The 70,841-nt window shown below is 54.9% G+C and overlaps 1 long non-coding RNA gene across 4 annotated transcripts; it reads left to right on the forward strand.

Annotated features, from left to right (window-relative positions):
• Nucleotides 1–14,760: 14,760 nt before the first annotated feature.
• Nucleotides 14,761–21,923, forward strand: LOC129513309 (uncharacterized). Of its 4 annotated transcripts, none has more exons than XR_008665223.1 (4): nucleotides 14,761–17,322; nucleotides 18,579–18,674; nucleotides 20,426–20,578; nucleotides 20,731–21,923. It is a non-coding gene; the product is annotated as an uncharacterized LOC129513309 (long non-coding RNA). The 4 variants fall into 4 exon arrangements; XR_008665222.1 differs by having other exon boundaries at nucleotides 20,816–21,923; XR_008665221.1 differs by having other exon boundaries at nucleotides 14,761–16,940; nucleotides 17,170–17,322; nucleotides 20,426–21,923.
• Nucleotides 21,924–70,841: the final 48,918 nt, after the last annotated feature.

The raw sequence follows: 70,841 nt of genomic DNA on the forward strand, positions 1-70,841 counted from the left end.
GTGGTTCCACTCCATGTTACTTAAACTACAATCGTAAATTATGTGTTCTCACCCGCTGGACTGTAAACACCGCAAGAGCAGATACAATATCTAACTTGCTCACCCCTGTACCCCGAGCCCCAACCCGATGCCTGGGAGATGGGGGACATTTAATAAATACCCAGCGAGTGAATGAGTGCAGGCATTGACTATTTATCTATTATTCTGTGGGGTTCTCTGAATCATACTTGACCCTCAGGCTAAACTTTGATGGCTCGGTTGTCACGCTCACCCAGGTGGTAGTTACAGACTGTATGCCCCCCCCCCCCCCCGCTCCCATGCATGTGTTGAGGTCCTACTTCACCAACGTGCTAGTATTAGGAGGTGGGGCCTATGGGGAGGTAAGTAGGATTAGATGAGGTCATGAGAGTGGAGCCCCCACCCCCATGAATGGGAGTAGAGCCCCTCTAAGGGCCAAGAGAAAGCTTGCTTCCTCTCTACTGTCTGCCATATGAGGACACGATGAGAAGTCAGCAGTCTGCAACCCAGAAGAGGCTTCTCACCAGCATCCCACCATTGCTGGCACCCTGATTGTGAATTTCTAGTCTCCAGAACTGTCAGAAAGAAATTTCTGAGGTTTGCAAGCCAGCCAGCCTATGGCACTTCGGGATAGCAGCAGGCCAGACTAAGTGGTGAACCTGACATGCAAAAATCCCTCTGCTCCCAGAGCCTCCCTGGAGAGGCGGGAGCTGGGGAGTCCAGCTTCCAATTCCTCCCTTTGCTTTGGCCTGATTTTAATGACTGATGTTTTTCTAGGTCTTTTTTTTTTTTTTTTTAAGGTAGAGGAGGGTTAGGCGGGTGGCAGCTTCATTCTACTCAGAAGCTAAAAGGCTCGTTGATTTTTCTGATATCCTTTGAATGTGCCCCTTCTCCACAGACAGCTCCTCGCAGCTGTTAGGACTTCAAATTCCTCGTACATTGAGGGGGGCAGAGAAAAGATATGAAAGGCTTTTCAGCTGACACAAAAGAGGGGGAAAAAAGTGGAATAAAAACGACAATGTGGTTAATACATAAAACGGTGAAATTTCTGGCACTCACTGTATCATTAATCTGTCTAAAGTGGCTTTGATCTCTTCTGCTTTAATTAACTTGTAATTATAACATGATGATTTTTGCAATGGGTAGAATCTGGGAGCCGGGCCCTGAAAGGGACTTCAGCCTCCGAGCGGCATCACAAAGCAGGGTTTGCAGTATCTGCCTTTCAGAGACGCGCTTCCCACATCTGTGCTCATATGTGCACAGGCGCACACACGCCCCAGGCTTCCCCGTCACACGTCGCCACGGGACAGTAGCTGTGAGTTCATGCCAGCTTCCCAGACCTTATGTCTGAGCTGAGGGTCCCCTGGGCAGGGCGCCCTCAGGGTAAAGCCGGTGCGGGAGCAGGGGCATATCATTTGTGAACGCGTCTCCATGACAACCCTGGCAGGTGGGTACTATTAGTCCCATTTTCTGGATGAGGACACGGAGGCTCAGACAGGTTGATTCACCTGCCTAAGGACAGGGCGGTAGACTGACTTGTGGGCCTCAGCTCTTCACCCCATCCTTGCTGTGGCCTCACTGGGACAGGACTCTTACCATTGGGTTTGGCCGTGAAATGTCTGTTTTGCGTGTTGGTGAAAGTGACCACATGTGCCCAGTGTCACCTTCAGGTCCCAGAAAAGCCCAAGAGGCAGACCCTGAGTCACGCCCGTGGTGGTCAGCCTGGATCAGCCAATACGCAGCAGACCTACAAGCGTGTGAGTATAGGAAATGATCCTGTGTAGGTCCTGGATTTTGGAGCAACAAGAGCTAAGCCAGACATTGGCGGAACTGGGATTTAAACCCAGCCCCAGAGGTGCCTCTGTCCCTAAAACCCATACGCTTTCCTCACTGCCCTGTGGCCTTGGAGCTGAGGGTCGCCGAGGCTGTCAGCCCAGGGATTCTCAGACAGGTGAGGGTGGTGGAGGGACACCAGAGCTCTGTCCCTGTCACCCCTCTATCCGAGCTGTTCCACTTCCATCTGTCTTCTACTGGCTGCTCTCTGATACTGCAATCAAAGAATGTGTTCTGCTGCTGAAACAACGTTTGAAAACCACATATTGGCTCCCACCTCCTCATCTTACAAGTGAGGATACAGAGGCTGAGAGAAGGACTGTGGCTTGGCTGTGACCACAGCTGGTCAGGGGCAGAGCCAAGACTAGAGCCCACCCTTTCCAGGTCCCTTAGTCTGAGAATCACATCACAGAATATGTCAGGGGTCTTTGAGACAGAAGGACCGGGCAGGGCTACCGATGAGGTGTCAGGCAGCAAGGAGAGGCTCAGAGATGGGATGTCATTGGGTGTGTTGGCCTCCATCTCTCACTGCCCTGGTGGCTCTTATCTCCCTCCAGCCCCTCCACAAAATCTCCCCAGCTCATGGAGGAACTCCCTGGTGTTACAGCTTATAGGGTTCCAGCCCCCTTGCACTTCTCTCTAATTACGTCATGCAAGGGGGTAGCCTTTTTATCCCAACCTGACTGTAAAGACCTCAGGGACAGGATTCCAAGTTTCATCTCTGGCTCCCTAGCATCTGGTTCAGGGCACAAAGCTGGTCCCTGGGCAAACTGTTGAATGATACACAGCGACGTTCCCAGTTTCATTTAGTGCAGGGCTGGGAACGCGTGTCTCCAAGATCACATGTGGGTGGATGTGTCCCAGTGAGGACAGCAGGTGGGATGGGTGGACTGAACCCATAGTAATGAGTCAGTATCAGACCACACAAAGTGTCTTGTGAGCATCACCTCATTTAATCTTTCCAAAACCCTACGGAGTGAGTAGTCATTTCTTCATTCATGCATTCGTGCATCCAACAGTTATTTCTGAGCACCTTCTCTGAGTCAGGCACTGTGCTGGGCTCTGGGACACAGTGGGGTCCATGGTTTCATCTGACAAACCGAGGCACCCAACAAGGAAGAGACTTGCCCACAGTTGCACACCAGTTTGACGTATCTGGGGTTCAGACCCACACGTTTCTCACTCTGAGTCCTTCTGCAGCTCTTACTGGCCTGGGACCTCTTTCCTGTAAGTCTCCCTGGCTTCTCTTCTTCCACCATGCCTTCACCACCCACCTGCTTAACCTCTGTCTTACTAGTTCCATCACTTGTTCATTCATTCATGCATGGACTCATCCATTCAGGTTCTTGCTAAGCTCCTGGCATGCTTAGACCTGTGCTGGGCATTGGGCACAGCACGTAATAGCTCAGCCAACATCAAGCCTGGAAGCCAACCTGGGATCTCTAGGTATTTTTCCAGGTGTGGTCAGCCCCAGCAGAGGTGAGCAGAAGGTGAGAGGGCAGGGGCATAGAGAACAATGTTGGGAAGCCTGGAGTATCCGGAGCAAATTGTGAACAAATGTCAGTATTTTGTTCGATCCCCCCCACCAAAAAAGTGGGATGCAAATGAGATGCAAAATGATGCAAATCACAGACATTCAATTTAGGTCCGAAGCTGCTTTTGGTAATAAGTCTGCAGCAGGGCTCGCAATGGAAGAGAGGGTATATCAGTTGGGCCAGCATTGCCTGTCTCCCAACCCTTAGCCCCGCCTTGGAGGGGGAGCACAGCTGTGCTGGAGCACTTGGGGTGGCATCATCACCCAGCTGGGCGGTGCGGCGTAGAAGAGGGAGCAAGTGCAGACCTCGCTCAGTGCGGGCTGTGGTGATGAGGTATCCAGGCAGGGGAAAGTGTGAAGGAAGATGTAAATCTGAAGAGTATGTCACCCACTGAGTGTGCAGGGTGCTGCGTGGGCTGGCGTGAAGGCAGGAACAGAGCCCGTGGTCATGGGGCCTAGGGGTCAGGGTGCATGGGCAGTGGGGAACAGGGGAAAGAAGACTGGAGATGTAGGTAGGCCCACAGTCTGAGGCGATTGGTCTAGGGCTGGAATAGAAAATCCAGATGCCTCCAGGGGCTGGTATTAATGAGAGAAACCGGCTGTTGTTTGCATTTTAAATACATGGAAATATCCATCACTTCCACAAAGAAGCATACTCTTTTTATTTTCCTTGAATCACGAGGCCCTCAAGGTCTAGCTTTCATTTGCCAACTTTTGACAGAGACAAGTACAGAGGAATTTCTCTAAAATAAGGAGACCGAGAGCATAGAATAGATGGTGACTAGTGCTCAGGCATGGAGTTGGAGAAATGGGAGTGGAGAGGACTGTTGTCACAGCGTGGGGATGGCACAAATCCTAGGCTCATGGGGCAGCTGCTTCTCAGACCCAGATGGTCAGTGCCATGCAGGAAGGCAGGGCACAGGATCCTCTGATTTTTCAAAAGAAAATCTTCTGATTTTTCTAAGCAAGGGACTCCACAATGTTTAAACGTTGGCTCAAACTCTTTTTTTTTTTTTTAACACATGGTAGGATCAAAAGGAAAAGAGAAACCACAAAGAAAGGTAAAAGAAAGGAAAGAAGAAAAATCTGGAGGCCATGAGCTGCCAATTGAGGCCTCTGTGGTGGAGGAGGGATTAGGGAAGGAGAGAAGGCTGGGGGAGCGGAGGTCATTTTCATGGTAGCTGCAACTGTCATAATTTAGCGGATGTGAGCGCCTTGGCACGACAGTGAGAATAACAAGGAGGGAACGTGTGAGATGTATCGGTTATCTCTATGCTGCGTAACAAACAACCACAAAATGTCAGTGGCAGACTATTGTTAAACACGGGTCTGAGTCGGCTGGGTGGTTGTGCTGGTTGAGTGGACCTGGGCACACTCCTGAGAGGAGGGCACACTCCTGAGACTAGGGCAGTTCTCATGGGCTCTGCTGGGCTCTCTCTCACATCTGGGGTCTGGCTGGGACACAGAGCTGCTTGGGCTCCAGCTGGGGAGCCCAGGAGTGTGCTTACAAAGGGTAGATAAACAAGGAAAAGACCAAAGGTGCAGAAAACTCTGGAGACATAGGCTCAAGACTGGCATGGAAGCATTTTTGGCACTTTTGGTCAGACGAGTCATGTGGCCAAGCCCAGCTCCAAGAGGGAGAGAAACACATTCTGCTTGCAGGGGGTGGAGCTGCACAGTCAAGTTGCAAACGGCATGGATCCCAGGGCGGGGGAAGTAGGGCCATTTTTGGAATTTATTTATAACAGTGTAGCTTTAGGTAAATCACCCACTCTGTCTGGACCTGCTTTGTCATCTGTAAAAGGAGAAGGTTGCATGGAATGATCCTTCCAGCTCAGCTAACCTGAGGACCCACCTCCTGTCAGGCCTCCTGAGCCCAGCTGGATTCTAGCTGGCAACAGTGACGAGAAGGGTCTTACCTCTGTCCCTCCTCTGCTGTGCCCAGGAAGTGACAGCCCGGGATTCTAGGCATCTTTCATCAGGGATCAATAGCTCTTTGCCTTCCCTAATGGGCTCCCTGAGGGTCGGTGGTTTGCCGCAGAGCCATGGGGAGAGATGCATTAGCCCCCCTTGTGCTCCCAAGGGGCCTTCGTCCTTAATGGAGAGAGGGACATGGCTGATGCGGTCTCTCCATTGTTTGAGTATTAATGAGGCTTTTATAGACGGCACCTTGCTGGGTAGGGTGACACAAAAGATAGACTTTTTCACAGGCCCAGTTTCCATGTGTTGAAACCTGCAGGAACCTCATTAAAGGAATTCATCCCATCCATGCGTCCATCCATCAGTCCATCCGTCTGTCCATCCATCCATCCATACATCCATCTTAAGAACTTCTACGTGCCAGACAGGTGTAGACAGCACAGAGGTGAATAAAGCTCAGCCCAGCAGAGACGGCGCGCGAGTAAACAGTCAATGGACCATTCTGGGTGTTGGGTGTAGCTAAGCATGAGGGAGCCAGGCAGAGGTAAATTTTACCCCAAGCCTAAGAGGAAACTCCATCTAGGCTGAACACAGAGGGAAAAGATGTGGCTGGCTTTGTGCAGGCCCAAAGAGCTGCCTTCCAACACGTAAAGGATGAAGGGTCATTCCAAGTCAGAGTACAAACCCTGTCTTTCATGGGCTTACACCTAAGATGCTGACTGGTGAGGGTCTTCATGGAAGAGCACATGGTGATGGGATGTGTGCTTGTAGGACCCATGGGGCCGAGCTCCAGACCTGCGGTTCTGTGGCCTCAGCCCCAGGGAATCGCCACTCCATCCTGCCCCTGAAGCCCCTGATGAGATGTATGTGAAGAAAGGTCCTGAGCTCTCTTGCTTCATGGCCATCTGAGGGAAGGGTTGCTGAGCAGCCAGTGGGGTGAGCTCATCCGCATCAACGCTCCAGAGGGCTTGCCCCTGAGAGTAACTGGTCCAACTGGAAAGATCCAGGTAAGCTGGTGCATAGCTGTGGTTATACATCTGGGCTCCAGGCACCACCCAGCTCCTCCTGCCAGGGTGAGTGGAGGCCAGGAAGGGCCAGACAAGGGAGATACCCTCTTCCCCAGCAGGACAGAGCCCAGAGAGGTGTTTACTTTTCTCTTGCAGCCCCAGAAAGATTCCTAAGTGCTCAAAATTGGGCATCCAATTTCAAGGAGACCCCTAACATCCCAGGACAAAAACCCCAACTTTAGGACTTTTAGATCAGTCACCTAATTAGACCTCCTGCTCAGACCAATAAAGCTTCCTGTTACCATTAGACAAGGCCTGGTGCTCAGCCCCAGCCAAGATGAGAAGGGTTCTGAGACACTGCCTTCGTGATAACTGCAGCTCCTGGCCCCTGAGAGATGCAATCGCCCAGGAAGATGAAGGAACTCGGCCCTTTCTCTCTGTAGGCAGAACAAGGAGTTGCCTGGCAAAATGGAAATTTCACGTCCAACGAGAGTCTCTTCACCATGGAAAATCTCGGTATCGATTCATCACTTATTGCTTCTCCAGTTCCAAAGATGGATTGTGTAGATATGTAAAATAAGTGTAACAAATAAAGGAAATACATTTAAAATGTACAAGAATTGGCCAATTTTGCAATATTTCACCTAAATTTTATATGCTGTCAAATATACTTGAAATACATGTGCGCTAAGCATGACAAATATATAGAAACTAAAGCTCTATTATTTTGCTGTAATGGGCCAGGGGAATAGCTCTGAAATAACATTCTTCTGTCTGCAATAAAGGCTTTTCTCTGAAGCTGTCTTAATGCTGTGAACAAAACCCAGAGCTCTCTCAAGGGCTTCTTCCTTTGAATTAGTGCCCCTCACCATGGCCTTCTATCACGAGGAGTTTGGCAACCACCTGGTGGGTGGATGGGGACCTCACCCATGATGCAGTGGGGCACGAGGAGCATGACACCCTGGCTCAGGCTGATAAGCACGGAGAGGGTGGGTGAGTGTGAGCATGCACGCCCGGTACTGCAGCGTCTGTGTGGCAGGCACACAGTGCCCACCGCCCACCCCCTGCACATACACCTTGTGTGTCCCTATCTCTCCTTGGGCAGTAGTCCTCGGGACAACCAGAGGCACACTCGCCTTGAGAGGTTGGCTGCAGGTGACTGTGCAGCATGAAAGAATTAGGCTGGAGCACGGGGCGGGGGGCGGGGGAGGGGGCATCTTAAGGCACCAGGAAATCAGTCTCTGCAGTTAAACACATTCAGAGCTGCACTCTGCCATTCAGTGGCTGGGAGCTTCTGGAAAGTCGCATAACCTCTCTGAGACTCATCTTCTTGGCTGTAAAAAAGAGAATAGTGTTTTTGGCGTGACGGGATCGTTGTCACCCCACTGCATGGAGACAGTGCCCCTGGAACTCGTACGGTGTGCTACCTGTGCAGCCGGACACGGCAGCTCCGCAGGATGTGAAGACCCTGGCACACAGTAGGTAGGAAACAGGTAAGAACTGTCACTATCACTGCCATTCTTGGGCCTCAGCACAACTACTTCTAGAATGTTGGATGTGGGAGGGGCCCAGAGGGGGCTGTTTGACCAAGAGATTAAAAAAGAAGACCCTGGAATCAGACAGGCCTAGAGTTACATCTCTGCTCCGGCACGTCCCAGCTCCATTGCCCTGGGAAAGTTGTTTTAAACCTCTGCCTGCCTCAGTTTCCTCTTTCATGATGGAGCCGGTTGCCGTGAGGATGAAGTCTGATCGTTCAAGTCTGAGCCTTTATTGGTCAGGGTCTGGCAAACGGCAGATGTAGGATATGCTAGTTTGCACAGGCAGCTGGACAGACGGAGGGACAGTACGGCCAGCGTGAGGCTGAGAGCAGTTGGAGGCAACACACCAGATGCCCCCACAGCGACCCGGATCAACTGCAAAGCCCAGGGCTGAGGTGGAAATGCCACTTCAGTGCATTGAAAATGCACGTACACAAAGCAACAATATGCATTTCACAAAAAAGACATACAAACAGAAGGATACACATAACACACCCCAGGAGGGTTGCCTGGGGGAGGAAAGAGAGGGAGTGGGGATAAGGGGCTCCGCCAACGCGAAGAACGGATGGCAGAGCCAGGTCCTTCTCACGAGGTCTCTGGACGGCACCCCTTCGCCGAGCCGAGGCCTGAAGGGTCGCTCGGAAACTGTCCAGTTCAAGGGAAAGAGAGAGAAAGAGCGAGCAGCCGGGCCTGTGGAGTCCGTGGCCGCAGGGGAGGGCGTCATGGTCAACGGGGCACCCACGGAGGTCTCCGGGAAGTTCCACTGCCACGTGCAGAGCGTGTTGCATCTGCTGACTCTGTCTCGTGCGTGGGTTTGGAGGAGCTCGGGAAGGCGGGCAGGCCCCACAGCAGGGCCGGGGGTGGGGTGGGGTGGGGAGAGGGAAGGTCGGGGAGGAGAGGCCCCTGAGCGGCCACAAGCCCTGCTCCCCGCGTGTGGTGCTCAGGAAACCCGGGAGAGCACGGCCCAGGGGCTGGAACCCCTGACATTAAAGATCAGGGGGCTCATCTTACACTGGGTCAGAAGAAGGAGCTGGAAAGGAACCGGCCGACTTGTCCCTGGGTGGGAGTACGGGCATTCTGAGGGCCTGTCATCGGCAGGCAGGACAGGGAGGGAGAACTGGAAAATCAGGACTGGCTGGGGGGGAGGCGGGGGGTCAGACATAGAGACATTAATGGATTCTGGTTGAAAATAAAGAAATGAATGAATGAATGATTGAGTGTTCATTATATGCAACACCTGCTCCCTAATTTGGTAGAATTTTTCAACTTTTCAACTTGTCCCTTTGGGGCTGTGTCACTCAACCGTTGTTCTCGGTCACCTGTTCCTTTTTCTTCTGTCCCCCCGCCCCAACTTTGCTTCTCTCCTCACCTGTGTCCTCCGTCTTGCTCCTCTGGCATGGAAGTGCCTCTCTGTGGACCAGTGCTGACCTCAGTCCCCGCAGTAAGAGCAAAAGTAGGAACAAAATCAAATTGCTCAAAGGATTCATGTGCCTCAGCTGTCCATGCAGGTCATGCCTTCCTAGGGGACAAGGGGCCCTTGGAGCCACCGACGGGACAGTCAGGGTCCCTGCACCTCAGGAGGGAAAGGCTCGGCCCTGGAGGTGTGGGCACAGACGCGCATTCCTACAGTCATGAATGCACACACACACACACACACACACACTCACGGACAGACAAACACCCAAGGCTTGCCTTAGCAGCAGCGTGAGCATACGAACAAGGACCCATAACACAGGTCCCAAAACAGAGGCACACACCCAGACGCACAGAGGCACCGTCCCCATGCACAGACGCACCCCTATACCCACCTGCACCGATGATGCTGAAGGAAAGATAGACACGCACGTGCAGCCAGGCGCCCACGCAGGTAAACCGGGAAGTTGAAGAGGAAGGCCCACCTCCCGACACTCGCCCTCATGCTCAGGTATCCAGCCTAACACGCACACACGCAGGGAGCGCCACGCAGGTGCTCGGGCAGGTCCACAGCCAGTAGCCCTCTCCTCTCCCCAAGCCTCCACCTCCCCTCCCGGCACGCAGCAGGGGACTGGGCAGGCGGAGGGGCGGGGCGGACACCGACAGTGCGCTGGGGCTGCAAGAGGCCGACGCAGAGACCCACGAGGGACCCTGGCAGAGGCTGCCAGAGACCACCTGAGCTCCATCCCCCCTTCCTGGGTTTGGGTCTGCAGCGTGTCCAAGTGACTGTGACAGGCGATCCAGCTAATTCCGTGTGCTCTGTTGGTGGGAAAATTCCACTGAGCCGATGCATCCACGCGAGAGGTCTGCATGACCGAGATACCACTGCGCAGCCCCTTCCCTAGGCGCACACGCCAGCCCAGGTGCCGTGGGGAGCAGGCCCAACACTGAGAGGCCTGGGCTCCGAGAAACTCTTGCCAAAGCTTCCAGGGGGCCTGGGCACTTCCCTCAAGTGGGAAAGCTGGGTGCTCTCCTGTGTGTGCAGGGCTTTGGGGTGGCCATCACAAGCCCCATGAGCTGGCACGGGGGGGAGCGATGCCAGCCAGGCCATCTGATCAGATCACGCCATCTCATCAGATCTCAGCGCTGCTCTCCCTGCCGGACCACTGCCTCGGCTTCCGGCTTCCCGGCATGCCTCTTAGCACGGGGAGCAGCCTCTGCGTATCTCCCAGAGGATTCTGGTGACAGATAAGCTCAGTGATGCCACTTCTCTGCACAGAACCCTCCAAGGGCTTCGGTCCCAACAACTATAGGGCTAAAGCCTCATAGCTTCTGGATGCCCTTTATCGTCTGTCCCCTCAGTGCCCCCCAGCCCCACCCCGTCCTGCTCTCCCCCTTTGCTCTCTCTGCTCCAGCCACATCGGCTCCCAGGCCTCTTCCTGCCTCAGACCATGCTAATCCCTCCCCTGACAATGCTGCTGCTGTTGAGCAGTGGTGTGACTCCCTTAAATGTCACCTCCGTGGAGCCTTCTTTGGACACCTCACCTATGTCTGCGGGGATCCAATTGCCTTGTCCCTGCTTCACTTTGGTCTGTAACACTTACAAGTGAAGAGCAAACACTGCACGTTACTCATTTTCCCGGCCTATTCGGTCTCCCCACCATCACATGAGCTCATGAGAGCAGGTCCGACGTGTTCTGCTCAATGCCTAGGGCAGGACTTAGCACGTGGTGTGTGCTCAACATATATTTACCGAACGAAAGGACCATCCGGGGAGGCAGGCATTTTCACGCCCATTTACCAGATGAGGACACTGAGGCCACAATGCTGCAGTACTCTGTCCAGACTCACAAGGCTGGCAAGTGGTAGAGCTTGAGTTTGAACCCAGATCCATCTGGTTCACAAGCCAGAGGCTGCACTTGTCCTGCCCGCCTACCGCCTGGGATTGTGCCCACAGGTAACCATGTGCCAGGTAAATGCCACACCCACGGCTGTCAAGCTCTGGTGCACATCAAGGTCAATGCCAATCCCCGGGCTCTGTAAGCCAAATGGTGTTTGCAGAACCCACTCTGAGAAACCCGGCTACATGCTATTTTCCCAAAATATCAAGGATCCAGGATGTCATTTGGCTAGACCGCCTCACGATGTTCTAGAAAAGTATTATTTGCTGCACTTCCTTTTCATAACCTACCTGCGTGGGTGAGGACAGTGGCAGGGCCCCTCAACCTGCTTCTTTGGGACCTGGCTCTCTAGGGCTAGGGCCGAGGGGAAGCAACCTTGACTGAAGTCCTGTTACGTGTGAGCACTATGCTGGGAACCGGCCTGTGCCCACGAGGCAGACGCACACGGTCGCTACACACGTGGGCCCTGGACCCGGTCCGCTCTCTCCCTCTTGCTCATCTTGGGCGACTCATTTACCTTCTCCGAGCCTCCGTCCTCCATTGTGCGCAGCGCCTGACTCTGTCACAGGGGATGGTCTCCGACATTCAACTGCTTTCTTTTTCTTTTTGTAATGGAACTGCCAGCCTGCGCGGGGGCCACACGGTCACCAGCCGGAGACTACACTTCCCATGCTCCTGTGCGGCTACATGTGGCCACGTGACGGCGTTCTGACCAATGAGACTTCAGACGAAGGTACGGGAGCTACTTCCGGGGTCATACCTTAAAAGAACAAGAAGCACCCTCCACTTCCGCTCTGGGCCCTGCCTGCTGGTGCCGACGCTCGGCCACGTGCGGACGGCGGCGTGACGCTTCCTTATCTGCCCGGGACCCACCGTCACGCAGGACCGCGACGCCGTCAGCCCCTGTTGGCGCAGCAGCCCAGGCTGCGCCTCGACCGCAGCGCACTTTGGCCCCGGAGCCGGGTGTGTTGCGAGCTCGGCCTGTGGTCCGGGGGCGGGGCGTGAAGACAAGGGGGGGGAGAGGGGGGAGGAGCGGGAAGGGGTGGGGGGGGGAAGGGGGAGGGGAGAGGGGAAGGGGGAGACCTGGTCACCACGCGGCCGATGCCCCCAGCCCTTGCCAGCCATTCCTCCAAAGCAGGTTGCTTCAAGCCGCCGACCCTCCCCCACCACCCCCTCCCCTCCCCTCCCCCACCGCCACCCTCGCCCCTGCCTCCCCCCACTCCTCCACTGCCCCCGCTCCTCCCACCCCCTCCCCCACCGCCCCTCCCCCACGTCCCTCCCCCTCTTCCCCACCCTCGCCCTGCCTCCCCTTCCCCACCCCTCCCCCCGACCCCGCCTCCCCCTCCCCCTCTTCCCTACCCCCCTCCTCCCCCACCCTCGCCCCCCACGACCCTCCCCTCCTCCACCGCCCCTCCCCACCCCTCCCCCACCCTCTCCCCTGCCTCCCCTTCCCCACCCCTCCCCCCGACCCCGCCTCCCCCTCCCCCTCTTCCCTACCCCCCTCCTCCCCCACCCTCGCCCCCCACGACCCTCCCCTCCTCCACCGCCCCTCCCCACCCCTCCCCCACCCTCCCCTTCCCCCCCTCCCCCCGACCCCACCTCCCCCTCCCCCTCTTCCCTACCCCCCTCCTCCCCCACCCTCGCCCCCCACGACCCTCCCCTCCTCCACCGCCCCTCCCCACTCCTCCCCCACCCTCTCCCCTGCCTTCCCTTCCCCACCCCTCCCCCCGACCCCGCCTCCCCTCCCTCTCCCGCACCCCACCTCCCCCCACCTTCCCCACCGCCTCGCCTCCCCTCCCCCGCTACCCCCCCCCCCCCCCCCCCCGAGCCGCTCACGTCCTCCAGCATGGACCGTGGCAGCAGAGTCCAAGCCTCCTGTCCGCCCCCCGCCCCCCCGGGGGCTGGGAGATCCTGGGAGGCCCAAGGCGGGGGTTTGCACCGCGACAGCGCGCCTGCACGGATCCGGGATCCGGGGTGCGGTTGCCTGTGGGCGGACCGTGCGAGGCGAGCGGAAGGAGAGCGCCCGAGGTTGGCCGCAGCGCCCCTTCCTCGGGGAGTCCTGGCCTGGGCCAGAGCCGCTGGCGCCGCAGGGCTTCCCGGGCCGGCACCTCCGGCCAAGCCTGGCCGCCCTTCGCTCTTGGTGCACACGCGGAGAAGCGGAGCACGAGGGGGCGGGGGGGGGGTCGGGGGCAGCGCCCAGCCGAAGACCGCCAGCCCCGCGCTCCGATGAGCCGGATGAGCCGGGGGCCATTGCTCTCCTCGCGGGACCCGCCGCGGCCCCCCTCGTGCGTCGTCCCCGGGCCCAAGTGCAAGGGAAAGACCTGGGGGTCTGTGAAAACAGTGCACGGAGGTGGAGGGGCGCGGGTGGAGTCGGCGGCACCTGCCCCACGCGCAACTCCCACGACCTCTGCGTCCTTCCAGGCGAACGGGAGGCAGAGGCACCTGCGAGCGGGGACCGAGCACCCAGAGGGAAGCATCACCCGCCTGAGCTTGAGTCCGGATCCTGCGCTTACTACCTGTGGGGACCCCGAGCAGGTAACTGGCCTCTGGGGCCCCGTCTGCTCATCTGTAACGGTCCTGCCTGCCCCACGGAGCTGTTTTAAGGTGTAGGCGAGCGAGTCGAACGAGTGTGACGGTGGCACCAGGCGCACAGCAAGAGCTCGGTCAGCGGCCGTTACGGTGACGACAGGGTGATGAAGGCCAGCGGCCGAGGTCGCAGCGGCCCTCCTGCTCCTCCGGTGGGTACGGAGCCTTTCCCCGACTCCCGGCTGCCCTGCCCGAGGTCTCCAAGGAGGGGAAGAGAGCGGTGGAGGAGGTTCCTGCAAGCGACAGACACCCGCTCTGCCCAGGCTGTCGGCGAGGGCGCAGCGCGTGGCAGGCGATGCGGGGCAGGGTGACTCTCCGGGTGCCCCGGCAGGAAGGAAGCCGCATCTCGGCCCCATCTGGGCTGCAGCACTGGCCCGAGCCCCTGCATGTGTGTGGCTCTCGCCGTGGCTTCAGCCTCTCCGAGCTCAGTTTCTCGTTACACATGGAGCTAAGGACACCGGTTCTGTCCTTACGAAGTTCACAGAAGGTAGGAGAAGTTCAGAGCACTAGGGCCTGTGGAGGCCGCTCGGGGAACGTTACTTCCCTGCCTTGCTTGGCTCTCTGGGCTTCCTCCTTCCCCCACCTCCATCTCTCCTCCCTTCCCCTGCAGGGAGCAGGTGACAGCCGGCAGGGCCTCTGGTCCAGCATCGCTAAACCGGACCATTTTCAACCAAAGGGACCAGGTCCCCAAAGAAAACCCTAAGAGCAAAGGTGGCGGTGTGGAGTGGGTGACTGGAGCCATGTCCCCTGCCCCCCCCTACCCCCCCGACATAAATCTCTGGGAAAGCCATTAGCAGGCCCTGCAGCCCAGAGACAAATTACGAGGCAGAGGATCAATGTTATTTTTTCCACAAGCTGAATTCATAACGGTTTATGGCAAAATCGATGCAAATCTTCATGAATAAAGTGAAGGCAGGTGCATGTTGGAGAATAATGAAGGGGTTCGAGGGGGGAACCTCAGCCAATCGGCACTGGGGGTGGGGGGTTCCCAGGAGGAAGTCAGTGGCCTGGCTGCCCTGGGGTTCAGTCCTGTGTGGTGCCAGGGGCCCCTCCCAGACTGGCCAAAGGCAGCCTGCACACCCCAGGAGGAGGGGACCCGAGGGTGGGCGGGCAGTTCAGAAGAGATGGTACTTTCTGAGAACTTTGAGCTTCATGCTTTGTGTTCTTACTCGATTCTCACAACCAGGCCAGAGACTGATGCCATCATAACCCTCACAGTTCTGAAAACTGAGGCTCAGGGGAGGTGAGGCAACCTGGTGTCACCTGATTAACAACTGGCAGTGCTTTACTTTTCAAACAAGAATGGCCTGTCTGTCCTTTGCTTTCCTGTCTCTGGCCTCTGCATAGGCTACGGCCTCGGTCTCGAGGGCCCGGCTCCTCTTACCTCCACCTGAGAAGGAGACACTCATCAGCACTCACCACCTGGTTACAGGGCTGCTGGGAAGGCTGGTGGTGTCTGCGTGTTCAGCTGGCATCATCATGCCCTCCTGGTGGCATTTGTCCAGTGTGGACCCTCTTTCTAGGGAGGGCTTGTCCTCTCTCCTTACGAGGCTGTGAGCTACTCTGGGATTGGACCATATCCCATCTGACTCTGTCAATCCATGCACCTGCGTGCTGGCACTGACCTTCGTCCTTCTATCCACCCAACTGTGCTCAGCCATCCGTTTGTCCACCCATCCACCCGTTGTCCGTCCATCCCATCCATCCATCCTCCAACCTTACGTCTCTCTTTCCATGTTTTAGTATCTAACGGGTGCACACTTTCAGTTTAGCAAGATGAAAAGAGCTCTGGAGACGGACAGCAATGATGGTAGCACAACAGTGTGACTGTATTTCATGCCACCGAACTACACTCATAAAAATGGTTACAGTGACACATTTCATGTCATGTATATTTTGCCACAATTAAAAATAAGTTGATTAACTTAGAAAACTATCTGGGGAGGCTGCCGTCATATCCTTTCTGCAGTACACCACGCCCTCCCCACCTGCTCCAAACCAAAATCTTGGTGGAGCTCTACCTGGAGTCCTGCCTCCCCCCAACCTCACCAGCAGGTGACTCCAGCCCTCTCCAGCTCTCCCGCCTCCGGATTCGCCAGGTGCTCACACTCACTATTCACAAGATCATGATGACAACGCCAGCCACCACACAGTGAGAGTGTCCTTTGGTTCAGTGTTCTCTAACTGCTTTGTGTGGACTGCTGCATGCACCCCCCCCCCCCATGTGAGCTACGTACTGCCATTTATCTCATTCTAAAGCTGAGGAAGCTGAGGCCCGGGCAAGTTCAGTGACTTGCCTGAGCTCCCTCAGCTAGTAGGGTAAAGGGGCAGGACTCTGGCCCAGCACTGATGACAGGTGTCCTTAAAGCTACTAGGTGCTGCTCCCCACAAATCACATCTACTTATTTACCGTCCCCCCCCCACCTCCACCAGGCTTTGGGCTCAAGGTGGGGGCTCTGTATTCATGCTCACATTACCTGCTCCTGACCCAGCATGGATGCCAAGGTGGGGCTTTGTAACTCAGCGCCAGGGCCTGAGTGAGGGGCGGTCCCCTCCAGGGCAAAATTGCAGGGGGTATCAAAAATCTCAATGTAAGGGAAAAAAAAAAGTCAGTGTAAGGGAAATTCTATTTTAATGCAATCTTTTAAGATACCAAATTTAATGCAAAAAAAAAAAAACCTATGATGAGCAAAATATCAAAATTTTAAATAAAGGTAAGATCTAATCCTGCAGGATCCTGCCTCACCTGCTTACCTTAATCCCAATGCTTTTTTCCTAACTGCCTGGGGTGCCCAGTTAAGATGGAACTGTGGCCGGGCATGTTTTGGGGAAATCACTGACCCCGTTTGTTCTAATGAGTAGTCCTTCCCTTCTGCTGTGAACCGTGTGGCGGGAACCACGTGCAGTGAGGCAGTGGAGCAAGGACCCTGAAGTCAGTCTTGGCTTGGCAGCCTATTTCCGGGCCTCCGTAGCTGTGTGACCTCGGGCAAATCGCTTAACCTTTCTGTGCCTCAATTTCCTCCCCCGTAAATGGTGTGTCTAATGGTACCAACTTTGTAGTGCAGCCCCGAAAATTAAATGAGATAAAGCGTGTGAAGAGCTCAACACAGCCACTGACCCTTAGCTAACGACAAAGGGCAGGCTCTGGTGAAAATGATCCAACCGATTCCTCCACGCAGGAAAAGGAAAAGTAAGTGTAACGTGAATCTGTGTCAGCAGGCATCAGAAAGCCATCAGCTTTTGTTTTTCCTTTTCCTTTTTCCCCATTGACATCCCCTGACCACGCGGGGAGCTGGCAGGTGCAGGGGCCAGCGGAGACGCACGGCCAGGCTGCAGGGGGGACAGACGGGCAGACGGGAAAGCGGCGCCCAGCTGCCTCCCTGCCTCGGCCTTGCGTGTTTCTACTATGACTTCGGCAGGAGGCGATCCCGGTCCTCCAGAGGCCTGCTCCGTCCACGTTGCTGTGCCCTGGGTGGAGAAGTGCTGGGGAGAACGAACTGTTTGAGCCCTCCGTGCTGCCAGGAGCGCACAAGAGTGAGATGGTGGTGGCCGGTGGGCAGCACACCTGGAAGGTGGGTCAGATGTGTCAAGCACAGTGGTGACTTGGGGACACGTGAGGCCTCTGGTCATGGGGAGCAGCAGGGAGACGGCCAGCGCCATCCCCCAGGGTCTCTGGGAACCACAGGTGGCTCTTGTCTCCACCTCCCAGCCAAGATCTCGAGGGAGACTCACTGCCCTTGGAAGGCAGCTTCTGGCCAGGGATTTTCTGTCCAGGAAGCCACAGGCAGGATGTCTCCCTGAGGAGTCCCAAGGGGACAGAACCCAGGCCCGCGGTGGCAGAAGGCTAGGGGAAGACCTTGCCGGATGGTCCCCGGGTTGGTTAGGGAGGGGCTGGCCACCGGGCCCTCTCATTCCCGTGCCAATCCTCCAAAGAATCTTGGGAGGAAGAGAAGTAGCAATGACTTTCTTCATAATACAGATGGGGAAACTGAGGCTTGAGAAGGTTGAGGGAGTCTGTGAAGCCACCCAGTAACATTGGACTATGCTGGGATGGGCCACATGGCTTTTGGAGGGTCCTGCGCATGATGGCACAGCTCTGCCTTCCAGAGCCCTCGCCCTGCCCCTCTCCTCTGGATCAGGGGGACGCGGGGTGTGGGGAGCGGAGGAAGTGTCCATCACGCAGACACGTGGCCGGGAGGGAACAAGGATCGAGCTCGCTTCTTCACAGCAGCCTGAAAATCGTCCTCATTTGCAGTGACTCCTGGTGATCCCAGGGCCTAGAAGGGACCCTGTTCCAGTTGGGAACACCAAGGCCGGGGACGGGAGGCAGCCTTCCAGCGAGAGGGGGTGGTTTCCTAGCAGAGCCAAGGCTGTTACTCAGAATCCCCTGACCCCTGCGATCAATCCCTGGGCTCCCCTTGACGTGGCCTCCCTGGGGGAGGCCAGACCCCCCACTAGCCCACCCCCTGACCATAGGCAGCTTCCACTTGCTCTGAGCTCTGGTTTCCTCACGAGTTCCTGTCCCGAATGACTCAGAGCAGTTGGGAATCCGGATAATAGGTATAAACGTAAGGCTACAGAGAGCTGACGCCTCCTGAGTTCCCACCATGTGCACCAGGCCCTGGGCCGAGCACTTGGCCTACGGGGCCCCAGGGACTGCAAGCACAACCACCTCTTCTCCCTGGACTAGCTCCTGACCCCGCTGTCCTTGCCCCTGCCCTAATCCCTTCATCCGGCCAACACCCAGTCCAGACCACCGTCTCCACTAGATGTCACCTCCTCCAGGAAGCTCGCTCTGATGACCAGTGGCCCATCTTTGTGTTCCCAGGGCCGCCTGTGCATCCCGGCCTAGCGGTGGCCACAGAACGTGTTGCCCGTTTTAACGTCTGTGCACTAAACCGTCAGATGTGAGCGCGTAGACGAGGTTTGTGTCTTTCTTGTTCACGGTGGCACCTCAGTGCCCCTCAAGGCATCTGATGCATAGTATGAATGTGACGTACATCTGGTAGATTTTACTGAGGACTGTAGATAGGGGAAAACCCGCAAACTATAAAGGGCTCTTTTTACTCCAAGGGGGTGGAGGCGAGATGAGGCGTTGCAGTCCCACAGCCCACCTACGGAGGGCGAGACAGAGCCCGAGGGATGCCCTAGGGGCCAGGGCAGTTCAGACAAAGGTGGGGTGGAGATGCGGTGGTGTTTGGGGACAAGCAGGTCTCTGGCCCTTGCATCACACCACATGGTGATGTCATAGAGCCTCCCTCAAAGATTCCTGAGACCCACATGAGTTAATTCCAGCAAAGGAATAATTTCCCAGAGAATTTAGCTCCTGGCTCAGGAGCCCTGCCCGGCCTGTGGTCAGGGGTTGATCAATCGCAGCTAGACCCTATTTATTATTTTGGCCGCATTTTCTGCCTCTGTCCTTTCCTGTTGCCCAATTAGACTTAATTAGATATTGATAGGAGTTGCAGGTGGAGTGAGCATCTGTGGTCCCAGACTGGAAGGTGGGGGGAGGCTGCAGAAAAGAGACCAGAGGAAGGGGACAGCCAGTGTGTCGGGACCCAAGTTGCTGGCATCCCCAGGGATACTTCCAAAGCTCGGACTTTCATCCACTTCTCCCCCCCCGCCCCCCCACCCGTCGCTCTCTGCTCTCGGCCCCCTCCCCCTCCTCTCTGCTCTTGCAGAGCCGTAGCCAGTCCATGCCTGCACTGGCTGCTCCTCTCTGCAGCCACGTTGCTTCCTTTCTCCAAATCCCGGGTATTTTAATGCAGGTCCTTCCTGGAATAGGGCGGGAGACTTTGGAGTACTGTTCAGCAGACATTCTCTCCCCTTCCTTCTTCCCACTGTCCTAGAACATCCCATCTACCCATGTGGAGCTTGACCATGTGGCTTTGACCATGTGGCTTGCTTTGACCATGTGGCTTGCTTTGACCGAGGCAAAGTTGGCAGGTGTGACCTGAGCAGAGGCCCTAAATATGCATGCATCAGTGGCTGTATTTCTTGTGTTCCTCTGACCTGACACGAGCAAGAGATGCTCAGGGTGGCCGTTGCCCCATCAGGGTGGGCTCCAGAATGACCACCCAGGAGGCAGATCTGAGCCCATCATGTAGCCAGAATGCAGTAGCCCTGCCGGGTCCAGCCTAGACCAGCCAAACCACAGCTCAGCCGGCCCCCGGGAGCATGAGAATAAATGCCACGATTGTAAGTCAGCGAGAGCCTGTGCTGTTTGTTATGCAACATGATCCCTGTCAGAGCCTGTCTAGTACAGAGGGTGGGTGGGGGCTCAGTGAATGACACAGCAAAACAGATTATTCTAGACTATGAGACAGGAGACCTGGGCTCTCATCCAAAAGCTTCTAACTCCCTCTGTGGCTTTGGAGAAGAAGGAATGAAGGTAATACTGTTTGATCATCTTTTTTTGTTTGTTTGATCATCTTCTGTGGGCCAGGCACCATGCTAAGAACTTTCCATATGTCACTCTATTTTATCACCACCATTTCTATCTTATTTTGGCCCTAATCTGTGCCAGGCATTGTGTTAAGTGTTTATCATGCTAATTAAGATTGTGCTAAAAATAGTACCAATGCATAAATGATTAATAACTTAAAAAAAAACCCAGCCATTTGTTGAATGCATAACATGTGACAAGCTTACATCAGGTTATTTATTTTTTTTAAGATTTTATTTTTGATGAGAGAGAGAGAGAGAGAGAAGCAGACTCCACAGTGAGGAGGGAACCTGACACCCGGCTGATCCCAGGACCCCGGGATCATGACCTGAGCAGAGGGCAGACACCTAACCGACTGAGCCACCCAGGCGCCCTTCCATCAGGTTAATTAAATGTGCCGGTTCGACTTACCCTCAGTACAGCAACAGAGAATGACCTGGCCTGACACGTCCGTCATGCTGAGTGAGGGGTCCCTGGGGAGCCCGGCTCTGATGGCCTGGCACTGAATGAAGCTCGGATTTGTTTTGTCCCAAAGCACCTGTGTTACTTTCCTGTGGCTGCTGTAGCCAAGTTACTGCAACCTGGGTGGCTGAAAACCACAGACGTTCATTTCCTCCTAGTTCTGGAAGCCAGAAGTCCAAAATCAAGACGTGGGCGAGAGCACGCTCCTTCCAGAGGCTCCGGGGGAGATCCCATCCTTGCCTCCTCCAGCTCCGGTGCAGCCAGCGCTCCAGCCTCTGCTCCCGGCCTCACGGCAACTTCTCTTGGTCTCAATCTCCCTCAGCTTTTCTCTGAAGGACACCTGTCACTGGGTTTAGGGCCCACCCGGGCCCTCTAGATTATCTCCTCATTTTCAGACCCTTTAATGTAATCTGGTCTGCAAGACCCTTTTTCCAAGTAAGGTTATATCACAGGTTTGGGGGATTTGATGTGGATAACTTTCAGTCTATTATCTGTCCTTGAACATGGACCCATCCTGTCCTTCCACAGCTATTATTAATATTTCATCTTCACGGTGACCCTTCAAGGAGTACATTTTACCCCCTGGGGCACTGAGGGTCAGAGAGGTTGTGTTAACTCTCTGGGAAGAGTCAGCACCGCCAAGGTCCAGATTTGGTCTCTGGCTTTAAAGCTCTTGCTCTCACCCTTAAACTTGCTCCATGAACCCCCCCCCACCCACCCACCCATCTGGGCTCAGAGATGCCCGTACTCTGAGGCGCAGTTGGTGGCCAGCGGGCATCCTATCTGGGTGACATGAGTCGTCAGCAGGCTTTTCAGGGGAATAACTGGGGATGCTGGGCAGAGCAAGCCTCAGGATCAGCAGCCGCCTCTGGGGGCGGAGGGGAGAGCAGGCCACCTCGTCCCGGGGACTTTGCCATGAGAGTCAGGCGCAGGCCAAGCACAGCCTTTCAATCAAGGTGATGCAGGTGAGCCCCTCCTCCCCTCCCCCAGCCACCTGCTTCCCCAGGGCTACTTCCAAAGCTTCCCCTCCCCCCAGCTCTCAGGTAGGAAAATATGTGCCAGCATGCTGCGGGGTGGGAGGGGAAGGATGACAGGAAGGGGCTTGTCTGGCCCTGGTCAGTGTTTGAGGGGGTGGATGGCACCGGTTCCGGGGCACAGGCGTGAGCCCCACCCTCCACCCTTTGTAGTAAAAGTTCCACCAAACACCACAGAGATGAATGGGAGCCACTGGGTATTACATCATTTAATAATCTGAATAAAATTCGTTTCCCCTCCTTTTGTAATTGTTTTATTGAATCATAATTTACACGCAAGAAGCTGCACATCCTTAAAGTGATCCACTGGATGTATTTTGATGTGTGGATGCATCTGTAAAGCCGCCGCCACAATCAACATAATGAATATATACATCACTCTCCAGAAGTTTCCTTGTGCCCCTTCATAATTAATTTCCCCCTCCTCGCTCTCCTTGCCTTTTCCAGGCAATCACTGATCTGCTTTTCTGCCACCATGGATTAGTTTGCATTTTCTAGCATATATATTAGACAAACGGAACCGTCCGGTATGCGCTACGTCTCGTGTGGCTTCTCTCCCTCAGCTGATCGTTTCACAGGTGGACCACCTTGGGTCGCGTATCAGCACTCCCTGCTTTGCACGGACGGCTCCTGGTCCGTCTTGTGGCTGTTCTGCAGGACGTTTACCCATTCACCTGTTGATGGACCTTGGATCTTTTCTGGTTTTTGACAGTTGGCGAGCCGAGCTGCTGTGCACACGTGTGTAAAACGCCCGAGTACGGATGCTTGCTCTCTTTGCTCTTGGAGTGGCTGGATCATGTGGTGCGTGCATGTTTAATTTAAGAAACCGCCAACCCCGTCTGCCGCGCGTGCACCGATTCACGTTCCCACCGGCTGTGTGCATGATTTCCCATCGCCCCACATCTTCGCAGTGCCCAGTGTGGCCCGCCTCCTGCTCTGCCGTGCTAACAAGTCCGTTGGCCTCTCTGCGGCCTTAATTGGCACGCCCTGTGTCTAATAATGTTGAGCGTCTTCCTGTGTGCTCATTTGCCATCCCTACATCTTCTTCGGTGAGATGTCTGCTCAAATCCTTTGCCCCTTTTTAATTGGGTTGTTTATTTTCTTCCCGCCGCGTTTTGAGAATTCTTCATATATTCCAGATACGTCTTTTAGCAGATGTACGATCTGTGGATGTTTTTTTCTCAGCCTTTGTCTTGCCTTTTCATCCCCGTAATGGTACCTCTCAAAGAACATGAGTCTGCCATTCTGATGAAGTCCAATTTTTCAATTTGTTCTTTAACAGACTATGTTATTGATGTTGTTAGGAAATCTTTGCCGGACCTGGAGTCTGGAAAATCTTCAACAGCAGTTACAGGGCCTGCCATGTGTGCCTCTTGTTTCTCTGGGGACCAAACTCTTTCACTGGCTGGTGGCCCATGTCTTAAAAACCATTGTTTAGTATATTTGGTCTGGTTTATGCTGTGGTTTTGTGCAGGCAGGTAAACCCGATCGCTGCCATCCCATCTTGACCTGAAATCCTGATAAACTTGGAAGGCAGGCATGATTTTGCTTGCGCTGTCACCCATTTCTTAGCTCGAGAGGCACAGTGACTCACCCAGGGCCCTCCAGCACATACGTGGCAGTGCCAGGATAGAAGCCCAGGGTTGCTTGACTCCAAAGCCCCGGCCTACAGACCTGGTGCTCGGACTTCCAGGGTTGGTTCAAGTTCCACTTGCTGCTGGAAATTCCAGGCTCGAGAATGCATCTAGGGTGTGGGGTTGGCCAGGCAGGAGACTCTCCATTGGTGTGGCTGGCTTGGCACCCTGACTTTATTTATTTATTTATTTATTTATTTATTTATTTATTTATTTGTTTATTTATTTATTCACCGTGACTTTAGAGCAAAAGTAACCTCTCTGACCTTCATCCATCTCATCTGTCTACCAGAACTGTTCGTTTTAACTTGACTTGCTCTGTAAGGTGCAGTAAGATGCAATCACAGAACCAAAGGCTTTCCATGACCACGTAGGTTATAGAGCCCAACCTCCCGCCCAATGCTACTTCAACTTCAGGATCAGAAATCTAAAAAGCCCAGGGCACCACTTACCCTTCCTGTGTCCATTGTGGACATCACGAATCAATAAGGGGACTCTTTCCTGCTGAGTTAGACTTTACCTCCAAGTCCAATCTTTGAATCTAGTCTGCAAGGTGCCTACCACCAGTTGACCGGATTGGCACATGAAATGATGAAGCCCATTTGCACCCCAGCTCCCGAGCACTCCGATCTTGTGGCCCTCCAGCTTTGCATGCACACCTCATTTGACCAAGCCTCCACCACCTCCAAAGGTAGCCCGTCCCATTATCACCGAGCTGTAATGTCTGAAACTCTCCTGCATGTGACAAATAAGCCCACTGTCAACTCAGCATTATTCCTTTGGTTAAGTTGTGCCTGCTGAGGACTCAGAGACCAGACATCACACCTTCTAGAAAAACTGGAGTCCTTCAGATACATCGTGAGCATGATGGCCACATCCCCTCTTGGCCTGGGGAAGTATTTCCAATTCCCTGCATGTGACCACAATCCTTTACAGCCCCGCTTTCCCTTTGTTCTCAGACACTCTACCCTAAAATGTAAATCGGAATTTGAAAAATACCCAAGGTACGATCTGATGAGAGCGCAGAAGAGGGAAAAACACTTAGAGCTCGGTCTCAACGTTTGGCTTTTATTAACACAGCCGAAGACCTTAATAGCTTTTCAGGCAATGCTCTCCTATTTTGTTCATGCAAGAAAACGTGAGCTCGTATTTATGTGAATGGAAGTGAGGTCAGACGTGCTCGTTCGGATAGCTGTGTGAGTTCATGAACCCGATGCAGCGCCTGACACCCTCCCCCTGTCACATTTCGTCAGAGAGGCCCGTGGCTGTTTGCAAAGGACCTTTGTTTCCGGGCCAGCCTGGTATTGATCGTAGTAACAATATTGGCTAACACGGACATGGCACTTAGCGCAAACCCAACATGTTCTAAGCATGTTACGTGTTTTAACTGACTTAATCCTCACCACAGCCCTGTGAGGTTGATACTCTTTGGTTCCCAGTTTACAGAGGAGGAAATGGACCCAGAGGAGGTTACATAAGCTAGTAAGGGGAGGAGCTGGGATTTGAACCCAGCTCTGAAGTCTCTGCCCCCGGTCACTACATTACACTGCCCTGTAGGGCCTGAAGGATCATATAAATGCCTTCTCTAGGCTATTCATGCTCTGCATGCAGTTCTCAGGAAAAGCTTCCTGGAAGTGGCAAGAGAAAGTGAGACGTAAAAGGCTGGCCTCCCAGCTGGTCCAGGCCAGTTTCGCCTTGTCCCCCCTGGACAAGAAACCTCAGTGGGGCAGAGAGAGGAAGAGAATGTCACTCTCTGGTCATATCAATTCTCTACTCAAGTTTCTCTTACACTGCAGGCTGCAAACAGGTGAGCGCAGGTCAAAACCCAAATGTGATTTCCCCCAGAGCCCAGCCAGCCCCTCGCCGGCACCTGGAGGACTGTGGCCTTTGATTCTTAAACCAGAGCTCCATGCCTAGGTGAGTCACAGGGCTCAGGGCGCAAAGGGACAGCCCAGTTTGAGATGAGGACTCAGGTTCTCTGCCAGCAAAGTCACCAGCTCACTCCCTCCTAAGGAGCCCTGGGGCAGGACAGTGAGTCCATCGATGCTGCATCTCACCCTCAATGACGTTGTTTCTGCTCCAGGCACATGACCCCAGTGGTCTAGTGAGAGGGAGGCCTGGGCCTGTGATAGAAACTGTTCCTTTTTAAGGACTTGAACCCAAGAGGAGGCAAACCTTGAGCCTTCGTGAGAAGAATCTGCTTGTCTGTAGGAAACGCAAGAGGGGTGAGCAGAGCCCAGAGGCCACGCCGAGCCCCCAATCCAGCCACGCTGGACCGCCCAGCTGTCCCAGCCTGTCGACCTCCAGGTTTCTGAAGCTGGGTGGGCTGGCTTTTCTGCTGCCGGCCGTCCGAAGAGCCAGCCCCAGGCCCTCTCTGGCTGGTATGTGGTGGCCCAGGGCCAGGGACCATGAGAGGATTCGCCACCACCGTGAAATGTGAGCCCCAACAACATGTCAGACATGTTGGGGTCCAGCGACAAATCAGACCTAGTCCTTGTCCCTGAGGAACTCACGGCCAGTTGGCAATTTGCTGCCACACATGCAGTTAATGTCTGCAATGTGAGCACATCACAGACACCCAAGGTGCCCGGGGAGGGTGGCAGGGGACAGAGCGGGGAGCCCCCCACCCCTGAGTGCCGGGGGGACCATGAAGGGGATCCCCAGAGAGGCCAGCGTATAAGGGAGTTCGGCTCCTGCCTCAGTTCTGTGCTCGAATCTTGGCTCGACCCCTTGCCCCCGGCTCCGTGACATCGGGCACTTTACTTCATGTCCGTGCCTCAGTTTCTTCATTGGTAAGCGGGCAGCTACGTCTGGGTTTGCCGAGGATTACACGCGACGATCTAGGTGCGGTGACAGCAGTGACTGGCCTCGAGCAAGCGTACTGTAAACCTTCCCTTCCTACCATCGCTCTTCTGGTTTCAGCTGAGGGCAGGAGCCCCGCAGGTGCAGGAGAATGGACACCGAGGGACACACACTCGTACGGGGCAGGGGTGCGGGATCGGGTGTGCGGCACGTGAGAAGGGCTTCCGGGTGGGAGGCCAGCGTGCAGAGGCGGGACAAGACAGGGACGGGCCCCAGCAGGCGCCCGGCTCCGCGGCGGCAGGTGGGCTTCGGGCCGAGGGGGGGACCGGAGCTGAGCGTCTGGGGCGGGGTGGGACGGTGAAGACCCAGGGTGGTGCTGCAGACAACATGCCACGGGGGGCGGGAGGAGGGGCTGCATCCACATCCCCCAGAAGCCGCTTGCTGATTTGATCAACTCAGTGAAGTTACCTGTCCACCCAGTAGGAAAGAAGCCCCGTCGCGGGCCGGCAGTTTGGAGGAAGCCGGCGTGTGCCCCGCGTGGGGAGTGTGAGCTCCCCTGTGCGGTTGTAGAAGCATCTGGGTGAGGTCACCGAGCACCGGGCACACGGGCCCGGGAGCCCAGCCTCCGGGGAATGACAACACAGCACCGGACGGCGTTGCATTGATTTCTGCTCTTTGTTGCCTGGAACACGGTGGTGTTTCCGTCTGTAAGCTCCGGGACCCCCGGGACCCTGAGTCCTGGTGAGGCCTGCGCCCCTCCCCCGCCGCTCAGTCACCCAAGGGAAGGTCCTTACCTGGCCCGACGTCCAGCACCCCAACTTCCGGGGTGACGGGAGGTTACGTGGGCCGATTTGGACAAAGGTCCACATGGGCGGGGGAGGCCACCCCGCTGGACTCCTGGACTCGCCTAAACCCTTCCCCCACCCCCACGCCCGGTCCCCGTTGGCTCACTCCCCGGATCGCTGACATCCCCAGGGTCTCGTGTGTGCCCGAACCCAGCCTCCTGATGCCTCACACTGCCTCCTCCTCAGTCTGCCTCACACACTTACAAGCGCTCTTGCCACTCGGGCACTGGATTCCCTCCTCGTTCCCGAGGCTAGAAGCCCACAATCAAAGCGTCCGGGGCTGTCGTGTGGTCTCCGAGGCCTGGGATAGAATCCTTCCCTGCCCCTTCCGAGCTTTGGGGTGGCCGTCGGTCCTTGGCGCTCCTTGGCTCCCAGACACCCCACTCCGGTCTCTGCTCTGCTGCCACTTGGCATCTTCTCTGCGTGCCCCACGTCCAATGTCCCTCTTCTTATAAGGACACTAGCCATGCTGGTTGAGGGCTGCCCTAAACGTCCTGGTCCTAATTTGATCACATTTGCAAAGACCCTATTTCCAATGAACGCCATACCCACAAGGACTGGGGGTTAGGACTTCCACATACCTTTTGAGGGGACACCTTACAACCCAGAGCACCTGATATGCACCGGCCGTGACAGGCATGGGAGGACAATGCCTCTCCCAGGGAGACTCCCGCTTCATGCCCACCGCACCCCCACAGGGCAAATGCTGTCCCCAGCTCCTGGACTCACTCAGCTGAAAATTGCCGGGCTCCAGGCTGGCCGGGAACGGCAGTCCTACCTCTGAGCCACACCTGTCTGGTTGCAGCCCCCAGGTGGGCCTCCGCAGCTCGCCAGTAACCGTAAAAAGAACAGTGGGCAGAATAAATCTCACAGTGAAATTAATGTAGCTTGAGAAAAAAAAAGTACATTTACTCATTTCAACTTCTTGTTGCCAGACTCATAAGTGAATAAATCCAAAATAAATGTAACCGGGACAAAGGGAGAAGCCAAGAGAAATGCAATCCCATCACCCTAAATGAAGACAAAGACTCCAAGACAATATTAAATTCCATCCCCAAAGGCTCATTTCATTTCAGACCCAGATTTGCACAAAATCGAGTTTTCCTGCGAGCCAAGCCCCACTCCTGCACAGATCCTCCCCTTCCCCTGCTCCCTCCCCCGGTCCACTCGTCCCCTCCTCCCAGGCTCCCGGGTCTTGACCCTGAAGCTGGAACACTGTCTACTGGAGAGCCAGCTGGGCCACCAACTCCTGGGACACGGTGACTCCCTCAGCTCTGGAGGGACAGCTTCGCGGGACTCTGGGGACCCACAGCATCTGCTTGGGCTTCCAGGAATTCACATCCTTGGTTGCCCCAACCCTCTTGCAGCTCTCGCCTGCAGGGCTCCACAGAGGAGGCTTAGGGCCTGCGAGCTTGGGGGTTGGAGCCTGCAGGGGGGAGGCCCGTTGGTACTGAGTGGCTCTCTAGCGAAGGGTTAGGCCCGGACGCAGGGCTGCGCCCTGTTACTCTGTTTTATGTCATCGTAACAACTGCAGACCTCATGGCCCACATCCCACAGAGCTGGTGTGCCGGCATCCTTGGAGATGGGACACCCAAGAGGATGGGTGCAGGGGATGCAGAGGAAGGAGCTGGCAGGCGTCTGCCCCCAGGGCTGACAGTGACGTCTGTGTCAGAATTGTGCCGGGGTCAGGAACCCTGTTACCTGTACCCTGCTCTTCCCAGGTAGGCCGTGGGCATTGATCATGCGGTTGGGTTGGGGGGCGGGGCAGGCTTACTATTTTTTTTACACGCAACGTGGGGCTTGAACCCTTGACCTCGAGATCAAGAGCCTCATGCTCTCCCAACTGAGCCAGCCAGGCACCCCCAGGTTTACTTCGGACAAAGGCGACAGCTGCCATGACTTGGCACCTACTGTATGCCGACCCCTTTCCACGGGCTCATCCTCTCGTTTCTTCAGAACATCTCATTTGAGTGCCTACTATTTGCTGGGTTCTATTTTAGGGGTGCCGGGGATTTGATCCAGTGTCGTGAGGTTTATATGCTGGAAGCGCGTCATATATTCTATCTCTTTCTATTATGTTCTAGGGGAAGGAGTTATACATATTATATCATATTATTATCAAATACATGTTAATATTACATCAAATCTAATTATATTGGAATTTATTGTATGATATAAAATGTGTATTATGTTTTATTGCATATGCACACGACATCATATGACGTCCCGTATCCTATCGTACTCTTCCTGTTCAATCTTCGGAACAGCCCTGCCAGGGAGGTATCATTATCTCTGTGCTGTCGCCGACAAGACAAGGTTGGAGAGAGGATGATGTGCCAAGCGCCCAGAGCTCGTGAGCCAGCAGGTGGTGGGTGCAGAGAGAGCCTAAGGGAGGAGGGTGGCTTTTGCAGTGGGAGGGGCCTGGATCTGATCCCCAGCCCGGGCACCTCATACTCTGTAAACCTGTTTCCCTGCTGGACCACTGTGAGACTCACCTGGGCTGATGTCGGTGCCCCGCCAAGGGCCATCCTTCACTGTGGCAGTGACCGTGGTCCCCATGCCCAGGCCACAGGGCAACTCAGGTGGTAGGACCCAGGCATCTGCTCCCTTGTGCTACAGCAGCTGATGTTGTCCCCTGGGGTGAGAACCCGGCGAAAATCAAAAAGCGTCGCCCCCCCACACTTGCACTCAAACCCCAAGGTCAGGCAGGCAGCCCCTCCAGCTCCTTGGCTGTCACTTGCCACCCGAAGAGCAGCAGGTGTCAAGGTTAAGAGGACAGACTCGGGGCTCAGGCTGCTGGGTTCCAGCCCTGGCTCAGCCACCCCCTCCCCGTGCCTGCGAACCAGGGCAAGTCACATGGCTTCGCCGCGCCCCAGTTTCTCTCTCTGTCATGGGATTTTCCCTCGTGTGGTTGAAGGACCAGCTACAGGTCCGGGCCCAGGGCAGAGCGCCTCCCCAGGGCGGGTAGCGCAAGGATGCGGGCCTGGCCCACCGGGTGAGAAGCTGGAGCGACCCTGGTCGAGCAGGAGGCACAGTCCCCGCCAGGGAGAACCGCCAGTGAGTTTCGAAAATGAAGCTCCGGGGGATGGTGGCTGTTGTCAAGGAAGTCGGGAGCCAGGCAGACGTTAGTCTGGAAATCGTGGCCCTCTGGCCAGCGCTCTGGGTGCAGAGTCCAGGAAGCCCGCCCTCGACCCTGACCTCTTCCTGCCTCCAAAAGCCCCTACTTGGCTAGAGAACGAAGCAGGTGCTTACGGGCACGGTTCTCACGGCCCCTGTGGGGGAACACGCTAAATCAGACTTGCTTTTTGTTGTTGTTGTTTTTGTAACAACTCAGTGGGTTTTAGTATATTCACGAGGTTGTGAAACCATCACCATAATAAACTTTAGGACATTCCATCTCTCCAAAAAGAAACTATAGCATTCAGTTATCACCCCTGCCCTGCCTCCAGCTCCCCTGCCCCACCCCTGCAGCTCCCCAGTCCTGCCCCCACCCCTGCAGCTCCCCAGCCTGCCCCCCCTGCATCTCCCAGTCCTACCCGCCTCCAGCTCCCCAGCCCTGCCCACTGCTCCCCAGCCCTGCCCCCCCCGCATCTCCCCAGTCCTCCACCCCTGCCTCCCCAGCTCCCCAGCTCCCCAGCCCTGCCCCCACCCCTGCACTCCCCCCCCATCCCGCCCTGCCCCCACCCATGCATCTCCCCAGCCCTGCCCCTGCCCCTCCAGCACCCCAGCCCTGGCAACTACTTATCTGCTTTTGCTTCTGTCCACTTGCCTGTTACAGACATTTCATATGAAGGGAATCATACAATATGTGGCCTCTTGTGACTGGCTCTTCCGGATTTATTTACAGCCTCCTACACGTATAGTTGGGAGGACTCCCCCCGTCCCACCGATCATCTAGCTCAAATCTTTCATGTTTCAGGTGGGAGAGTGAGACCCACAGAGGCGAGGTCCCTTGACCATGGCCAAGGGCAGGATTGGAGCTGGTCACCCCCCTCCTCCTCGCCTGCCTGCCTCTCCCTGCCTCCTCAGGAAGCCTGGGTCAGGAGCAGCTTAAAGGCATGATCCCGGAGAACTAACCAGGCCTGTTTTGGGGGTCGTAAGTAAGCAACCGCATCCATCCATCCATCCATTCGTTCAACAGTAAACATTTGTTGGATACCAGTGTCCTGCCAGGGGCTGGTCCAGGTGATGGAGAGGCAGAGAAGGAGATGGAGAAGCCCAGAGCTTGACTACAGACGACTAATCTGGAAACAGATGTACAGAAGGGGAGCGTCAGGTGCAGCCAATGCTGTGAAAGTCATAGGAGGGAAGGGGGAGAGTGACTGGCCTGGCGGAGGGGTGCCACGTCCTCCTCTCGGGTGGGCAGAGAAGCCTCTGGGAGGAGGGGATGTTTGGTGCAATGGAGTCGGCCTCACAAAGGTCTAAGGGGAAGAGCATTCTAGGAGGAAGGAATGGAGTTTGGGGACCGAGCTTAGAGAGGCAGGGGTGCAGAGGAGGCCCGTGTGGCTGAGTCATCCTATGGGCACAGGGGCAGGAGGTAAGGTCCACATTCCCCTGACCTTCCCAGCACCACTTGCGCTTATTTGTTTATGGTCATGTCTCCTTCGCTGGCCTGGACAGCTGGGCCCAAATCCTAGAGACCTCTTCCTGCCCGGTGCCCAGCCTGGGGCACGGTTGCCCCCACCCCGAGGCACTGGGTCGGCGATGTTTGAACTGGTGTCCTAGCAGAAGCTCCCATTATAGGCCTTTCTGAGAGCAGGTTTGCATAAATGATGGTGGGGTGGGAGGCAGACCCCAAAAGGGTGTCAAGGGAGGGGAAGGGGGGCAGAACCAGGTCACCAAAGATAGGCTTGACCCGTCAGTCCTTGCCTGCTTGCTGCATTTGGGTTTTCGTGTTTGCCCTTGTCTCTCCCGTCATTCTCCTTGAGAATCAAGTTGTTTGGGAAAGAGAAAACCAGTTGCATAACTGTGTCCGTTGGCAGGCACGTTCTAATTTTAAAAAATGTGTCACTCTCCAAACTGCGCGTCCCTTAATCAGGCAATTACTTTATGATGTAGTATAGTTAAGGAGATGGGGAAAAAAAAAAAAAACCACAAACCACCAACCCTTGAAATCCCAAACATTTTCTTGCAGAGAATTAATTTGGTAAATGTTTGACTTGAGCTCGAGAATGTCTTTTGTTTCCATTTCTAAGACAAAAAGGACACACAAAAAAGGTACTAATTTGGTATTAATCAGTCTTCTTCATTAAAAGTAGCTCCCCATACCAAGGGTGTCATGGAAACCGCGAATGTTGAGAGAAGGGCTCTGGGGTCTGGAGGGAGCGGGGTACGGGGCCATCTGCGGGGTGGCCATGGCCCTGGGGGAAACAGGACGGGATGGGATAGGTGGCAGCGCCCACAGGGAGATAGTAACCATCAGGGACTGAGTGCTTCCCTCTTTCCAGCCCGTTGTAAGCCCTTTCAAACAGCCTCCTGTTTCCACCCGGAGCGACCCTGGGATGTAAGTGTGGCTACGCCCGTGCCGCAGCGGAAGGCACTGGGCTTTGCGGGGTAAGAGCCCATTCTCCTGCGAGGCCTCATTCTCCGTGTTTCCTGTGCCCCTCACTTCATCGCAATACCCAGGTCTTTCCGTCCTGCCCCTTGGCCTCCTGGGTCACGGTGAGTCAGTATGTCCCTTGCCCTGCGTGATCGCTGTGTTGTGAAACCCAAGAGACCTCAAAAGCTAGAGATTCCCCTTCTGTACAGGCCCGTGGAGGAAGCATTTGGACCTGGAAAAGCAGAGGGGGTGGGGTCCACTTTCCATAATTTGATTCTATCCCTCGTCCCTCTCTCTCTCTCTCCAAACCCCAGCACCCAGACTCTTTCTCCTCCTCCCCCCTCTCCCCTGACTCTTGATTATGTGGAGCAGCGGAGATAGCCCGTCTGGCCAGGTGTCCCCTCTTTGTTCTTCCTGTTCTCATCCCGTCTGCTGCGGGGCCCCACGCACAGGGCCGGCCATCCCTGGGGTGGGAGGGGTGAGTCTGGGAGCTGAGGCCGCAGAGACAACGTATTCACCGGGAGGAGGGGTGGGTGGGGGGAGTCCGCACCTGTTAAGGCATCCTGTCCCTGTCACAAGATCACATAGGTCTCAGCAGTAACGCTGCCACCCGGAGAGCCAGCAGCACCCTTTATCTGCTAAAGCACAGGTGTGTCTGGAAGCAGGAGGACGGACGTCCGAAAGGCCCGCTGAGACATTCCTGCCAAAGGATGGTTGGCGGCTGGTTCCCGGACAGGGTCACGGGCTCCCTTAGCCCGGGTGGCCCCCAAAGGACCCCAAGGCCTCTGACAAGTAGAAATGGGAAATGCTAGGCAAGTAATTGTCTCGGGTGAGGCCTCAGGCTCTGTGAAGAGAAGCAACCAACTATGGAGCACGGGCTGTCTACAAAGTCCTGGCTTCCCTGCAAGATGCGTATCACGCCCCCCCTCCCCTGCCCATTTTCCAGATGAGGAAACAGAGTCTCAGAGAGGTTATTTCACTCACTCAAGGCCAAACAGCTTGTAAGTGGCGGAGCAAGGAGAGCAAGGCCTCAAACCTGAGTCCTCCCGATGTTACCCCCCGTTCCCTGACCACTACACCCCCTCGCTGTTCCCGCCGTGGGCAGAGTCTGTTTTCCTAGCTGCTGACTTTCCCAGCTGTACAGGCTGACGGTACCTTGATGGGCTCTGACACTGCGGGCAGAGGTGGTGATATGTCTCTTTCGGGCATTTGGAGAGAGCAGACCCCAGGCGGCCTGGGACCCCTCCTTGGTTGGCCATCTTCCTGTCCTGAGAGCATTTGATGATCATGGTAAGAATTTGCAGTAGTCGGGGGCGCCTGGGTGACTCAGCAGTTGAGCGTCTGCCTTCAGCCCAGGGCATGATCCTGGGGTCCCGGGATCGAGTCCTACATCAGGCTCCCTGCATGGAGCCTGCTTCTCCCTCTGCCTGTGTCTCTGCCTCTCTCTCTCTCTCTCTCTGTATCTCTCATGAATAAATAAATAAATCTTAAAAAAAATAATTTGCAGTTAGGCAGTGCAGGAATCTGCGGATTCAGCTGTTCAGGGCAGTATATGCTGTGCCCCTACTGTGTGCCAGGCACCCTGGTGGAGGCTGTCATTGTGAGCACAGGTCATCGGGATCTTGCGGGCATGCAATTTGTGGTCGGGAAAGTTGCATTTGACTGAGCAATTGAAGCCTTGCATCTGCCGGGCTGCAGGACTGTATTTTAAGGAAGAAGGAATTTAATACAGGGGATTGTGTGTTTCTAAAACCACTGGCAGGTCTGAGGAAGCAAGGCCTTGGCTGGGCCTCCAGGAATGACTCTCAGAACAACGTGGGCCTGGCTCGTGAGGGGGGTTGGGACCCCTGATGTCGCCCTGGAGGCCCCGCCGTCTGGGCTTGGAGCCACCAGCACCGACGAACCTGTGCACATCAGAAGGTGGTAGGGGACACAGGACATGCCGCAGTCTGACGATGAGGGAGTCAGCTCAGGAAGCTGGCACATCCGCCACTCTTGCGTGACCCCCAAGAGGCTGGCAAATTAACCTGGGAACTTGCCGCAGGAAAGTCACGGCTCTCCTAACCAGCAGAAAGGGCCAGAAGCCACAGACAGAGGCCATACACCTCATGTTCGTCTTCCAGATGTCACACAAGCACACATTACTGGCAGAAACTTCACTTGTAATCCCAAATCTGAGCCACAAAGGAATCTGGGAGATGAGGAATTTAGCCTTCCAGACCATAAGGTGTAGGGGGTGCCAAGAGGGGCTGGGAATGTGTGCCCTGGGTCCATAGATGCCATCCAGGGCAACCATGACGAGAGGTGAGAGAGAAGGCCCCCCAGGAGTGAATCCACACTGTGGGGTCAGAGGCAGCTCCTCTCATGAAGGTTGGCTTCCAAGCTGGGAGCTGAATGGTGCATTTGAGTGTTCCAGGTGACATGAACAGCATGTGCAAAGGCCCTGAGATCAAGGGTGGAGGGAAAGCATGGCATGTCCATGATAGTTTGGATGATCGCTCAACCATCCTTCACTTCCCTTCCCCTTCCACGTGGGCGGTATGCGCTTTCCTGCCCCATTGATGTTGAACTCAGCCACGTGACTGCTTTGGCCAGATGTGATATGAGCAGGGGCCTGGTTTGGCTTGGTTTACCGTGGCCCGGGGATCCACCATGAGGAGAGCCCACCTGAACTCCAGGAGGAAAACTTGAGAAGCAGAAATGTGACTGACCTGGAGCCTGAAGCCAAATCCAGACAAGCCACAGCCTGAAGCAAAGCTGTCCAGCTGAGCCTACCCTGAGTCAGCCAGCCAGACCCTCAGCAACCTGCAGACCCATGGACTCGAGGATAAATGCCTGTTCTGTACACCAGTGAGCTTGGGGGAGGTTTGTTATGCAGCACTAGTGTGGTCCTAGCTGACGGGAACAAGATAGGAGCTCCTGAAAGGAAACAATCCAGTATGACTGGAATGGGGAGGTGAGCAGGAAGCGGGGTGCAGGTGCAGCCATGGAGCTGGCAGGGACCCGTAGACCCTGGGAAAGATATGGGAATCTTCCCAGTTCCTGTAGGGTCAGGCCAAGGCAGAGAGGTGAGGGGTCCATGGTGGGAGCAGAGCTGGGGCTGGAGCTCAGGCCTCCTGGCTCCCGCCTATGCTGACCCCCGTGCTTCTTAGCTCACTGATGACGACGGCAGCCACTCAACCCCAGCAATATTCAGCACGATCCAGTCACGCCTTCTTCCCCCAGTGCCGCCTGACTTAACCCTCTTAATATCCCCGCCTAGGAAACTGGGGATCAGAGAGGTTCCACGTTGTGCTGGAGACCACACCCTCCTTTGGTCCTGCGCCCATGATCCCAACCACTGGGCACCAGTGCCCTTCAGCAGCCTGGTCCCTGGGGCCCCCCCACCAGCCATGTGCCGAGCTGGGGCACCCGCTTCTGACCCACCCCCTGTGGCTCCGCTCTGACACAGGTGGGCTAGGTTGACACTTGGGGCAGGAGCGTGTGGGGACTGTCTGCTGTGGGTGAAAGAGAAGTGCGGATCCATGGTGCATCCCTGGATCACAGGCTTCTTTGCTGGCAGGCAATCACGGGACACCTGTGAGGAGATCTCCTTCCAGGAGGGGGCTCCTGAAGAGGGCTTGGCCTGTGTCTAATGGGGAGCGGCAAGGACGAAGGACACCGAGGACAGGATGGAGGAAGGGAGGGCATTGGTGGAAGGAGGGGGGAAGGACCCCAGAAATGCAGGTGGAGGTCTGCCCCTGGTCCAGCCTGGGCCCCGGCCAACCTGGAGGTGCCTTCCCAGATTGGGCTCTGCAGAGCCATGGGGCTTACGGGGTGTTGGCACCTGGTCTGCAGACTAGGGAACCCCTGGATGTGATGCTCGCCCACATTTCTAGCCCTGCATTCCCTGGGCATGTGGCAGCCATGCACCTGCTGGCCCCTCATCCCTGAGTGGGTCACGGCACTCGTCCTGCCTGCGAGTACCAAGTGAAAGGGGCACGTGTCACTTCCCCACTGGAGCATCTCCTTGCCGGAGCAGACCCTCGGGAATCTCGCCTCCTCTGGGAAGTGCCTGTTGAGAAGGGGTGTGAGTGGTTTCCGTGAGCAAACGCCCCCGTCCGCCCACAGCCACAGACACGCAGTGTGGGCGAGACCGGCTCTCGCGGTCGCAAGCCGGGAGCATCGTAGAGGTTGTTCTGTTCCTACAGCGTAGTGGGGTCTCGCCCCACGAAGAAGAATGGTCCAGCGAGGAAGCGAAATGCTGCAGACTCGATCTGTTTCTTAGAGATTTACGGGGGACGTTACCGTAGTGAAGGATGCCGGATGTCCTGAAAGAAAAAAAAAAAAAAAAGAAATTCATTGACTTTGGGTAAATTCAAAGTTTTCCAAACTTACAGAGTAGCGTTCCCCCTTCCACGTTTGTGGGGCCTCACGAATGTCCAGTGGAACATCTTTGGGAAAGGCCAGTCTGGGAAGGCTGGGACACATGGCAGCTAAAACCCTTTGGGGCTAAAACCCTCCGAGGGCGCCTCTGGGAGGCTGTCTGGGCAGCACCGAGAGGGCGCCGCTGGGGGGATGAGTCGGCCCACGTCGGAGGTGCCAGGCTGCCCCGCTGCGGAGTCCCAGATGTGCAGGCAGCTGTCTGAGGGTGGCCGCAGCCATGCAGGGGGCACAGAGCCAGGACACCTTGGCCCCACCAGGGAGGGGCGACCCGCTTAGGCCCTGAGCAATCCCGCAGCCCCGGGATGCCCCTCTTTCCCCGGCCACCCTGTGTGCTTCCACAGATTCCCAGCTGAGCTTCCCAGCGACCCCTGGAGCCCACCTGCTCCCTGCAACCCCCGGGATGTGGGGTTCCACCTCTGGGCCCCTCTGGCTGGGACTCGCATTGGCCAGATCCATGGAAACTGCGCCCTGATCTTCCTGCCTCCGTTCAGACACTGGGTGGGGGGTGGGGGGCGGTCCTCAGGGGCTCAGCTTTCCTGGTCCCAGCTGCTGGAGGTCTCCTGGGGTCCCATTTCCACAGCCCCCCAAGGCCTTTCCGTGGCCTCCACCCTGGCGAGGATTCAAGATTCGATGGCTGCTCCTTTGTCCTGTTGGAGACTCAACGTCACGCCGGCTCAGAAGTGTCCTTGCTCTTCCCTCTGGATCTCAGTTAAACGTCTGCCGCGGGGGAGTGTGGGCTACACCGGGGGTTTGCAAACCCTGCTTCTCGGCCATGGACTCTTCCCTCTGAACCACCTCTTCGGTGGAGCCCAGACACGTGTGACGCACAGAAGCGGGGTGCCCGGGGAGGAGAGGTGCCTGCCTGCTTCCTGCTCACCCTTCTCACCTCCACCTCCACCCATGACGTCCCAGGTCTCCCTGGCTTGGCCTGGAAGTCACCTGGAGGTCCCCCCAGCTCCTGGGCCATCCACAGGTCCACGAGACAGACCCTTGCTGCCTTCCCCTCCCTTCCCTTTCCCGAGGACCCATGGCCTCGAGCATGCCCCAGAGGCTGACATGGGGTCCAGGGGTGCCGGGGCGCTCATAGGGTGGCTGTGGGGGCTGGCGTCTGCCCCCCAACCCTGTGCCCTTGCAGGCTGGGCCCTGCCTGGGCCCACAATGCCTGGTTTCCCACGTGCTCACCCAGCCAACACGGGGCCTGAGCTGTTCCCCCTGAAGTGCCCGGGGACAGGGGCTCGGCCACCGGCCTGGGGAACCAGCTCTGCAGGCCTCCTGAAGCCCTCCCGCCACCAACCCCTTCCTGATTATTATTCAGCTCAAGTGCCCCCCAGGGGCTCACACAAGGGAGCCATCGGCGCCCAGGCTCTGGGTCTGCTTGTCCTTGCCGGCGAGTTTAATAATCTCCGAAGTGGTTTTTTTTCTTAATGCAATGACGGTGATGATGGTGGTGGTGGTGGTGGTCAGTGGAGCAGCAGCATTTCTCCCAAAGGGCTTCGGCAGCGCGGCTCACAGGGCCCAGGGGCCTGCCTGAGGTGGGGGCAGGATGCATGAACTCCCCCTAAAATAACCACGAAATCAGGGTGCAGACACACCTTGTGGATACGTTTCAGCCTGCCCCCTGCTTCTAGAATCGTGCCAGCATGAGCAAAGTGTCCCCCCTGCCAAGCTTCACATTTCTTCAGGAGCCTGGACGTATTCAAGAGTTCCACACTGATCCCCTCCGGGGAGCTCCCTGAGGTGCCCACTCCTCCCCTCTCGCCCCTTTTGAAATGGCTCCGTCCCATCAGGTGATCTGAGCTTGGTCAGGAGAGGAAACAGCCACCCTGTACTTAACAGAGCCCCCTCCCCCCACCCCACATCGGAGAGAACTCTTTTGGGGGCAAGTGACAGAAAAAACTAATTCAGATGGGCTCAAACAACAACCACAACAAATGATGTTTCAGGCCACAGAACATATAAGTTTGGAGGAGAGCTTCAGGGCTGCTTGGATCCATGTGGCTCCAGAAAATATTATCAGGATAATATAAAAACATATAAGTGTGTTTATTTATACGAAGCATGGTGAGGCCTAATACAAAAATACTGCTCTTTCTCTTGCCATCGCCCGGCCTGCATTCCTGCGCGCTGGCTGTGTTCTCAGGCATTCCCCTCATGGCGCCAGGATGGCTGCCAAGGCCCCAGGCTCCCATCCCACCCCCCGAGTGTGCAAGGGCATTCCTCTCGTTCACCAATCCCTACTAAAGTCCAGCAGTGAGTGACTCTTGTGGCTCCCATTGGCCCAGGCTGGGTCACATGCCACCCCCGAATCCATCATCGTGGCCGGGTGAAGGGGATGCTGCATGTGGACAGGCCTGGGTCACCAGCTGGACTCAGGAGGTCGGAGGGCTCAGTACCCATGGGGAGGTCAGGTCGCTGTCACCAGGCAGGAGGAGGGGACTGCGTTCTGGACAGGCGATCCCTAGGCAGGTATCGTTTTGTGTCTACACCGCGGAGGGAACTGTTCCGCCCTCAGCCCCGCCTCCACCACACTCAGGGCTCCCAAATCCAGGAATTCCGTCCCAGCCCCACAACAGGGAAAGACTTGTGCAGCCAGGCGATCGCCTCCAGGGCCAGATCTTAGCGATGGTCACCCGAGGGCCGGGGGATTGCAGAGGCCAAAGTCGCACTGTCCAGCCTCCTCTGGAGCCTCTCCAAGAGGTGGCCCGGTCTGTGCACCCGGGAGCTTAACCCCCAGGATGCCCCGTGTCTGCTGGAAAGTGAGCTTTGTTCACCCCTTTAGCCCCAGGCCGAAGGGCAGTGGCTGGCACGTCCTGCTGCATACCTGAGTACATGTCACAAGTGGCTTGGAAAAAAAAATATTACTCATACACGGATAATGTAACCAAAATATTAGTTTTTTTGGGGGGGGATTCCTACCCTGTGCTTAGGCCCACCCAGAAAAGCTCTATTATTTTTAAGGGCCTGAATGTCAGACATTTGAGACTCCCAAGTCTCTATCACCTCCACTCCATCCAGTCTCTACACAGGACCAGTTTCTTTCTCAATGACATTCCATGTGATATGATTTGGAGTCCCTCTCCCCTCCCTGGGCTCTTTCAAGACCTAATTCCCTTGGCCATAATCTTGTTCAGAGTACAGTGCCACTTCTCCAGATGTGGGATTATTAGAGTATAGTGTGATAGGATGGTCACCTCCTACATTCTACATATTCTATTTCTATTAATATGGCCAATATCCCATTATTGTTTGAGTCCCTATATCTTATTGGTGATTCACAACATACTTAGAGTTTCCTAAAACCCTTGTGTTTTTCCCCTGTTGTAACTATGGATTTCTCATCTGCTACTTATACGGTTGACTTTTTTTTTTAAGATTTTATTTATTTATTCATAAGAGAGACACAGAGAGAAGCAGTGACACAGGCAGAGGGAGAAGCGGGATCCAAGCAAGGAGCCTGATGCGGGACTCAATCCCGGGAGCCCGGGATCACGACCTGAGCCAAAGGCAGATGCTCAACTGCTGAGCCACCCAGGCATCCTGTGGTTGATACCCAGGTAGAAGCTGAGGATGTGGAGAAAGGGGGACCCTCCTGCACTGTGGGTGGGAATGTGAACTGGTGCAGCCACTCTGGAAAACTGTGTGGAAGTTCCTCAAAGAGATAAAAATAGACCTGCCCTATGACCTGGCAATTGCACTGCTGGGGATTTACCCCAAAGATACAGATGCAGTGAAATGCTGGGGCACCTGCACCCCGATGTTTCTAGCAGCCATGTCCACAATAGCCAAACTGTGGAAGGAGCCTCGGTGTCCATCGACAGATGATGGATAGAGAAGCTGTGGTCTCTGTATACAATGGAATATTCCTCAGCCATTAGAAACGATGAATACCCACTATCTGCTTCAATGTGGAGGGACCTAGAGAGTATTATGCTGAGTGAAGTAAGTCAATCGGAGAAGGACAAACATTATATGGTCTCATTCATTCGGGAAATGTAAAAAATAGTGAAAGGGATTATAGGGAAGAGGAGAAAAAAAATGAGTGGGAAATATCAGTGAGGGTGACAAACCATGAGAGACTCCTGACTCTGGGAAATGAACAAGGGGAAGTGGAAGGGGAGGTGGGTGCAGGGTTGGGGTCACTGGGTGATGGGCACTGAGGGGGGCACTTGACGAGATGAGCACTGGGTGTTATGCTGTATGTTGGCAAATCAAACTCCAATAAAAAAATACATAAATAAATAAATAAATAAATAAATAAATAAATACTCTGAGGTTCCCAGAGCAGAGAAATGTGAATATGAATATATATATTTAGATTTATGATGGAATATTACTCAGCCATAAAAAAGAATGAAATGTTATCATTTACAAAGATGTGGATGGAGCTAAAGAGTATAATGCTAAGTGAAATAACTCAATCAGAGAAAGACAAATATATATAATCTCACTCATGTAGAATTTAAGAAATGAGACAAAATATCATAGGGGGAAAAGGGAGGAAAACAAGAAACAAACCCTTACCTCTAGAGAACTAACTAATGCTTACCAAATGGAAGGTGGGTGGAGGGATGGGTTAAAAAGGTGATGGGGATTAAGGAGTGCACTTGTGATGAGCACTGGCTCATTTATGTAATTCTTGAATTACTAAATTGTACTCCTATTACACATTGTGTTCGATATTTGTAAAATAAAGAAAAACTTAAAATTAAAAAAAAAGAGACATCCCAGAGACCAGAGCCAGTTTTAAGGTCAGCGAATCTGTGGAAATTCCACACCCAAAAAAAAAAAAAAAAAAAGCTAAGGATGAAGGAAGTCAACCCTTTTGGGGCCCTTCCTGTGCACCAGGCACTTTGTACACTTGCAACTATTTACTTCTAAAATCCCTACAACATACGTACAATTGTCCCCAGTTTCTAGAAGTTGAAACTGAGGCTCAGACAAGATCCTTCATCTGCAAAAAAGTCACACCACCGAAAAGGGGCAAATTCCGGATTCGAACCCAGAATCGCCCGGCCCCCAAGCCCACAGTCTTACGGCCACACACGATGCGTTTCTCCCCACGACCCGGGGCTGAACTGCGGGCAGAGAAGATTCCATCGTGCCCTGGAGTTCCCCTGGCGGCTCAGCCATGCCCCAAGCCCACCCCGCTGTGCCCCCTCTGACTGTCCTTCCGGATCCCGCTGCCCCGGATGCTGCAAGAACTTTCATAACCGGAAAGTTCCCAGTGTCCATCTGCTTGCTTGGCACGGCAGCCTCTGCAGGGCATCGCGGGCACCAGATGGGGGTCAGCGAGTCTGGGGCCAACAAGCCATCCTGGAGAAGGCGCTCGGAGGAGAAGCGGCCAGTGGAGCCCGCCGCGTTCCCACCTTCTATTCACCAGCTGTCAAGGGGGCTCACCAATTAAGTGGCTGTTTAGGGCTTTCAAAACCACTAATCAAACCTGCCAAAAATCTTTAAAAAGAGCTTTTAAAAATTTTTCTCTCCATTTATTTTTTTTTAAAGCGTGTTAAAAGGTTCATTAAAGATCCGCAAAGGATGAAGAAGCCCTTCCCGGGCTGCCCTCCTCCCCCGCTCAGTAATTAAGCACGCGGCTCCCCCCCCCCATTAGCTTTCATGCCTCCCCCATTGGCAGCGGAAGATGCGGACGGGAGTTCAGAAGCATCTTGTTAGCGTGTCTGCTTCGCAAGAACCGCTCATTAATGGGCGATGCCGGGAGTTGGTAATTTGGTAAAAATGTGTTGTTATTGTCAGCAGACTGCTTCTCCGAGCCCTCGCCTGGGCCCTGCCCGCGCTCCTGCTCTCATGTTCCGAGCTCGCTCGGCTGGGAAGCAATCAAGGAAGAGGCGGCCCTCCGGGAGTGCAGGCGGGGTGCGCTCCCCTAAAGATTTCTAGGCCTCCCCGGGAGAGAACCGCCTTCCCACGGCGCTGGGAGCCGGGGCCTCCTGGGAAGGGGTGGCCCCACAGCCCGAAATCCTAGCCTAGAGACCCCCCGCCCCGTCTCTGTCTCTGAGCTACCTGGGGCGGGGGGGTCTCCTCCCTGGGGCTCGATTTCTCCATCCGCAAAGTGGAGACGACCATTATCTTTCTTGCAGGACTGTCACGAAGCCACGTGGCCACCGTTGGTAACCAGAGTGACCGAGCATTTCTGCTGAGAGCCGGCCGCGCGGCTGCGATCCTCAGAACACCCCTGGGCGGGGGCTCAGAGAGGTCGAGTGACTTGATGCGGGTCACAGAGCTCCTAAGTGTGATGGGATTTGAAGCCAGGCTGTCCGTTCAGAAGCCCCGCACGCACATGCAGGGGCGGGACACCTAGACGCCGCGGCGACTGTGGCCACCGTCTGTGCGGAGAAGTCCTGTACCTGCCTGACTTGGCGGGAGCATCCACACTGACGGTCTGTGAGCTGCGAGGCTGCAGGAACAGGAGGAGCAGGAAGGCCCGTGGCCACTGTTCAGGGCTGGAGCCACAGGGGAGGAGGAGGCGGGTGGGAAAGGGAGACAAGGCCCCGCAGCACTGCCCCAGCCCCTGCTCTTCGGGGGTCGGGGTGGGGGTCGGATCTCAGACCCTGGGACTGGACAGCCCGGCCCTGCCTACCAGCAAAATCCACATTCTCATTGAACGGAAAAGCTGACGCGAACTAAATGGAAGGTTTAATAGCCAGCCACGCCTCGCCCTCCCTCATTTACCCAGGAGATATTTCCTGAGTGCCCCGTGAGCACTGGGGGACAGGGGGTACTGCCTAGATCTCTGCCTAAAGTGCTTTGGAGTGTCCTCACGGGGCACCAGCTGACCCCACCACCCCCCAGCCCGCATCTCGGGCCCTCCTGCCACTCGATCTCCACCCCCCAGCCTCAGGCTGCTGCCCCCAGTGCCCCCCACCCCGTGGTTCCACCATGAGCTACTCTTCATTGTTCAGGTTTTTATCAGATGTTACTGCTTGGGGGGCACCTGGGTGGCTCAGTCGGTTAAGCACTTGACTCTTGATTTCTGCTCAGGTGGTGATCTCAGGGTCGTGGGTTCAGGACCTGCGTTGGGCTGCATGCTCCCTGGGAGTCTGCTTGAGCTTCTCTCTCTCCCTCTCCCTCTGGCCCTCCTCCCCCCTGCTCGCCCTCCCTTAAAAAAAAATTGAAATGTCACTGCCTTAGGGACACCCCCCGGACTTAGCCCTGTTCCTTCCATCCCACAGTCTCTGTCCCCACATCCCTTGGTCTCCGTCATAACTGTTAGCACCTTCCACAGTTATTTCATTATTGGCGTGCTTCCTTCACCCCCTTCTCTCCAACTAGACTGAAACTGCTTGGGGAGACTGACCAGGTCCGTCCCCTTCTCTCCAGGGCGTGTCTGCAGTCGGACACGCAGGAAGTGCTGGTTGCAGGCACTGGCCCCCCGCGGAGGTGTGGGAGGTAGTCACAGGCTGTCCTGGCAGGTGGGAGAAAGGAAGAGCGAGCCACGGAGAGCTGCCTGGTGGGCGGAGGCCTCCGGGGTAGGGAAGGGCTTGGGCACAGGTGCAGGGGCGATGGGGAGGGAAGAGAGCAGAGCTGGTGCTAATCGCTGTGTCCGGGCCCCCGGGGAGAGGCCCAGCTGTGCCCTGGTGGCTCTTGTGGCCTCATCACGGACAGGGCAGGTGAGCGCAGGGAAGCCGGCGGCGCGGTGCTGGGCCTGCCACAAGCCCTGATCCAGGTCTCCCGCCCGCTGCTACAGCAGCTGCAGCCGTGCCCCTCTGCCAGACACACAGAGAAAGAAAAGAACGAGAAAGGGAAAAAAAACCCACACCAATTCCCTGGGAAACGCATTTGAAAACAACATCTCGTTGAACCGGGAAGGCGTGCAAGGCGCAGGCAGAGGCAGGCGGGCTGGTGGGCGACCTCATTTCCGAGCTGACACAAGGCCCTCCCGCTGCCAACTGCAGAGTGGCCCCCCGCGCCCGCCTCCCCAAGCTGCGCATCCGCCGGGCAAGACGTTCCCCCTGGAAGGGGGCACCGAGGCCCAGCCGGACCTGCGGGGGTCTGATGAGCAAATGTTCTCTCTGGTTCCACATCCCAGGTCAATAGGCATTCCCTGATGGCAGCTGGGTTCCCGCCGCCGAGCCTCATGCTGGGGAAGCAGATGAAAACCACACAGACCTGCCCCGGAGAGTGCAGCCGTCGGGGTGGGGGTGGGGGAGCCACGGGATGCAGGCCGTGGGGTGTGGGTGGAGGCGATGAGGGGCAGAGACTGGCCGTGGTGCTCACAGGCCCTGGAACCCACACACACACCCTGCATCGCCCTTTGCAGGGGGAGGCCTGGGGGTCAAGGGGCCTGGGGATGGCATCCCGGGTGGAGCGGACAGCATCAGTCACCAGGCAGGGCCAGCGCCCCACGGGCACACCCGACTTACCCACCCGTAGGCCAGCGTGTCCGTAGACGACAGAGGCTTGACACAGAGGCCACCCGGGGCTCTCACAGGGAGGACAAGGGAATCCAGCTGGAAGGCTCTGCCTGTGGCTGGCATGGATCACGAAATCTGGGGGTGGGCAGGGGTGAGGAGGCGGGAAGGGTGATGCAGAGTCAGGGCGGCCGTGTGAGTGTTCACTGAGCACCTACTATGTGCCAGAGACTGTTCTCACGAGGAGGGTGCCGTGGTGAGGAAGACGGGCGCTGCGCCTGCCCCCGGAGCTCACAGACTGGTCCAGGCAGAAGATCAGACCCAGGATCTTCCTGATGGGGGTGGAGCAGGAGGCCCCCCTGCAAATAACCGGGGCAGAAGGAAGACAGAGACAAAGCGCACGGGCTTCGGAGGGTGACAGGGACATGGGTCTTGGGCCCGAATCTAGGGATGTGTCCCAGCTGTCTGGGCCTCTGCTTCCCGTGTACGACTCGGAGACCAGGCCTGCTCCTCACGATGGCCGTGCGGGCTCCGGAGAAGGCAGTTCCCAGACGCGGGAAAGGAGCACGAAGGGAGGGGTGGGATTCAAGGTGGGAGGGACGCCCTCCGGGGGGCGGGCACGGGTCTGTCTCAGGGAGGCCCGGGTCACCCCGAAGGGCCCGGCTGGCGAGGAACCACGATTGCTAAGGGTCAGCAGGACTGGCAGCCGGGCTGCACCGCCAGCCTGTTGGTTCGCACGGCCCGCACCTCACGGTTGTCTTCCTGTGTATTGTCCGTCACCCCACACTAGGTCACGAGCCCCAGGGGGGCAGCCCTGGGTCCCCAGTGCTTGAAGCTGTCCCACAGGGGCTCCCGGGCAGCTCAGTGGCTGAAGCATCCGACTCTTGATTCCAGCCCAGGTCATGATCTCAGGGTCGGGTCGTGAGCTCGAGCCCCGCGTGAGGCTCTGCACTGGGCGTGGAGCCTGCTTAGGACTCTCTCTCTTGGGATCCCTGGGTGGTGCAGCGGTTTGGCGCCTGCCTTTGGCCCAGGGCGTGATCCTGGAGACCCGGGATCGAGTCCCACATCGGGCTCCCGGTGCATGGAGCCTGCTTCTCCCTCTGCCTGTGTCTCTGCCTCTCTCCTCTCTCTCTCTCTCTCTGTGACTATCATAAATAAATAAAAAAAAATTAAATATTTTTAAAAAAAGGACTCTCTCTCTCCCTCTGCCCCCCTCCTCCTCTCTCTCTTTCTCTCTCTCTGTTTTTTTTTTTTTTTTAAAGCAGTCCGGCACAGAGTGGGCGTTCGCTATTTGTTGGACGACGAATGAAGCTGTAAACGATGTCATCCTGTGAACCCCAGGGCAGCCCTGGGGTGCGGTCATGGTCCACTTGCTCATGGTCTTGCACAAACTGATTTGCTGGCTTCTTAGGAACACTTGACGCTGACGGTAGCGTATGCTGAGCTCGTGCCCTCCCACGCCCCCTCCCTCTGAGGGGCACACAGCCGAGCTGCTTCCCGCTGCCCTTCACAGCTCTGTTACCTCCCCCGTCCCAGGCAGGCAGAGCGGGAACACCGACCCCATTTCCCAGCCCTGGGAAGCAGGCTTGGGAAGGTCAAGCGCCACTCGGGGTCACAGAGCTGCGGGGGGGGGGGGGGCGGGTTGGGCAGGCGGTGGAGGGGAGACAGGCCGCATTTGTCCCCAAACCCAAGGCTCTGTCTCCAAGTCCAGAGCTCCTTCCAGGAGCCCCGCTTTCCTACAAGATCCTAGACACCGACCCGTTATGCCTGCGCAAGGGCCGCTCCATTTCTGGAATTCCTCTTCGGCCAAGCATGACTTATGTGCTGGGGGATGTTGTGCAACCCCCCCCCCCGCCACTCCCCAAGCCTCAGTTTCCCTGCCTGTGCCACGTGCATGACCGTTTCCATTTGATCTGCTCCGTGTGAGGATACTTGTGGTGCCGAGCAAACGGCAGGTGCTGGCCTGTGAGCTGCCGCTCTCCCCTTCCTGTCTGGGCCGCTCCCTGCCGGTCGTGGGGGGACCCTCCCTGCAGGTGAGGGCGTGGAGGGCGGGGTGGGGGGGACCACAGGGCTGGGGCCGCAGGGAGGGGAGCCCAAGGCCAGGAGGCAAGAAGCAAGGGAGCGGCAGCCGGGCCGGAGCCGAGCAGCGTCGGTCTTAGCCAGGGATGAGAGCGGCACACACCTGTTAGGTCCTATAAATGATAAACAATAATAATAACAGCGGTTTGCGCGTAATGAAAGAGACCAGAGACCGAAGTACCTTGGCAATGGGTTGTGAATGTCAAGGAGTCATTTGTTTCTTGAGGAAAGAGCTCAGGACTGCATTCTCTCTGTCTCTGGGCATCTCTCTGTGTCTGTCTCTGTCTCTCTCACGGGAGCCCCCTGCACACCCCAAGGATGGGGCTCGAGGGGGCAGGGGGTGGAGCCCCGTGGAGAGTGGAGGGGGTAGGGCTGGGCTAGGGCTGGGGTAGGAGGCTTCGGCTGAGAAAGGGGGTGTGGCGGGCCGGGTTGCTGCTCATCCAATACGCCCCTTCTCACCCCCTGGGCACCAGCAGGGGTGCGTCTCCCGGCCCCCCTTGTGCTTGCTGGAGCCTCCGAGCTGTCAGGGCAAGTGACCTGAGCCACCTCTGGGCCAGAGATCTTAACAGCTGGTGCAAGACCCCCCAGAATCGTCTTCCCTCTGTGGCACCCGTTCCTGGTGGAGGGGCGTGCAGACAAGGGACCCCCCCCCCCACCCTGGGGCAGCGCGGAGCCTCCAAGGCTGTGGACGCACAGCAGGAGGAAGAAATGAAACTTGGTGGACGTGAGTCCGGGAGGCTCAGAGTCACCGTTCCTGCAGCATCGCCCCCCCCTCCACCCCGATCAGGTCGGGGCTCTGCCCGGGGTCCGCAGCCTCACCACACAAGCCCCAGACTACAGAGCTGTGCAGCTGCCCCAAACCACAGCCATGGAACGACGATCTTCCTGTCCCCAAACCTGTCCCTCGAACCCCCCCAGATCGGGAGATGGGTCTCTCCACCTGGAACAGTCGGGCGGTTTGGGGGCAGGTCGGATCCTCCCGTTGCTCTGTTCTGCGGGCGGTACCACGGCTCCAGGAGTCACAGTTGCCTGTTGGGTTCCGGGAATAAAAACCAGACGGGATGCCCGGCGTCTCGGAGACGGAAGGCGACCTCTGGACGGAATTTTGCCCTTTCAATTACTTGCTAGGTCACGAGGTGTCAGCGCGCTGGGGCTCGGTGTTGCCCAGGTGCTCAATGACTGTTGGTTCTCACCCCGTCCCCTGACCGTGAGGTGGGAAACCGAGGCTCGCGTGTTCGAGGCCACCCGAGACCAATTGTGTCGTTTTAAACTTCCCTGGATCTTCCCTGACGTTTCTTGCCGCATTGCCCCCGGATAGGAGGTCCCCGAGAGCCCGAAGGTGGCCCTCCCATCTCCTTTAGGGAGGCGGCCGGGTACAGTGGATTCAGGACCCCACACCTGGGTGCAAATCTGAGCGGCTGGATAATGATGCGCACCCATCTGCCAGGTGGGCGAAAATTCGATCCGCTCGCTGCCTCCTATTTAATCATCCGGAAGCTCAGCTGCTGCCTCACCCGCAAAGTTTCTCACTGTAGCGGGGAGAGCTGGCGCCTGGGACTTCTCGTCTGTAACCTCTCCACCTCGACCGTAGTAAATAATCCACTCTCCGGCTTTCTCGCTGGGAGGTGCCGTTTCTTCAGACCTTTAATCTTGTCTGCGGCTCTTTGCTGGACCAGCTCCAGTTGCCACATCACTCGGCATCTCTCTGCACAGATTGCGCTTTTACTGCTCCCCCCGTCCCATATATTATACCCTCACGTAGTCAGCCTAATAGCCCTCGGAGCCTAAAAGCATAAATCACATTTTAAAAAGGAGCAAAGTGGTTTAGCATCGAAAGCTGCAATACTAATAACAGGAGGTAACCCTGACGGAAGGTTTATTCCGTGCCGGGGACTGTTGCACGCGCTGCAGCGTGTTCACCTAGTTCCTCCCCGAAGCAGCCTGGGGAGCCAGTCTGATGATGTTTCTGCTGAGGGGACTGAGGCACAGAGCACGTCAGGGAACTTTCCCGAGGTCAGCGCAGCAGGGGTGGATGCTCTGTATGCTGGGCCCCCAGGCCTTTCCCTCTTGAGCACGCTCTGTGTACTCCTCCGAAAGGAAATTTAGAGGTCCTCAACTCCAGCCCTATATGGAGACAAGGCACAGAGAGGCAAAGAGCTAGAACCTTCTCTAGCTCCCATGGAAGGTTAGTGGCCGATGCACTAATTGCCCCACTCCCGGGCAGTCCTAACCCAGGCTTCCCCCCATCCCTCCTGTGGGGCAAGGCTGCACGGCAATCTCTCTCTTCTCTGTTCCCTGCTCCGCCCACTTGGATTTTGTTTTGTCTTTTGTTTGTTTTTGTGTTTTTGGTTATCCCCGGAGACTCAGCCCCCAGTGAGGGCACCCAATCAGCTCAACTCCCAGGTGCATCTGGAAGGGATTCCCCGATGATGCACAATGGCAAGAGGGACATACCTTGGCCACCATCCTGTAGGTGGGAGCTGCCAGCCTTGGAGGAAATGCTGGGGACAGAGTTCCACCTGCTGGGTCAGGGGCCTGGTTGAGCTGGTTACAGTTCTTCGGAGGAGAACAACACCTAATTCTGCCCCTACCTCAGCCCAGACTCCAGTGGTCTCCTCTCCAAGCGCCTCTGCTCAACCAAGACACAAAACAGGCCCTTAGACAGAAATCTCAACTTGCCAAGGAGTCGGAGAATGCAGAAGATGAAAAAAAAAAAATGCAAAAGCAATTCTCAACTAGGAATAGGTGAGTCTCAGGGGTCTTTGGGCCAACAGGTGAGAACCAGAATCAGGAGGAGAGACCCCAGAGCTCTGAATTTACCTCCTCGTTGACATGTCATGGAGCATTAAAACTAATCAGCTATACAACGATTTTATTATATAAGCCAATAAGATGGGGAAATTACATTTCCTTTTTTTTTTTTAAGATGTATTTATTTATTTATTCATGATAGAGAGAGAGAGAGAGAGGCAGAGACACAGGCAGAGGGAGAAGCAGGCTCCATGCAGGGAGCCCGACACGGGACTTGATCCCGGGACTCCAGGATCCTGCCCTGGGCCAAAGGCAGGCGCTAAACCGCTGAGCCACCCAGGGATCCCTGGAAATTACATTTTCAGTGTTCACTGTTAGGCTGAGGCTTTTGAACCTTGTGTTTTACGGCCTCATGGTTCTTGAAGAAGGTTTTTGTTTAAAAATCTCCTCCTACACTGGAGTAACTCTCGAATATTCCACATGCACACGTGCAGAGTATTGTTCCGAGTTCTTCACTGGCCTGCATTGCCCTTCACCGTGTGACTTGATGGTGCCGTGGCACAGCGGGCATCCCTGCAGCGTTGACCTTGGGCATGGCCCGGTGACCTGCTCGGGCCCGTGGAATGCAGTGGGGAGTGGTGGGGAGGCGCTTCTCAGCCGAGGCCTAACAGGTACTGTGTGTTTCTAAGTGGCCTTTGCAGACTCTGTGCCTTTCATCACGAACAGGGCAGGCCCCAGGTCGGCTGGTCCTGGGATGAGAGAAACGAGGAGCAGAGCCGAACCCAACCTGCTGCTGGAGCCCGAAGCCTGGAGCCTGGACCCGGCCCTGCTGAGTAGTAACTGGCCCAAGGACGACCGAGAACAACGTAACGCTTGCTTTTGTAAGCCGTTCTCATTTGGGGTCGTTATGCTGCTTTATTGCAAAAACAAAACAAAACCCTGTCTGAGAGAATGCACGCGCTTACAGATACAGAGAATCTCAGAATCCCAATCTGGGAAACACTTTTCGATTAAGAATAATGACCATCTGGGGTGCCTGGGTGGCTCAGGTGTTGAGTGCCTGCCTTCAGTCCAGGGCGTGATCCTGGGGCCCCAGGATCAAGTCCCCCAGCGGGCTCCCTGCAGGGAGCCTGCTTCTCCCTCTGCCTATGTCTCTGCCTTTCTCTCTCTGTGTCTCTCATTAATAAATAAACAAAATCTTAAAAAAAAAAAAAAAAAAAAAGAGGGATCCCTGGGTGGCGCAGCAGTTTGGTGCCTGCCTTTGGCCCAGGGCATGATTCTGGAGACCTTGGATCGAATCCCACGTCGGGCTCCCGGTGCATGGAGCCTGCTTCTCCCTCTGCCTATGTCTCTGCCTCTTTCTCTCTCTCTCTGTGTGACTATCATAAAAATAAATAAAAAATTAAAAAAAAATAAATTAAAAAAAAAGAATAATGACCATCATTTATCAAGGGCTTACTCTGTGCCAGGCACTGTGCTAGATAATTTACACGTAGCATTGCTTTCAAGGGTGGAGACAGAAGCTCGGAGAGGTCGGGTAACCTTCCCAAGGTCACTTAGCTGCTTGGTGGTGGAACTGGGATCCAGCTCAGGCCGGGGCTGGCTGCCACAGCCTCCCTCCTCCACGCCGGCCTCAACCTTCCCTGGCCCGGGCCTCTCTGACCTTGACTCGTCCCTCCAAGATCTCTACCACGGGTCCCATCAATGCACCTTCGAGTCCTTGAATTAAATAAAAAGGGACTTACCCACCCCACCCCTCAAAAATGTATACCCCATCTTTGAATGTTTCCGATTATTGGAAATCCTTCCTTCTCTTGAGCCAAGACCTGATTGTCCTTGTCCCTCACCCAGCTGGGGCCACCACCTTGACATTTATGCTAAGAGTTCCCTGGCTTTTGCTTATTGTTTTATTGCCTGTGTATCCGTCCCTAAGCTACAGGGCTTAGTTTTGCCTGTCCGTGAGCTTCGTGTAAATGGAGTCGTGCAGGTTCTTTTGTGTCTTGCTTCACTTAGTTCACACTTTGTTTATAAGATTCATCAACCTTGTCGCCTGCAAGAGATTTCACTTCTTATCCTTGTTGGATGGTGCTGTACAGTGTGAATACATCGCAATTATCCATTCTACTGTTGCTGTACATTTGGGATGTGTCTGGGTTTGGGCTGCGACGCACAGCGCGGCTATAAATATTCTGAGTCATGTACCTCGGTCGTATATCTAAGAGTTTCTCAGATCGTAGCACACGGGCATCTTCAATTTTGTTCGATGATTCCTAGCTGCTTTCCGGAGCGATGGGACCCCGTGTACACACCCGCTGGTAGTTTTTGTGAATGCCTGTTCCTCTTCTAGCTGCTTTTATATGGCTTAGTTCCAAGCGGCCTTCCGAGGCCGCTTACTTGGTTTCCACATATGCATACAGAATGCGTTCACATTCGCAAGGTGCTCCCTTGCCTGACAATTCAGGAGTCATTTGTAGAGACAAGAACCCCCACTTGACTAGGTTTTAGAAGATACACAATTTATTAGGATAAATCACTGTGACAAAGAAGATAAGAAAAGTGGTTCCACTTGATCACAATTCTAATTCCGTGCTTGCGTGAGTGGGTGAAAAGTCAAAGTTACGAGCACCTGAGCTGCTCGCTGTGGAAGCCGGGGCTATGGGTCTTCTCCTGGGCCCCCCGTCCAGCGTCCAGCACCAGGATTATACAGCCACACCCTTGGGCACGCCTCTTGGAAATGCCCTCCTGCTGCGGCTCAGGTGTTCTCTGCTACCCTTCCAGCCGGGCCTCAGCGTCGTGTCTTGCTTTGGCCAATGGAAGATGAGCAGATGTGACCCGAAGTGCATTTGTGCAGTCCGGCCCGTGCCCTTTCTTCGGCCTCTGCCGTGGCTGTGGGCCCAGGAAGAGGACGGGAGCCACGTAGAGCACAGCAGCCCCCCTGCTGAGCCCAGCCCACACCTGCTGACTAATTAATGAACCAATTTAAACGTTGCTGTTGTGCGGCACTGAGGTTCTGCCGCTGACATGGAGCAACAGTTAACCACTACAACCATCGCTGTCATCACTGCCACCGTTCTGTGAATCATAGCTCCTGTTTATTGAGCATTTGTCACTTGCCAGGCGCGGTGCTAAGAACTGTACATGCATGACTCTGTGGAACCCGCATGCCCGCTCTTTGGTAGACACCATGATTCTCTCCGTTTTACAGGGAGAATGTGAGGCTCAGAGAGGTTAAGGGACTTGCCCAAGGTCACAGAATGAGTAAGAGGAGGGGTCTCTCTTGGTTCTCTCTGATTCCGAGAGTTTGTCACCAGCTTGGGGAAGTGGTAGGAGGAGGCTTTTTTTTTTTTTTTTAAGATTTTATTTGACAGAGAGAGAGAGAGAGAGAGAGAGAACAAGCAGGGGGGTGGGTAGAGGCAGAGGGAGAAACAGGTTCTCTGCTGAGCCAGGAGCCAGACACGGGGCTTGATCCCAAGACCCTGAGATTATGACCTGAGCCATAGGCAGATGCTTAACCCACTGAGCCTCCCAGGCTCAAAAAGGCCCCAAGAGGACGCTTTTTGAAACAAATGTTTAAATTAAATGGCATTAGAGGACACAGGGGTCGCACACGTGCGAACTGCCAGACTGAGATAGGCAGAGGAACAGCCAGAGGGTGGACCCTTTCTACGGGCTCTCTCCCCGCTGGTCCGCTCAGGCTGGCCCTCGGGCCTCTCCCCGCTGTTGGAATCTAGCAACAGAGCCCCCGACCACAGTACATCTGCGGAGGAAGGACAGAAGTAACCTGAGATTGGAAACAGGCCAGCACTGGGGTGGAGTCCCGACTCGATTTCTCACCAGCACAGTGTCCTGGGGCCCGTCATCTAACCACCCCAGCTACACTGCCTCACTGGTACCATGGGGAGAGTGAACTATCCCTCGGTGCTTTGACCCTATTTGCCGGGAGGACCACGGGCACGAGGAGGTGCAGAGTGTGTACTTGGCAAACACTCCACAACGTGGGGACGTCGGCTTGGGTTGTTCTGATTACAGTGTGGGTCCCCCTTGCGACCAGGCCTAGGTGCCCACCCTCCCCGCCAGTGGCACGGCTCCCCTGGCCGATCCCAGGACACAGGCCACTGGGTCTCAGGACCAGCCTCCAGGTTGGCTGGGCCCACGGTGGCGCCCCACGGGGGGCGAGCCTTCCCTCCCAGGCCTGGAAGACGGGCTCAGGGGTGAGGCCGGAAGGGAGGACCCGCGGCGGCCCCGACAGCGGCCTGGTGGCTGGCGCTGCCATCTTGAATGTCCTGCGCGCCCCAAACAGCCGGAAGGGGGGCCTCTGTCTTGACCTTCAGCTTTTATGTGCTTTAGCTTCTGCAAAAGCCTCTTTCATTTCTCCCCAGAACAGCCTCTGACAGCTCTCCTCACTCCTCTGTGTGCGATGGTTTCTTTGTTTGGCTGAATAAAGAAGCTTGTTACCGGAGAAATGCCTTGGCAAGTGTCAGTGGAGATATCTGTTTCCTTGAAGAAACTCCCATAAAACCTTTCAAGCTGCTGCTTTTGAGTCCCAGAGCCCCTTGGATCCAAAGGCCTCTCCGTTTTCCTTACTTTCTCTCGCAGTTGCTTGGCGATTTTCCAGGTCTCCCGGCTGCAGCAGGGAAGAGGAGCCCTGCTCCTGGCATCTCTGGGGCATGTGGCGAATTGGCCTCCATCCTCGTGCTTTTTCTTCGCAGTTGACTCCAGGCCAAGGCCTCAGCGCTGGGGAGGGGAGGGGTCGGCAGGGGAGTCACCTGTGGTCACCCGCCTGGCCCCCTACCCTCCGAAGGTTGCCCCAAGCCCAGCTGGGTCTCCATTAGGTTTCTTAGATCTAAGCATCATTACGCGAGCTCACGAGAGGGCACTGCCCGCCAGCGTGTCTCTCCCTGTGGGCCGCGGTCCTTGCTCCTTAGCAAAGATGGTAAAAGACACTGTCGTCTCTCGCTCTGGGTTCTTTGCCCTTTGTTCAAACGGCTCATCCCCCAGGCCCTGTGTTTCATCCCTCACATGCCTTCCATCCAATCTCCGAGGCTTCCCTCTTCCTCCCGTCGCTCTGTGCTTTTGCAGGAAGGCCCCCCTTCCTCGCATGGATCTAGGTCGTGTTCCAACATCACCTCCTCCGACCACCAGGGAGGCCCCACCTCTCAGTCCGTTCCTGCTTTGGTCTTAGTGCTTCTCACATGGCAATGTCGCCGTCTGCACGGAAGGACAGCCGTCTCCCCCCGGTGGGAGCCCCTTGGGGGTCAGGAGCTGGTCTCGCACACAGCGCATAGCACTCCACAGGGCCTGTGTCAGTTTGTCTTTGTAAGGTTTCAAGGACGAGTCGTGTCCGTGTTGACTTGGTGATGTGGGCACAGGGGTTGGTTGTGGCAAGGACAGAAAGGGTGACGAGCTAGCAGAGCTGTGCCATCACGCTGGGTTCTGGAACTTTCTGGGCTCATGAAAAACAGAAACCAATGCTCAGCAATGATCCAAAAATGCATAGGATGAGCCACCTTCTGGGGGACCTCCAGCGTCTCGACCCCTAGAAGAGAGAATCTGATTGTCCTGTTTGTTTCCACGGAGCATGAGGTATCACTTCTGAGCAGGGTCCCGCTGAAGCTCCACAGTGGACATGGGCTGTTGCAGGCTTGGGCACTGACCCTGATCCCACCTGAAATGACCCGGGCTAGCAGGGTCTCCATGCTCAGGGAATAAGCCAAAGCCACCCTGAGGAAAGACTCTCAAAAGCGACAGCGGGCAGGGTGACTCCGGGGCCGCTCTGCAGGGCCACACCCCACCCATCATAAGTGGAAGGAAGCCTCTCAGAAGGGATCTCGCTTTATGATGCAAGACATCTGTCCTCGTCAAGAGAATGGAGATGTTGAGTCCCTGTGGCATTTCAAAACCTGCAGGTGGTGGATAGAACCCTTCTCTTTATGCCCAGTTCAGGGCTGCATAGACGGATCTTAGTATCCAGAGCGCTCTGATTTCCAGAAACCAAAATAACTGACAATCTATCAGCTACTTCATACGCATTGGGGCGGTATTAGGCCATTCGATCCCCTGTACAGCCCGCCGAGGTCAGGTCCTACTCTTGTCCCACTTCACAGGTATCGGAAACAGACTCAGGTTGGTGGAGTGATCAGCGTGAGGACGCGGAAGGAGCAGACTCCAGACCAATTTGATTCCAAACTCGGTGCTCTGGACCTCTGTTCTCCATTGACCAACCAGCACGTCCCCGGAGTCCTGGGCTCCCAGACTCACACCCTCTCCGGGTCCCGCCTCTGACCCGTCTAGCTCCCGAAAACTGCATCTTGCCCCGGGCCATCCAAGGAGAGCTTCCCATCCCATCCGCCGGGTGGTGTCCCCAGATGACTCTAGGAACTGCCACTCCATGGTTCTTGCTGCCCAACAGCCTGGGACTGTCCTGTCCTGGTCACCCGCAGAGGCTTCAAGCCTCAGCGCTCCCCTGCACCAGGCTTACCGACACGTGGAGAGGCTTTTGTCTTGGCTGCCCCCTCCTTAGAGGTGTCCCTTCTCTAGGACTTGACCTCTGCTCACCCAGGGGCCCTCGGGGCTGGGGTCTAATACACCACCGGGCTTTCCATTTATCATCGGTGTCGAGAGAGTCCAGCAACCATCACCTCCGGACACTGGTGAGTGTTTCATGTTTTCTCTTTGCTAATCCTCATTGGATTTCATCAGCCCCATTGTACAGATAAGGAAACTGAGGCTCAGCAAGAGTGACTGATTATCCGAAGGTGGCAGGGCTGAATTGGGGGCCGAGAGTCCAGGCTCTCTCCATCCCCCGGACACCGAGAACCGACCACTTCCTCAAAGACAGGTCACTTGTCTCTGGCTCGGTGCTCCAGGATGGGACTAAACTGCTCTCAACCTAGGATTTCCCCTCAATACATGTCCTGCATCGACAAGGACTCACAATAAAATCACCAACGATTCCAGCAACAGAGTGAGGGATTTATCTGTGAATTGCTACACTCTGGAGTAATAAGGGAGGGGCCCCTTCCTCCCCCTCCGAGTGTGGACCAGTTGGTGACAGTGTGCAACAAAAATGGTGACAAAAACCTACATCGACATTTAAGGCAGGCTCCCTGGGTGCCTAGCACAGTGCTAAGTCTTTTGCTCACAGTGGGGCTGCAGAGAGAGGCCTCACCCCCTGGGTGATGTGGACACAGAGCCCAGCATCAGGGATCCCCGCTTTTCTCTGAAGCCTTAACATCTGATCCGTGACCAGGTCCACCCAGCCCAGCCCAGCCCAGCTCCCACCCTCCACCTTCCCTTTGCCAAGTGAAATAATGAGATTTTTGCTTTGTTGCGAAAGGGGGGAGAAAAAAAAAAGCACCCTCAACAACCAACAAGAAATAATTAGCGCACATTGTGTCATTAAACACTAGACTTTAATTAAATCGCATAGAGATAAATACCTCTAGCGACTGGAAATCTGGAGACCGTAGACAGCAAAGCACTCAGCATAATGGAGTAATAGACTCCGCAAATAGCGTCAAGTCAGGGATTCCGACTTGATTAAGAATCTGACTAAATTGGGTTGTCACCTTGTATGCTGCACCTACTACCTGAAAATTGCTCATTATCTTCCCCATTTGATCTTCTTGGAGCTAACAAGCCTTTGCAGAAATTGGTCCAATGATCAAAGGACCCATTTATTTGGAATTCTTTCCCGCGTCGGGGTCCTCGTGGCGGGTGGCGCCTTCCTCCCTTTTTTGTTTGTAATGAATCATCACCTGGCAGCAGCCAGTGGGGAGGCCAGGCTGGAGGTGACCTCTGTGATTTCCGTGACAATCGTCCCTTCCGTAACCCTGACTACGGGGACCTGGGGCGCCCGGCTCCAGAAGGCGGCGTGAGGCATCTCTCTCCAGGCTTTGCCCCCGACCAGCAGCCAGCCTCCCCCTCTTCCTCTCGTGTGACGTATCCTCCTGACGTCTACCTGCTGGCCCAGGTCAGCACACCCCGCCTGGAGACGGCTGCGCGAGGACGTCCAACCGCTGTCTCATCTCCATCGCTCGCCGTGAGGAGTGGCACTCGAGAGGCACAGCTCTGATGCAACCTCTGCAAGGGCTCCCCATTTCCCCACGTGGCCCTCAGAGCCTTCTCCATCCTCATCCCGACCGACGTGCCTGCCCAGATGAGTAGTCTCTGACGTGCATCTGCAGAAAGCCCCCGCGCACCAGCGCCGCTGAGCTACTTGTCGCCTGAAGCAACCCTGCCCTCTCTTGCCTCCCAACCTCCACTCACTGTGAGACTCTTCTGCACAATCCCAGCCCGGCAACGGGGTACCCACGTCCCAGGGCCTGCCTCCAATCTTCCTCAGCCATGACATCTCCTCTGGAAACTGAGGCTCACGAGGCATCCACGCTTCCAGGCCGACTGAGTCCTGAACTCCAGGATGATGTCACCGGCGGGAGCCCGAGGGCTAGATCCCCTTCATGGAGCCATGCCCTTAAACAGTGTCTACTGTGCTCCAGGCGTTGTAGCAGGCTCTGGGGATAGAGCACCAGTCGGCCATATGGGGGTTGAGGTGCCAGGGCTCTGGGGGCGCAAAGTGAGGCAAATGAGTGGGCGAGCAGCCTGGGCCTCGGCAAGCAAAGCCTGGGAGATGAAGGGGTTTAGAGCACATCCCTTTGGTCTGCAGCGACTCCCTGAGAGCCTCTGAGCCTCAGTGTGTGCATCTGTAAAACGGGGGGATACTTGGACTCAGATGGCTGAGCCAGGCTGGGGCTTAACTGCACCCCCCAACAGTGGGTCTGACATTGAGGAGGCACCGAGGAAGGCTGGTTCTCATGGCTGCCCCATCCCTCGGGGAGTTCCTCCAAGACAGAACACAGTCCTATTCTTTATCTTCTTGATCATAAGCTGTTTGGAGACATGGACTTTACAAGGCTCTCCCTGGGCCTCAGTCTCCTCCTCTGCAAAATGAATTTAATAACCTCACCTGCCTTATAAGCATGGTGCTGGGGGGAGTTTTATTAAAATGATCATAGTCATGGTAGTGATCGTAATTTTGAGGTTACTGCACAGTTTGACCTTCCTTCCTTCCTTCCTTCCTTCCTTCCTTCCTTCCTTCCTTCCTTCCTTTCAGGAATGCTTAGCGAGCACTCACTATGGACCAGGCACTGTTCTAAGTACTTGGGATATATCTATGAATAAAACAGAGAAAATCTCTAGCCTTGTGGAGGAGCTTATCATCCAGCGTGGGAAGGACAGACAATATGTAGATCTCTTATAAAGGAGGGCTAGCATCCTACCTGATTTACAAATGAGGAAAGTGAGGCCCAGGAAGGATAAGGAACTTAGGGAGCCTTGAGCTGTCAATCAAGTGGAAGGTCTGGGGTTTAATTAATTCACATCCACAGAGAACAGAAACTTCTCAACAAGTGATCATTTCTCGTGATGAAGATGGCGATGGTGACTCTGCAGACGGTAGGTGATCATTAAAGTCTCCGGAGTCGAAATCAACTGAGACTGGCAACATCAAGCCAGAGCCTGTTGGCCAGCGCCTGAGAGACAGACAAGGCAACCTCGGCTGGTCCGTGCGGGCAAAGCCCAGGCTGCACAGGTGCAGTCCCACAGGTGGACCCTTGCTCCTTGCCTGGATGCCCTGTTTCAGGGGTGCAGCCCCTCAGGAGGGAAGGCGTGCGAGGCGAGTGCGGGGATGTGGGGAGGAGGAGAAGCTGGAGCCGAAGGACAGTGGTGAGACGGACGGGGACCAAAGGCAAGAACCCACTGCAGAGGCGAGTCAATAATTCACACGCGTCCTTTAAATATTTAGCTCTCTGGCTGCTTAAGATGTAGCCCCGCATCTTTGAATATACATGTATATTTTGTGGTTCGAGCACAGAAACACGGACACTGCAGACGGGATGATGGGGGTGGAAGGGCGTGGGGCTCTGGAAGCCTCGGGGACACACCAAAGGAGGAGGGAGCGCGATGCTGAAATCCTAATCCTGGCCATAATGCGTTGAGCACCTGCTGCGTGCCAGGCACTGGGCTACGTGCTTTACCTGCTCACGCACCCATTCCTTCACCCAACCTTCACAGAGAACTTTCTATTCTCCGGGTACGTGAATTAAATCCAAGCTGAACTGCTTGCATTTAGATCTGGGCTCTTCCTTGGGTGACCCACTGCATGTGTGACCCTAGGCGTGCTATCAGACCTTCCTGTGTCCTGACTCCTCTATAAAACAGGGTGAATGCATGTGAAGTGCCTGGGACAGTGTCTGGCATGTTCTCAGAGCTCAATAAACGTTATTACTATAGTCATAATCATTCACTCATTTACTCCTTTGAAGGAATATTTACCGAGTACCTACCTACCAGGTACCGTGGGGCATGATGATGAACTCAGAAAGATAGTTTCTGCCTTCAAGAAGTCTCCACTGGGGCACGAGCATTAAGCTAATAAAAAAAAAAATCAATGAACAAAGTCAATTCAGATTGTCGTAAGGGCCGGGAAGGAGAGGAACAGGCTGATGGGGCAGAGGGGAGCTCTACTAGCCAGGTGGCCGTGGAAGGCATATGTCAGAGGAGGTGACATATGAGCTGAAATTTAAAATATGAACAGGAGCCCAGGAAAGAGAGCTCCAGGCAGAAGGAACAGCAAGTGCAAAGGCCTTGAGGTAGGAAGTAGTTGGATGGGTTGGAAGAAAAGAAAGAAGGTTGTTGTGGCTGCAAAGTAGCACAAACTCTTCCAAAACTCTCCAGGGGATTCAGAAAATCTGAAAATGTGGGAAAGAAAGCCCAGAGAGGTGTAGAGATTTGCCTGAGTGTTTATAGCTGTTGTTGGGAAGACCAAGGTCTGTCTGCCTTCAGGGCCCGTGTCCCTAATGCACCCACCAGACCCCTCCCAAATGGGAGCCCAACTTGGTTAAGTCCAAGGTGAATTCATGGTGACTCTGAATTAGGGAGCATCCTGAGAGAGAGGCAGCGGGCGCTCTTGGAGCGCTGACAGTTGCTCGAACCAGCCACCCACAAAATGCTGCCAACGAGAGGCCTTGTTAGACCCTCCTTACTGAATACATCAAAGGCGCCTCCAATTAGCATCTCCCTGGGCATCAAACCAGCCACACGAAGCAATCTGAAATTGTAGTCTGGGCTCATGCGGGCAGCAGGAAAGGAAGCGGGCACAAGCTGGACAAGATGCAGGGTGGAAATCCCGTTACGTGCCAAACCCCATACTGCTGTCTTTGGGTGTCAGTTAATCCTCAAAGTAAGTCAGGCCTGTAGGTACGACTGTCCTTACATTAGGAACGTGAGGTTCTTCAATATCAGGCAATTCACCTGTGGTACCAAAACTAGGATGCAGCATGCTGGGGTGAGCACTGAGCTCCCAAGCACCCCTCCCCGCTCCACCCCAAACCTGCCGTTGGTTCCACATGATGCTTAGCTCGGGCTGCAAAGCTTGACGTAGCTGCAAATAACCCGTCTCTGCCACAGTCGCTAATCGGTCAGTTTCTTCATGCCAGAACCTTCTGAGATATGGTCACGATCATTCACACCCAAGGAGGCCATCGCGGCTGGGGATTCACAGTGGGCTTTCCAAAATTCTTGATGGAATTCTAAGGCGCTCAGGAAGCCCTGAGGTATCAGCTCTGGGAGAAGACGTGGCTCCTTGGGGGCACTGAATTTGTTCTGCTAGAGCGTGATCAAATGTGATGGGGTGGGGGGCGTGATGCCTTGCTGGGGAGGGAGCAGGAGCATCTGTGGTTCCGTAGGGCAGGGCTGGCTTGTATTAGATACCATCTGATCAGGGCAGGATTCATGGCTATCTATTGTAGCACTAAATCCGCAGGCCGAGGGCCTAGCCTTGGATCAGGTGCATATCGGGGGTCCCAGGTGCTGACCGCACTGCCTTCCATGCCTCGGCACATCTAACCCTTCCACAGCTCTTGGAGGTGGTGACTATTGACACCCAAAGGAGAAAGCAGATGCTCAGAGACATTCAATAGCCTGCGCGAGGCCACACTGCGAGGAGGCGGTGGAGCCAGAATTTCAACAGAGACGGCCTGACTATAGCACCTGGGCAGAGCCACAATGCAGGGGGACGAAGGGCATCACTAGAACCCTACAGAAAGGAGGAGGGTGCAGGCGGGGTTAGGAAGCCTCTGGGAGATGCAGCAAAGCCCCTGCCTGGTCACGAGGTCCTCCTAAGGGAAGTCACCCTCAGTTCCCTGGGTGGGGGAGGAGGGGTAAGGGGGATGAGTCCCATCCTGGGCTGCTTCTAGAGGAACAGTGACACCTTTCTGTGTCTGTAGCCTATTCTGGGGGCCCCAGATGTTTGTATTTGGGGCAGGCATCTGACCCAAGGGCCAACAGCTCACAGACTGGACCGATGTGAAAAAGCCTTCCCTGGTAACCTAATTGCAGTTGACACAAGTTAAATAAGCATTTAACGAAATTAATTGCTTGATATTACATTTTACAAACCAATGAGTAGGTCGTTGTACAGTCCACATTTCTCTTTTTAATCCCAAATACCCACTTTCCTTATTGGATCTTCTGATCGGCTTACGCTCTACCTTTCTGACTGTAATAATTGGAGACTCTGGGCAAGCCATTCATTCATTCTTTCACTCATTCATTCATTCATTCATTCAGTATCTTCTTGGTACCAGGCCGTCTCCTAGATGCTGGAGCATTTTCTTGTGGGTAACCATGCATCAAACAGCAATAAGAGAAGGACCTGGATTCATGTTGATTTTCACTTGCCTTAATGTAAAACAGGATTTCAGATTTTGCTAGTTTATCTTGCACGGCCAAAGCCCCAGTTATCTCTGCTTCACTAAGTCTTGAGATTGGTTTGGAACTTGAACATATATTCTTCGAGACCATTAAAAGCGGTTTAATTGGCTGTTCAGGGATGTCCTCCACTCAACTCTCCAGATGGATCATCTCTCTCATCTCTCCCAAGAACTGGGAGGCCGGAAGCCCTCACCTGGATGATCCACTCCCCTGGATTCATTTCTCTTGCGCCAGGCTCCAGAAGCATCAGGCTTTGCATTGCAGATCCAGCCTCTGCTCTCGGCTGCACCTCCAAATCCTACCTCAGATACTCGCTGGGGTGCACAAAGCTACAGCCCCCACAGGGCGGGAAGACGTCAACCCATGTCCAAGTTGAGAAGCCAGAGTCATTGTATCAATTCAACCCTCACCTAGATAAAGCATGAGGATGGGATTATCCAAAGGAGGACGGCCACCTGGGATTATGTAACAGAGCAGAAAGGCAAGGACCTTGGGAGTCAGATGGGCCTAACCCACCAGTCTATCACTGTGCATTTGTACCAGACACAGGGCTCCATGTGTGGGTGGGCTTTCCCAGCTTTTAGTTATTCGACCTTTTGCGAGTCACACAACCCTGAGTCTGGCTCACAGGCTCTCTGAAAATTAACCAAGGTCAGAGATGTGACAAGCGGCCAGTAATTGGTAGGTGTTGATGCCCTGGCTGGTTTAGAAGAGCAGTGCCCAGTCATTTGGAACTGGGCACCTCATCCTTATTTACTGCTATTTGTTGAAATATATTTTATCTCATCCATCCCTAAGGCTCTACACGATGCAACATGGACATATTTGTATACATACACAGAAATGCACACACGCACATAATAAATGTGTGTGTGTTTTGCAAAGATAAATAGACAGATGAAACCAGATTGGGGAAAGACAGAGACCAACACACATTTCTAGATATTTTCCTGAAGTCATTTCTGGATCATTTCTAGTGCCTACCAAAGCGTTCAGCATACATTTAATACCAATCTGTTGAATGAATAAATTTCAGGGTCCGTGGCTCGTGCATGTGTATGTGAGGCAAAGGATTTGAGTGTGTTTCTGTATAGCTTTAACTATAACTCGAGGGACGAAATCATAGTTAATATGAGATACCAGAAAGTAAAATTAAATAAGCCGAAGCACCGAGTAACATATCAGAAAACAAGTCTGAATTTCCTAATCTTCTTGTTTTGCCTTCCTTTTCCCTTCCAGTTTGGGTTGCCAGACAAACAACAGGATATCCGGTTCAATTTAAATTTCAGATTAAAAAAAAAACAAATAATTTTATAGTATAAGTATGTCCCAGGGATGCCTGAGTGGCTCAGTGATTGAGCGTCTGCTTTTGGCCCAGGGCGTGATCCTGGGGTCCTGGGATCGAGTTCTGCATCGGCCTCCCTGCAGGGAGCCTGCTTCTCCCTTTGCTTGTGTCTCTGCCTCTCTCTGTGTGTCTCTCATGAATAAGTAAATAAAATCTAAAAAAAAAAAAAAGTATGTCCCGAATATTGCACGGTCAAATATTACACGGGCCATACATATGCTAAAAAAAAAAATTATTCCTCCTGTATTTTATTTGCTAACTCTGGCAATCCTACGAGACCATTCTAGATAAGAAGGCCTTAAATTCTCCTTATTTTTTCCCCCAATGACATTTAAGAGCTCACAGGCCTTTGGTGGGTTTTCATCACCTACAGGATAAGGTAGGAACCTTGAACCCGGTGTCTGACCCAAAAGCCTTTGCCACCTCCCTGCCCCGATCAGAGCGGAGGCCTCATCGCTGCCTCGTGCCGTCAGCCTCTGTCCAGGCCCGGCCACTTCGACCCCCCGCGAGGACAGTGGTCCATGTCCCCTTTTACATCTCACATTTGCTGCCTCCCCCAGGTGCAGTTACCTGTCAGCAGTCCTGACCCCCTGCTGGTGTATACTCAGAGACCAGCCTCACCCCTAAACAGATGGAAGCCAGGCAAACCTCTTCCTTTGCCTTTTCAGGGCACTAAAAATGCAATTACCTTTTCCCTAGTCACGGAGGAGCTCATAAAGAGGCTTATCGGAGACAGAGCCTCTGCAGTCGGCAACGGGCCATAACTCACAGTCCGGGCGCAGGGGTGTCAAGCAGGCGTCACCTGCAGGCTGTTTGGGGAACACTTCCCTCCCACCAGCCTCCCCACATCGCTGGACACCCCCAGGCTGCCTTGGAGGTTTGGAAAAACCCCAGGCTGAAAAGCACTTGAAGGAAGGCAGAGAAGGGGAATTGCAGGAAAGCCAGCGGAGCAGGGGTGGCTGGAGCTCCCTGGATGCTGGGGACCATCCCCAAGGGTTACATCGCCTGGAACACAGGGAGCCACAGTGCCAGCCAGCAGGGTGGTGAAGAGGTCCTGAGATGTGCATCTCCCACATAGCTCACCCTCCCCTCCCCTCCCTGCGCTTCCTCTCCCCTTCCCCAGCCTGCAGCCCCCATGGCCAGGGGACCCCCTCCCAAGGCTACTCTTGTAGGGAAGGCAGCCACATGGAGGCAAAGACACAGGACCCTGGTTCCGAGCCCCCAGCCCCCTGACCCCCCACCTGTCCTAGAGATATCCCAGGGCCCGGCCCCTCTGGCCAGCTGTCCCTGCCCCAGAGAATCGCCATGATGCCAACAAGGCTCAGCTGGCATTCTCCAAAAATGGCCTATCGCTCACAAAATCCTTTCCAGTTATCAGTCCACGGACTTCTGGAAAAATCTGAGGCCCGGTGCCATTGTCAGCCCCAGTTTAAGGCCGAGGAAGCCGAAGTCTGAATTCACCAGCCCTGCCAATTGCCCTTTGCTTCCAGACCTGTGATCTTAACCACTGGGCCCACAGGAGGCTACAGGGGGATTTTGGCTTCATGTGCACAGGCTGGAAACTTGCATTTTTCCCTCCTCCTTTCATCCTGGGAATGGAGAGGGGCCCCCAGCGGCCCATGCTCTTGGCCCACCCAGTGCACCCGGGTTTGCTTCAAAGCCCGCCAAGCCCCTCTGGGAAGGAGGTCACCCCTCCCTCCACGGCCTGACAGCTGCAATCTTTCTCCTGGGTGGTTCTTTCCTTTATTTCTCTCCATTGGCTCTGGCCCTTTCTCCCTGAAAATACAGTTTGCTGATATTAAAAAGAAACACACAACCACTAAACACATTTTATATAGTCTTTGAAGTCTGATGGCCTCGGGCTCTGGATTGATAAGCAGGCTGATGGTGCAGACCTGAGCAGAAGGCAGCACCTCTACAGTCCACACAGAGGAGAGGAGGGAAGCCAGAGGGAGGAGGTCTGCATCCCAGCTGAAGTGAGGGGGGCGGCAGGGGATGTACACAGGTCCCCCCAGGGGAGGTGGCCCCCATGGAGGTTCTCTGAAAGGGATTTGATCCCTCAGAGCCTGGGAGATTGGGGGTTCCCTCCCAAAATAGGGAGGGAAAAAGAATGTCCTGTGCACCCCGAGGCCTCAGAGGGCATCTCTGTACCCAGATAAGGGGCAGGATGGGGAATCTATGAAGTTTCCTATGTTTACAGGTACTTGCGGGATACAGGTACGTGAGTGGAGGGAGGCAGAGGTGGTGCTGAACTTGGCCTCCATCAGCCCCTTCCTACAAAGCTGCCGGGTCGGAGACCTCACCCCAAGTGCAGACACTCGGCCAGAGCACTCGTGCCATGATGCCCCATTGGGACAACGATCTGCAAGCCCAAGAGGGGAGAAAAGCTCTGCCTGCCGGGAGATCCCAGGCTTATGGGGAAAGCCAGGCTTTGTCCCTGGGAAGTGCCAGGTGAAGTGGGGGGAGGAGGCCCCACATAAACATGAAAGCCCCTGGTCCAGGAGATGTCCTCCTCAGTGTCATCCCCCACCCACCACTTTTATAATCCAGCCCCTAAACCTCTGTTGGAAGGAGGCTTCTCGGCCAGAAAAGTGGCTCTGCTCCCCTATCCCACTGTGACTGCCTCCCATGAGGCCTCCCGGGAGGCTTGGTCTCCCCAGATCCATTCTCAGTTCTCTGGCCATCCCTGGTCCCTCTGAGCCCATCTCACTTCCACTTTAGCTCCCGCCTTCCCATCCATCCCCAAGGCTCCCACCCTGTCACCCCACCGTGTCCTCACCTTACACATAGCTTCCTGCAAGAGAAGCCTGTTTGTGTGCCCGTCACCAGTCCAGGGAAGACTCTTGCCTTCCACATCTTTCCTCTCAGCACCTAACACAGCCTGGCCACGATGTTCATGCCACATCTGTTAAATGCACGCTCTGGCTGGGCCCATGTGTGTCATCTCCTCAGTAGGTGGGAGGCCGAGGCTCCGAGAAACCTGAGAACTTGCTCTCCCGTTGCCCGGGTCAAAGCATCAACAAAACGAAAAGGCAACCTATTGAATCAGGGAAGGGGTTTGCAAAGCATACATCTGATAATGGGTTAATGCACCAAATATACAAAGAACTTATACAACTTAATATCAAAAAAAACCCCAAACAACTAGATTAACAAATGGGCAGAGGACTTGGGTAAACATTTTCCCAAAGAAGACATACATACAGATGGGCCAACATGAAAAGATGCTCAGCATCACTCATCATCAGGGAGATGCAAATCAAAACCACGATGAGATAGGACCTCACACCCGCTCGACTGGCTAGTACCAAAAAGACAAAAAAGAACAAGTGTTGGCAAGGATGTGGAGAAAAGGGGTCCCTCACGCACGGTTGGTGGGAATGCACACTGGCGCAGCCACCGTGGAAAACAGTATGGAGGATCCTCAAAAAACCCAAAAAGGAACTACCGTACAATTCAGCAATTCTGGGTATTTGAAGAAAATGAACACACCAGTTTCAAGAGATACACACACCCCTGTGTTCATTGTGTCATCGTTTACAATAGTCAAGATAGGAAAGCAAACTGAGTGTCCATTGATAGATGAAGGTATAAAGAAGATGTGAGATCTATCATCTATCAATCATGTATCTATCTGTATCTATCTAGAAGTCTCTATCTAGCTACCTAAATCTATAATGGAATATGACTCAGCTCTAAAAAAAAAATGAGATTTTACCATTTGCAATGACGTGGATGGTATTATCCTGAGCGAAGTAAGGCAGACAGAGAAAGACAAATACTGTATGATTTCTCATATGTGTGGAATCTAAAAAACAAAACAAATGAAATAAAACAGCGTCACAGACACAGGAAACAAATCGTTAGTAAGCGGAGGGATGAGCTGGGGGAGGATGGGTGAAATCAGTGAAGGGGATTAAGAGGTACAAACCGTAAATGAGTTCTGGGGATGTCATGTACAGGACAGGGAATATAGTCGATAATACTGTCATACTTTTCTACGGTGACAGATGGTAACTACACTTATTGTGGCGATCATTTCGTAATGTGTAAAAATATTAAATCACTACGATGTACACCAGAAACTAATAGGATATTGCTTGTCACTTATTCTTCAGTTTTTAAAATTCCATTTTCCTTCCCCCAATTAAAGCAACACTATCATACCACTTTATACTAATCAGATTGGGGGAAAAAAATGAGAAAGTTGGATAACGCCGTGTGTTGACGACAACGTGGGGAGCGCCATGTTCTGGAAGAAATCTGGCAATGTTTAAGGAAACAAAGTGCCACCCACCGTGACCCCATCATCCCACTCCTAGGAGACCCAGGGACACCCACCCCCTCAGGTCCCAAGTCGGGGCAGTCTGGGTGAACACCTCTAGGTATAGACCAGTTGTCCTTCTGGAAGCCTCTGCGACCATCGGAGGCATTGAACAAGATTTATGCACAGCGACACGGGCAGATCTTAAAAACACAGAGTTAAGTGAAAAAAATTAAGCAGCAGAATGAGATCTATAGCCACTACAATTTATGTAAATTAAAACACATTCACACAATAAACAGCACCATATATTCTGCAGGAAGCATCCGTATCTCAGGACATAGATTAGAGGGAACAGGATCAGGGGATAAAGGAGAAAATAAAAGACAGGATTGAGGCCGTGAAGGAGACGGTGGTACCAGGCATGAGCTGAGGGGTGGGGGTGGGGGGCTTCCTAACTGTCCCTTCAAGGTAAAGGTAGCAAGTGACCGGCCAGCCAACCTTCCTCCTCCCCTGCCATCCATGGTCCCCGTGGGGCTAGGATAGACCTGGACACGATTTCTCAGCCTCGGCCCCATGGACATTTCGCTACGGGGCCGTCCTGTGCACTGTGTAGAGGATGTCTGCCAGCATCTGGCCTCTCCAGCCAGCTGCCAGTAGCACCTGCTGAGTGGTGACAGCCACGATGTCACCAGACATCGCCAGATATCCCCCGGGGGAAACAAAGTCATTTCTGGTGGATAACTACTGGGTGGGAATAAAAGCTTGAAAAGGGCGCCACATCTTCCAGGTAAGTGGTCCACACTCGCTTTGCCAAAACCCGCCCCCAGGGCACCCGAGCCTCAGGACCCGGGATGGGGCTGGGAGCTCCATCCTGAAAGCTGCCAGCGTTGCTTGCACGTTTCCATCAAGGCTCTGTGGAGATTCCAGTTACAGCCCTAAACCGCATCTGCCTTGGGCTTCCTCCTAATTTTAACAGGCAGCTGGATTTGCATAGGACATTTGCATCTGAGATTACCCATGGTTCTCTGGGAGGCACCGTCTATAGCAGACGGTGGCAAAAAAATATATATATTATTCCATTTCAGCTTGCAGAGGAGGAGGGAGGAAAGGGGAATGCTTCAGGGAGGGAAGGCGCTTGCAGGAAATTTCAGGGCCTTGTGCACTGGGTGAGGGGATTGGAAGGAGATAGTCTACTGGCCACCGGGCAAAGATGACTGTCCTGACACTGGCATGCAAATTGGTGAATTGAATAGTGAATGAAGGGGGCCCTCTGAGCCTCTATCAGGAGAGGGGTTGCTGTCTCAAGTGGAGGCAGTCAGAGGGAAGGAGAGGATAGTGCAGATTGTCTACAGAGGGGCACAGGGACCGGCCCCTGCCCCACAGAGCCCAGCTACCCACCAGCACTGCCTGAGAGCGCACTCTGCAGGACGGAGCTCCCTGAGCGTTTTCCCCACACAGGGCTGTTCCAACACACAGCCACACAGCCAACACACACTCCCTCTCAAGGGAGGCATCACTGCCCTCATCTAGAAGAGGAGGAAACAGAGGCTCCCAGAGCTCATCTGTAGTAAAGAGCAGAGCCTGGAGTGGAATGAAAGTCTACCAGACTCTAGAAAGAGTCCTCTTTCCAAGCCCCTTGGTGGCCTCTCACTGATTTGTAAAGTTAATGAATAAAGCAAGGGTATGGTAGGCAGCGCTCAGGAGGGGCGGACAGCCGGGCCTCTCCTTTATAGGTCAGTAGCTCAGACTTAGCCCAAGATACAGCCAGACCTGGATCCCAGGATGTAAAGACAGACACCTGTGAGCCATGACCTAAATGCCAGGTGAGGTGTGTATGCTCCACGTGGGTCAAGGCTAAGTTGGAAACCTCCCCACTGAACTCATACCCATCCCCGGGTACCCTAGGATGGTCACCCTCTCCACTTTGCTGCCCCAGGGCCTTGTGGTCCTCTATTATTACATGTAATTTATTCTTCCTACATCTCTCTCCCCCACTAGCCCAAGAACATCTTGGGGGCAGAGATCGCGCGACTGGCTCATCTCTCTATTTCCAGGGCTCAATAAACACATGTGCTATAAATGGAGCTAATTTTGGGCTGGGAACAGGTGAGTAACCAATCCACATCATCCCATATCATTCCATGCAGGTGTTTCTTGATTGTCCCAGAAGGAAGATCGTAAATGAGACCTGCCCCTAAACCAAGAGGAGGCATCGTGTCCCTGATCACATTCTGCTTTACATAGACTCCTCAAGGGGTGGGAACTTGTCCAATTGTCTCTGCGTTCTCAGTGCCAAGAATAGAGTCTTGCATGTAAGCAGTGGAAGATA

Source organism: Nyctereutes procyonoides, unplaced genomic scaffold (assembly GCF_905146905.1).
Source record: "Nyctereutes procyonoides isolate TBG_1078 unplaced genomic scaffold, NYPRO_anot_genome, whole genome shotgun sequence".
NCBI lineage: Eukaryota > Metazoa > Chordata > Mammalia > Carnivora > Canidae > Nyctereutes > Nyctereutes procyonoides.